Source organism: Crinia signifera, chromosome 2, assembly GCF_055691185.1.
Source record: "Crinia signifera chromosome 2, ASM5569118v1, whole genome shotgun sequence".
Lineage (NCBI taxonomy): Eukaryota > Metazoa > Chordata > Amphibia > Anura > Myobatrachidae > Crinia > Crinia signifera.
Genome location: NC_139218.1, coordinates 359,790,338 through 359,857,597, shown reverse-complemented (window position 1 = coordinate 359,857,597; position 67,260 = coordinate 359,790,338). Strand labels below are relative to the sequence as shown.

Sequence of the window (67,260 nt, the reverse complement as noted above, 5' to 3'; positions counted from 1 at the left end):
ATCTCAAAACCACTGGGATAAGTAAAAGCAAAAAAAAGTTATCCCCACTTAAGTGAGACATGTCAGATTTGAAAAAAATGGCTCTGTCAGGAACGCAAAAACTAGCTCTGTCAGGAAGGGGTTAACAAACCATTAATATATGCATTGCTGGCATATGCCAGCAATGTATATATTGATGGCACCACTGGCCACCAATAATGTTTATTATGCAGTAATATATACATTGCTGGCACATGCCAGCAATGTATATATTACTGGCACCACTGGGCACCAATGTTATTAATAAGCCAGTAATATATACATTGCTGGCACAGGCCAGCAATGTATATATTACTGGCACAACTGGGCACCAATGTCATTAACATGCCATTCATATATACATTGCTGGCACATGCCAGCAATGTATATATTGATGGCACCACTGGCCACCAATAATGTTTATAATGCAGTCATATATACATTGCTGGCACATGCCAGCAATGTATATATTACTGGTACGACTGGGCACCAATGTTATTAATAAGCCAGTAATATATACATTGCTGGCACAGACCAGCAATGTATATATTATTGGTACCACTGGCCACCAATGATTATGTATTAGCTAGTAATATATACATTGCTGGCACAGGCCAGCAATGTATACAGATGTAGCGCCGCTCATCCTTGGCCGGTGCCCGCCAGATCACTTTCACTGGCGAGCACTGGCGTTAGGGACTGGGATGCGTGTGCGTCTCACATGCATGTGCGTCCCAGTATCGCGGTGGCTGGGCAGCGTCTCCCTGCCCATCTCCGCTTCAGGGAGACGCTGCCCAGTTCAGGGGGGGGGTCGTGGCGGCGAGTGGGACCGGCGGGGGAGGCAGCAGGGACCCCCGCCAAGCTCCGTTGCCACAGGGCGCACAAGCGTCTCATGCGCGCACGCCCCTGGTGGTAGCCGGCCACTGGTGGGGGCTCGCGATAGAATCGCCATCCCCTGCAAAGATGTGGCCGGCTACATCTGTATATTCAGGGCCGTCTTAATGCAAGGGCTTGATGGGCAGTTGTCCTAGGGCCCCATAATCCTAGGGGCCCAAGTTCCAGTGGCGGACTGTGTCGGGGGGCAAGATGGCATGTGCCCCCCCGAGCCAGTACACTATCCGCCACCATCACCGGGCCACCCTCACGCTGCCGTCACCCACAATCCGTCACTATCACCCACTGCCCATCACCCTCACGCTGCTGTCACCCACTATCCATCACTATCACCCACTGCCAGTCACCCTCACGCTGCTGTCACCCACTGCCCATCACCCTCATCCACCACCCTTATGCTGCTGTCACCCACTATCCATCACTATCACCCACTGCTCATCACCCTAACACTGATGTCGCCACCCACTATCCATCACTATCACCCACTGCCCATCGCCTAATGGTGTGTGGCATATTGTGTAATGGGTATTATAGTATGTGGTATGATGTGTAATTGGCATTATGGTGTGTTTAGTCCCCTGTCCCACAAATCCATCCCTTAAACTTTTTGCAGACCAGCAATGTATATGTTTCTCCCTACGTGCACGGCTACAAATGAATTGTTTACCCTGCACACGGGTGGGATTTTGCCCAGTCAGGGCGGCACGGGGTGGAGTTTTACTGATTGCTGGGCTTCGAATATACGCAGCCCAGCAATCAGTTCTGAATCAGGCACCAAGAACAGGAATGCCCTGATTAAAATGGTCGCTGCTCCCACCCTTGGAATTCAAACCCAGCCCATTATGTAAATAGCCTTTTATTTGAAAGATTTTCAGCAAAGTCTTTCGCCTCCTGAAAATCTCTTGCTCTTTGAGGAAAACAGTCCCGTGTGTACGCACTACTTTGGTGACAGATATATCTTTCAAAGATTTTGTCAAAGTCTTTTGAAATGAAAGTCTACTAGTGTGTATGGGCCTTTACAGTGTGGAGATCACTGCTATATGCACCATTTGTTCTGTGCTACCTATTTTCTTGCATGTCCCCTGGTGCAGCTAATTGTATTATGGCCTTTTCTGTGATCCTACGAGGACAGGAGTCAAATTTTGTTTAATCACAAGTTTATTTACAGTTTCCTATAGCGCAGCAGATTCCGTTGCGCTTTACAATAGTAGACAGTGATAAAACAAACTGGGGAACAGACAGACTTGGAGGTAGGAGGGCCCTGCTGCAAGCTTACAATCTATAGGGACATAGGAGGGAAACACAAGGACAGGCACCAGTAATAGCATAGCAGTCCCACCAAGTTACAAGTCCAGAAGGGAAGCTATATAAGTGCCTCAGAGGGTTATGCATGTGGTATATAAATATGATAGGCTTGCCTGAAGAGGTGCGTTTTCAGGGAACGCTTGAAAGTTTGGAGGCTAGTGGAGAGTCTTATTGTGCGTGGAAGGGTATTCCATGGTGTGGGAGCAGCCCAATAATTTACAAACTATGTAGTGATTGCACCAGGGACCTATGTTAATGGTATATCCAGGGAGATAACTGTTCTTCTGTTCTCACATCTCCAACTGGATTAGATGCTGTTAAATGTTTTATGCCCAGTGTCTTCCTGTTAAGGTTTTTAGTTTGAGCAGACCCTTAACATGGTGCCTTTTTTTTCCCCCCCGCAGAGGTAAGATTCTTGCCAAGAGAATTAATGTCCGTGTGGAGCATATCCGCCACTCCAAGAGCAGAGACAGCTTCCTGCAGCGTGTCAAGGAGAACGAAAAGAAGAAAAAGGAGGCCAAGGAGAAGGGTGTCTGGGTGGAGCTGAAGCGCCAGGTATGGTATTACCCTGTGCATCGTCCGGTGCACCATGTCTGCTCAGTGATGATTCTTCTCCAAACGATTTTACTTTAACAGTAAATGAGTAAAATCATTTCACCGGTTCTGAGAGCATACATAGTTTATAGACTTTGTATCCTATTACTGCATTATGTGTAACGCTGTGTTTTGTGTTTACAGCCAGCCCAACCAAGAGAAGCCCATTTTGTCCGAACATTTGGGAAGGAACCAGAGCTCCTTGAACCTATTCCTTATGAGTTCATGGCATAATATAATGCAATTAAACCTTCTTTTTGGAAGCCATGCTTGTCTGTCTGTCTTGGTGGGGTTTTTTTTTTACTTCCACTTGAAAAATAGCAGCTAGTCACACTTAGGGGCTTATTCAATCTGTACCGATTATTTCCAGATGGGCTTGCAACATCTTCAACTGGAACAAATCCAGATCGCTATTCAGTTGTCCAATGTAATTTTGACAGAAGTAAAGATAAGGTCAGATGCTAGTCTATAGGATTTTAGGACTTGGAAGCCCATCAGGTCTTGTTATAAGATCTGTTTTAAGAAACTGATTGTGATATTCCATTCTCGTATGTTTTAATTAAACAAGTAGTTCAGGCTACAATCAGTAAACAAAACAGTTCATTATGCTTTATCCAGAGATGAGTCTCTCAGCATATGAACAAAGAACAAAAACTGTGTAGCGATTCTTATAGATGCCTTTAGGAATGGGGGTGGTCATCTGGAACCACCATTTCCAGGGGCAATTGTCCACGAAGTAAATAAAGCTTATAAATGTGGTTCTAAAAACCTTAAAGGATTACAGCAATAGTAGTACCAAACTGTTCTGTACGCAGATAGTAAAATGGCCAAGGGGCAAGCTCCCTCTGTCTGGATATGTTGTCACAGGCCCAGATTCTGTGACAGGGCCTGCAGAGACTACATTTAATTGCATGACTCTTGAAGCAAAGATAATTTTTTTGGTACTTATGTAGTTTCACTGGCTTTGCATGCGATGGTACTAGTGTAGTTTCATGGCTCCACTGCCCACGCATCACACGCAAATCACATGCGATTTGATTGCGTGCGATGCAATTTAACACCCCCCCACTATCCATGTAACCCCGAAGCATGGTGAGCGCATGCGGTATGCAACCTCCCGACCTGTTAATACCCCCACTATCCACATCAGCATGGGGTTGATTTTTATAAAGTGTGGTGAGCCACCGAGCCTGAAGCGTGGGGAGTGGACACTAATACACCAAGTAATCAGCGTGTGCTCGTTTTCGCACTTGCCTCACGTGCGTAGTGGGAGTGTGCTAAATCACATTGCAGGCAAATCGCGTTCGATCCCCGTGCCGCCGTTGCACTACACAAGTACCTTTTAAGGGTCTTTATATTTAATTTAGACCAGGAAATCGTTTCTGCTGGTAATTTTCATAGTCTGGAAAAATATACACTAATTGGGATGGAGTCCTTTCTTTCCTACAGGCTGGTTTACATACTTTTATGTTGGCTATTATCCCCGAAGTTAAAACTTCTCTGCAGGGTGTTTTACACATACAACCACCATATTAGCATCCTATAGAGCAGGGATAGGCAACTCCAGTCTTCAAGAGCTACCGACCGTAAAGTTGGGTACACACCAGATTTATCTGCCCAATCTGGTGGGACCAAAAACCTCAATGTTTGGGAGCAAATGACCATTAAATGCTGGAAAACAGACAATGGTCCATTAGACAATTGGTTACATCAATCGGATATAACAAAATTTGTCCAAGGAATTGCTTTTGTCTATTTCAACTATTTGGGAGCAAAAGCTGTTTTTATTAAAGTTGCTCATATATATTTTCAGATTTTTGTTCACCAAATGAATAAGTGTGTACACAACCTATGTTTTTCAACCACAAATGAGCCAAGTATCTCCACCTGTTGATCTTTCAAAATGTGTCTGAGTAATGACTACACCTGTGCACCAGCTAGGTTGTCTGAAAAATGTGAACTGTTTGGTAGTTCTCAAGGACTGGGGGTGGACTACCCCTCCTAAAGAGTCATGGGACGTAAATCTTGTATTGGCTGCACCTTTAAAAAAAGGGGGGAAAAACAACCCTGTTGCGCTGTGAAAGGAGGTAATCTTAAATGGATATCTTGGAAGCTGGCTTTCCTCCTGGCCATTACATTGGTTAGAATGGTGTCCCAGTTAGGTTCTTTGTATGGTAAAATCTCCATTATTTATCCACTAGGTGATTCATCGCGCCCTACGGGCGCTCTTCACACCGTCGTAAGGGGCTGCGCCCCCTTAATTTGTGAACGTTTGTATATGAGAAATATGGTTAGAATTGTATGAAAGATGCCCTGTATTGCAACTTAGGTGTCCACGAATCGCGGGAGGGGGGGTCGCGGAGGGTGCCGCGAATTGCAGGAGGGGGGGTCGCGGGGGGTGCCGCGAATTGCAGGAGGGGGGGTTGTGGGGGGGTGGATGCTGCGAATCGCGGGAGGGATTGCAGAGAATCGCGGGGGCGGTGGTTGCGGCGAATCATGGTAGGGGGGGTCGCGGGGGGTGTGCCGTGAATCACGGGAGGGGGGTCACAGGGTGGGGTGCCGAGAATCGCGGGGGGGTGTGTGTGCCGTGAATCGCGGGGGTTCAGGGGGGGTGTGACGCGAATCGCCACAAGAAAAAATCAACACAGAAAGGTCAACACATGTAAATGTTGACAAAGTGTGGCACTTCATTGGTGTCCATGTCGACACATGAGAATGAATATAAAAACATTCAAAAAATGAAAAAAAAAAACTTCAAAAACTCATGTCAACCTTTTTCATTGTCGACCATAGCCATGTCAGTGTTTTCCATGTGCAATTTAATTCTGGAGCTGCCGCGAATCGCGGGGGGGGGGGGGGTGCCGTGAATTACGGGAGGGGGGGTCACGGGGTGGGGTGCCGAGAATCGCGGGGGAAGTGTGTGTGTGTGTGTGTGCCGTGAATCGCGGGAGTGGGGGGTGGGGTGGGGGGGTGTGACGCAAATCGCCACAAGAAAAAATCAACACAGAAAGGTCAACACATGTAAATGTTGACATAAGTGTGGCACTTCATTGGTATCCATGTCGACACATGAGAATGAATATGAAAATATTCAAAAAATGAAAAAAAAAACTTCAAAAACTCATGTCAACCTTTTTCATTGTCGACCATAGCCATGTCAGTGTTTTCCATGTGCAATTTAATTCTGGAGCTGCAGCGAATCACGGGGGGGTGCCGCGAATTGCGGGAGGGGGGGTCGCGGGGGTGGGTGCCGCGAATCGCGGGAGGGTGGGGTTCACAGGGGTTCCGGTGGGGGGTTTCCGCGAATTTTGGGAGGTGTGGGGTCACGGGGGTTGCCGCGAATCGCGGGAGGGGGGGTTGCGGGGGGGTGTGACGCGAATCGCCACAAGAAAAAATCAACACAGAAAGGTCAACACATGTAAATGTTGACATAAGTGTGCCACTTCATTGGTGTCCATGTCGACACATGACAATGAATATGAAAAAATAAAAAAAAATTAAAAATAAATCTTCAAAAACTCATGTCAACCTTTTTCATTGTCGACCATAGCCATGTCAGTGTTTTGCATGTGCCATTTAATCCTGGGGCTGCTGCGAATTGCGGGGGGGGGGGGGGGTGCCGCGAATCGCGGGAGGGGGGTCGCAGGGGGGTGCCGCCCCGAATTGCGGGAGGGGTCGTGGGGGGGTTCTTTTTGCAGCGAATCGCGGGAGGGGGGGTCGCGGGGGGTGTTTTTGCTGCGAACCGCGGTAGGGGGGGTCGCGGGGAAACGGGTGTTTTTGCCGCGAATCGCGGGGGGGGGGAGGTTTTGCCGCAAATCGCGGGAGGGGGGCGCTCACCTGGTGGCTGTGGAGTAGCAGTGCTGGGCAACATGGGAAGGCAGTGGGTGTCTGGCACTGTCTGTGGGCTCACTGGGCTGGTTCTCTGTCACATACCTCCCAACATGACCCTCTCCAGGAGGGACACAATGCTCTGTTTCTAGACTTCCCCTTAATGTATGATTGCCATCACCTGTTTTAAACAGGTTAATTGCTCAGCACAGATGAAGGCAATCACACATTAAGAGGAAAGTCCAGGAACAGAGCGTTATAGACACAGACACCCACTTTGAGTGACAGATGTAGCCAAATATATAAGAGATAAGGATAGGGTAGTGTTTCAGATGAACGGTGAATTTACTAAAGCTTCTGAAATTTAAAAAAGGTGAGGTGGATTATATTAGTCAGATTTTGCTATCATTTTATAGATATAGAGAAATTATAGGTAGAAATCACTTTTTAAAAGTGAATATATCCCCTAGTACGGGGGTCCTTGAACTATTTTGCTCTGTGACCCCATAAAAATGACAGGGCCCCAGCAAGTTACTGCGGAAGGTCATTACATCACATGTGTAGTCAGCACATACATGGCAGCATTCTGGAGGTGCAAACTGATGGGAGGAGTCCAAAATAACAGACAATTCAACAGATTCACCAGTCCTTGAATCAATGGTTGATATTAGAAAAGTAATCAGCCTGATGGTCAGCAACATGGCGTAGCGACCCCATGCTGAGAAGGTCGGGACCCACGGTTTGAGAACCACTGCCCTAGTGTCAGATTTCCATTTAAATCCGTAAATTATTGTTCCCTCTCTTTCTACAGCACACATTGTTGCTGGATGTGGTTAAAGTTGAGTATTTACTTGAGCAATTACAAGTATTAGCATCATACAGACTGAACAAACTTTTCCTAAGACGAGGTTGGTTGGTGGTTGGTATCTCGGCAGGTTGTAACCAGATGGATTAGTGCCACGATTAAGTAGGCATATACTGGGGCTGCTCAGCTTGTTAGTTATTTCACTTGCTCAGATACTTCCTGGGCAGCCGGGTCCTCTGGTCATACGTTCACCAAATGTTACACTTTTCATGACTTTGTGTCCTGTGAATCTGACTACTGGAAAGTGTGAAGTTCAGATAAGTGTCTCCTCCCCTGAAGGTAGCTTGTGTCCCCAGATGAAGGAAAGAGAAAAACAGGTTTTTTTTTTGAATTTTATTTTTTTAGTACTTAACAGTTAACTCTTTAAATCCCAATGTCTCTTTGAAAGATGTGCAAAATATCTGATAAAAAATGCCAGCATTGCTCACATTCGTTATATAACTTCAATTTTTTTTGTGTAAACAAAGATTGTTTCCTATATGAGGGAAACATTACAGGTCATTATGCTGAATACAAATACTTGTCAATTTTCACACCGGTTTTGACAAAATCACTTGGCACTGAAAGGGTTAAATCTTTCTCTAATTTCATCCCTCCCTTATTGATTCAGTATATGAGAAGTAGGTTAATAGTTTTCTTCAAATTCACACTGAGGAGGGGAGAAGTTTATATATGCAAACCATAGGGTAGAAGTGTCCGTTTTACACAGCAGTGTATGAATTACATACTGTAGCTGAACTAAAGCAGAAAAAAGTAGAAGTGAAACATTTACAAATACTTTAAGATTTAGAGCAGTGGTGGAGAACCTTTGGCCCTCAAGCTGTTAAACTACACATCCCAGCATGCCCTGCTTTGCTATTTGGCCATGCTAAAACTGTTGTAGGGCATGCTGGGATGTGTAGTTCAACAACAGCTGGAGGGCTTAAGGTTCCCCATCCATGGTTTAGAGCCGTGATGGTTAACCTGTGACACGCCAAGGCACTTTGACTGACACGCGTCTGACCAACCGGTGTGCGGAGAGTGAAAACCCGGAAGTGCGCAAGGGAAGCGGCTAAGCCAGCATGCATGCTGTACCGCCAACTGGAAGGGGACACATCACCTGTCTGCACCGATGCCGACGGCTGGGTCATGGGAGACATAGTGCCAGTGGCTTGGGAGCTGGGACTGCCCAGGTGAGTGTACAGCACCAGCAGAGGAATATGCGTTAAGATCTGCTGGCTCAAATAATTGTCCTCCAGTCGCTGCCCGCTCCGCAGATTGCAGCCACCCGCTCTGCAGGCTGCTGCCGCAGTCTGCCCCGCTATGCATGCTGCTGCCACTCACTGTGTCCCCTACCCGTTCGGTAATGCTGCACCCCTATACTGTGTAAGAAGGGGGGGTGACGGCAGCCATAATGGATATGCCGCAAAATACAGTGAGCAGTATAAATATACAATTAAACTTCCTAAAATATATTTTAGGGAAAAATTAGGTATATCGCCTACAGTGTTATGTGAATGCTACAAGCATGTGAAATAATGAATGGCCTGATTTAGCACAGCATTCTTCATCTATTATCACTATTGTTTATTTGTACACCACAAGGCTTCCCCGTGTCTAATACATAAATGAGTGAAAACAAGAACACAAAGACTTAACAGTACAAGGCAAATAAAGACAGCTGCATCAGGGGACAGGGCACTGAAGTGATTATTACGGTGGCAGAGAACTAGGTGCTGTTCTCCACTATACTCATCAAGCGCCACCAATAGGTCATGTTTTCTAGATTTATTTTACCATGTATACGAAGGGAAAAGGGGAATGGGATAGGGATCGCACCAGTTTATCGAGCACTATGTTATAATAATTATTTTGTTATGGTCTATTTTAAATATTTTGGGACTACTGACTATGGGAGTATTCTCTCCAATTGGTCACCACGCCCTTAGATGCATTCTTGGGTTGGATGTGACAGTCAGTGGTGCACCCCGAGTTTTAGAATTTGTCATATATGACTGTTAGTTCAAGAGAGAACAAGAGAAAAGAAAGAAAACTCTGTTTGGGGGCACCCTTGCGTCCCAAAATATTGAAGTACTATGACTAATCTTAATATATAACTTTTATTCAAAGCATTGTTAAAATAATGGACCACCTCTTACTGCTACACACCGCGAAATTATTTATCATTTTAACTATCCATATTTTTGTCTTATGCTCGGATTTAATTCTTCAAGCAGATCTAAAATATTATGAAAAATTGCAGATCAGTATGAAAAAATGCAACAGTTTATGAAAAAGAAGTTTATGAAAAATGTGAAAAGATGAGAAAAATTGTGAAAAAATGACCATCATAAGTCCAGCCACTTCTTACCCATAAATTAGGGTCGGTTGTGTGGTTAAATCATTGGTTTTGTACTATCTCAATACACATGGACCTTATTCCACTATGTGGTGTTTTCCCAACATTAAGAAAAATAGAACGTCAGCCCTCTTGGGGCTATATCACTTCTGCTGTTCACCCTTCATGCCAAAAGGCAGAGGAACGGGAATGAGAGAGTGTATTGTCCCAGGGTTGTGACTGAAGTAGATAAGATAGCCAACCATCAAGCCAGTGCAATTGCCCCTGGCAACCCTGTTACCATACCAGGCATTGCAGGGTATTCCCAGTGGATTGCAGCCGGCTGCTTGGTTCGCTATGATTTACTGACACAAGAGAAAGGATATTTACTAAACATATAGCAGTGGTCACCCCTGTCAGTGAGACTCCTCTTCTGCTTTTCTCCCTCTTGTAACAAACAGCGGAGGGAAAATGAGAGAGAGGGGCCCGTCCGGGTTTTGACCTATAGATAGTCAAATGACCGATTTCAGTGCCGACGATTTCAGGAGCACCTTGCAAAAATCGTCGGCACTGGAATCGGTCATTTGACTATCTATAGGTCAAAACCCGGGCGGGCCCCTCTCTCATTTTCCCTCCGCTGTTTGTTACAAGAGGGAGAAAAGCAGAAGAGGAGTCTCACTGACAGGGGTGACCACTGCTATATGTTTAGTAAATATCCTTTCTCTTGTGTCAGTAAATCATAGCGAACCAAGCAGCCGGCTGCAATCCACTGGGAATACCCTGCAATGCCTGGTATGGTAACAGGGTTGCCAGGGGCAATTGCGCTGGCTTGATGGTTGGCTATCTTATCTACTTCAGTCACAACCCTGGGACAATACACTCTCTCATTCCCGTTCCTCTGCCTTTTGGCATGAAGGGTGAACAGCAGAAGTGATATAGCCCCAAGAGGGCTGACGTTCTATTTTTCTTAATGTTGGGAAAACACCACATAGTGGAATAAGGTCCATGTGTATTGAGATAGTACAAAACCAATGATTTAACCACACAACCGACCCTAATTTATGGGTAAGAAGTGGCTGGACTTATGATGGTCATTTTTTCACAATTTTTCTCATCTTTTCACATTTTTCATAAACTTCTTTTTCATAAACTGTTGCATTTTTTCATACTGATCTGCAATTTTTCATAATATTTTAGATCTGCTTGAAGAATTAAATCCGAGCATAAGACAAAAATATGGATAGTTAAAATGATAAATAATTTCGCGGTGTGTAGCAGTAAGTAAGAGGTGGTCCATTATTTTAACGATGATTTGAATAAAAGTTATATATTAAGATTAGTCATAGTACTTCAATATTTTGGGACGCAAGGGTGCCCCCAAACAGAGTTCGCTATTTCTTTTACCATGCACAAGTAAGTTGATATATTTTTCTTGGTCGCTAATTATGGCACCTGGTTCTACATATAAGAATCCTAAAAACATTACCTGTTGTAGTACTTGAGGACTGGAGCTTAGAACCACTAACTGGCCTAAGCAACATCTAGAACAGGGGTGGCTAAACCGGTCCTCAAGCTCTACCGACGGTTCACATTTTCAATGGTTACCGACCGTTGCCGATGTGGAAGGTACACGTATATAAAAGTGACTTTCAAGTCACTTCCATATGCGTGCACGCTGGGACGGATATGGGCGGGCAGCTGACATCCGGTGATGTCAGCTGTCAGCCCCCCGCACCCGGGTCACCGCTTCATTACCATGAGAGCGCCCAGCGTTCTCATGGGAAAGCCCATGTAGGCGTTCCCATATGGTAATGCACAGAGGACCGAATTAACGTGATTAATTCCCTATATCACAGGTTCTCAGGACCCCACACACGGTGCATGTTTTGCAGGTCTCCTCACAGAATCAAGTGAAATTATTAGCTCCACCTGTCGGGTGACCTGAAAAAACGTGAACTGTGTGGGGTCCTGAGGACCGACTTTGAGAAGCACTGTTCTGCACTTATTATTCTGAAAATTCCTGTGGTCGTGGGAGGTGGACATCAGCTGTTTGGAACAAGTTCATTATTATTCCCTTCATGGCATGACGAGCTTCACCCGCAGGGGCATAAAACTGGAAGCAGCTTCGGGCTGCAGGAGGAGGCTTGCCAGTCCAGCTGTTGGCCATACATGCTGTGCGCAGATGTCATCCTCAGAATACCCACGCCTGTATTATGTTTTAGAAACAAGCAGCTATTACACTTAATGCTCACCTGCCTCTTCTTTAATTAAAAAACAGTGACTGAATCTTAATATACTGTATTGCTGTGTCTTAGATTATTATTTAGCTGCATTAACAAAAAATAGGAAAGCATCTAGGTTGGATATTTAGCTACGCGGTCCTAGAGTGCAATGATGGGTTTGTCTTCTGACTAGTATTCCTGCCTCACAGCACTGAGGGAGATGCAGTCAGCTTCCAAGCTGCCAGTATGCTAAGAGAATAAGGATGCCAATGCAGGGACGACTGCCATCATCCTGAAAGTGGTGTATGCTGCCGGGTTTAGGCAGTAGTTGGAGGACCTAGGGTTAGGGTGTCGGGGGCAGGGTGTTCAGGCACTTAGAAGAGGGGGTTAGGGATTAGAGTAGTGTCAGGCATTGGGGTGAGGAGGGGGAGGCCTTGGAGGGATAAATAACTTGCAGAGCCCACGTGGGGATTCTCCGCATTGGGATTCCAGTATCCTGATAACAGGGATTACGTATGTATCCCAACTGAGGTTGTGGCTGTGTCCTAATTGTGTGATGTTTGTAATATTCCTTTGGTTCCCACAAAAATCTTGCTACAGCACGTCAGAATATGTGTGAGCTGATCTATGATGTTCTAGGTGCCCCATGCGTTTTTAAATCGATATAGGTACATGACATAACATAATAGTGACAGCTAATATCTATTATTTATAAGGTGCCACAAGAGTTCTGTCCCATTGAACTCAGTGTTCTAATTTATATCACAGCCTCTATAATGGATAAATATTACTCTTTAATAGACAATCACTCTGGCAGTCATTAATACAGGTATTATTTGATACGGCGGCTCCTACCCCTTAATCTTATATTGCCACACCTGGGCTTCCCCAGGGGTCTCCCACCTGAGTACTGTCCCGGCCCTCCACTGCTTGGCTTCCAAGTTCGGAGAGGGTTTGGGCAGTCCAGTGGGGTATGGTGGCAATATGATAGGGTTTTGTGTCTCAATCAAAAAATAGCCTGTTAGGCTGCAAGTAGGAGTGGCTCAGCGAGCGCAGCGGGTGGGTCTCTCTGTTACTTGGATGAAATATTAGGACTGCTCTTGATGGAAGTGCTATGGTTTAATGACCCTTTTTAATAGGGTAAGGCTGATTGCACTTGTGGTGTCTATGGTGCCGGGGTCAGGTGGTCAGATCGGCACAGGAGATGTGGGGATAGGTTATTGATGTCTCACTGGTTTTTAACACCAGGATCTGCTGATTAGGAAAACCAGTGAGCCATCAATAACCTATCCCCACATCTCCTGTGCCGATCTGACCACCTGACCCCGGCACCATAGACACCACAAGTGCAATCAGCCTTACCCTATTAAAAAGGGTCATTAAACCATAGCACTTCCATCAAGTGCAGTCCTAATATTTCATCCAAGTAACAGAGAGACCCACCCGCTGCGCTCGCTGAGCCACTCCTACTTGCAGCCTAACAGGCTATTTTTTGATTGAGACACAAAACCCTATCATATTGCCACCATACCCCACTGGACTGCCCAAACCCTCTCCGAACTTGGAAGCCAAGCAGTGGAGGGCCGGGACAGTACTCAGGTGGGAGACCCCTGGGGAAGCCCAGGTGTGGCAATATAAGATTAAGGGGTAGGAGCCGCCGTATCAAATAATACCTGTATTAATGACTGCCAGAGTGATTGTCTATTAAAGAGTAATATTTATCCATTATAGAGGCTGTGATATTTTTTCTTCCCCATGCAACCAATCTAGGTGTATTACTTGATGTGACTAAGCATAATATTGCATGCATCTAGGGGAACTGAATCATTTCACTGCCTATGATCACTGGTAATTGTACCTCTGATAATAACAGTGCTCAAATGACAAATTAATGTGTGACTAACCCATGAATATTCCTTAAACTAAACCAGTTCAAGGATCACACTACATTTTTAATATAAATGACCCAAATTTTTGTGCCACCCAATTTTAAAAAAAAGTCTTTAATAAAAGTTATATATTAAATTACTCAACCAAATCATTAACAAAGGAGTGCGCCCAAAAAGCGTTTTTTTTCTTTCTTTGTCAGTCTCTTTCTCTGACAAAAAACCCCAGTGTATAACCATTGATTTTAAACGCTGTGCGCACCGCCAACCAGTCAACTACCAGAATTCATCAAGTCCTGTAGTTCATAAAGTTGGTTCAAAAACAGTTACACAGATTGTGAGTCTGTGTGGATCTTTAACTCTTCTTCTTTGCAGCCATTTCCCTTAATATCAGTTGCGTAGGAAAACGTATACAAACACCATGGCAACGCATCAACAAAGCCGCACGAAAACAGAGATGACGTAGCGGTAGATATGACTGTATGCCCCCAGCATCTGTAACCTAGGCAACAGTAAGGGGAGACACGACACGTCACGTCCGGACCGGAGTCCGGAAGCAAATAGACTAATAACAGTAACCAAGGTGACGCAAGGTGACGATATCGCATCGCATCGCATGCGACCATATCGCATGCGATGCGATGACCCGATTTTTCCATAGGATTCAATGTTAAAATGGAATGAGTCCATTTTAACATGGAATTCAATGGAAAAAGGGGTCCTTTTCATACCCCTACTATCCAAGTGGGCATGGAGTTGGATATAAACCTGTAGCGAGCCACCGAGCCCGAAGCGTGGCGAGCGAACGGTATTCTGTGTCCCCTCGCCACACTTCGGGCTCGGTGGCTCGCCACAGGTTTATATCCAACTCCATGCCCACTTGGATAGTAGGGGTATGAAAAGAACCCCTTTTTCCATTGAATTCCATGTTAAAATGGACTCATTCCATTTTAACATTGAATCCTATGGAAAAATCGGGTCCATCGCATCGCATCGCATGCGATATGGTCGGATGCGATGGACCCGATTTCAAAATCGGCAGCCCAGTTAGTACATATGTACCGAGGAATGTAACAATATTATGGCATGCACCATACACAGGGCCGGTGCTAGGGTGTTTGGCGCCTACCTGCAAAATCTAAATTTGCGCCCTCCCATATCTTATAACAGAGCGCACGCTAGAGGCATGCACCACAAAAAAAGGAATTTTGTTCTCACAAGGAATGTGTTCTCAAATAACACCACACAGTAGCACAGTCTTATTCACATTACACCGCATGTAGTGCCACTGATTCAAATTATACCACACATCAGTTTCCCATTACGAAACACAATAGAGTCCATTATTTGTTACGTCAGGCATTTGTACCCTTTATACACATTATGCCACACAGTAGTGCCCCTTATATAAAATGCGAATAGTAGTAGTGCCTTTTACACATAATGCCCACAGTAATATGTCTTACACATAATGCCCACAGTAATATGTCTTACACATAATGTCGACAGTACTACATCTTACACATAATGCCGACAGTAATGCCACTTATACATAATTTCCAGAGTAATGCATACACATAATGCCAACAATAGTGTGATTACAAATAATACCCACAGAAGAGCTGCATACACATAATGCCAACTATAGCGATGCTTATGCATAGTGTCCACAGTAGCACAGCTTTCACATAATGCCCAGAGTAACGTCCTTTACGCATAATGACCAGACTAGCATTGTTTATGTAAAATGCTTACAGCAGTGGCACTTACGCGTAATGCCCAGAGTAGCGACATTTATGCATAATGCCCAGAGAAGCCCTGCATATATATAATGGCTAGGGTAGAGCTGCTTATGCATAATGCCCAGAGTAGCACCCCTTAGCCATAATATCAACCATTGTATTGTTTGCTTAATGCCCAGAGTTGTGCCACCACAATGCCACCTTCCATATCTATAATATGCAAGTGTTTCTTTATACACTTAATTTTGAGAGTGCCACTGTCAAGTCTGTGTTAACTCATGTGCCTCTCACCTCATGTAATGGGAAGGCCACAGTGTCTAGTATAGTGGCCCACCATTCTGGCCGTGGGTAATTAGTTACCCCTTTATTTACAGTGGCACAAACCTTTGCTATACACACTGTCACACAACAGTGTCATTACGTCACCTGCGGTCAGAGCCGGCCCTAACCAATTTGATGCCCTAGGCAAGATTTCAGCTGGAGCCCCCCAGCACTGCCACTAGTTCTGCCTCTGTCCCAGCACCTATCAGCGAGCAAACATAGTATCCCTCACCCAGAGCAATCCAAATCCACAGAGACACAAGTACACATTTTGGTGCCCTGTGCCATCAGTGACCGTATGATCCTTATTACCACAGTGAAGCAGGAAGCTACACCTTCAAGATGTATTAAATCATGTCTGATGAAGAAGGCATAGGTGGACAGATTGGTTTCTGGGAGTCTGGACGTGCAGACAGGGTATTGGCAGACAAAGCACCATATGGGGGTTATAGACAGACATTAGTAGCATTGATGGAAAGGTGGAAAGACTGCACAATATGGGGGCATAGATGGACAGGCAGACAGACCAATGGATGGATGGGACAGGGCATAGAAGGGTGGATTGGAGGGCATAGATGGAATACAGTACGTGGGGCATGGGCAGACAGGCAAAGCATCAAATGGGGGCATAGATGCACAGACAGACAAATGGGAGGGTGCACAGATGAACAGAAGGGAGGGGGCATAGACTGACAGATGGGAGGGGTAGGAGATATAGACTGACAGAAAAAAAAGACAGATCATTATATGGGGATGTAGAAGGGGGTATAGAGAGATGGACGAGAGGGGGCACAGATGGACAGACATGGCCCGGACCCTCTAACTAGGAGTGTGCAGCTGCTTTGGGGCCCAACAGATTAGGGGGAGGTCCCAAAAGCAATCTCACTAAACCCTCTAAAAAATATATTTTTATTTTTTATGACTGCTTTGGCAGAGTTTGGGGCCTAGTAGGAGTCAGTAACAGTGATGGTGAATTAAGGGGGTCACAGGGAGGGGGAAGGTGGGCACAGAAAGACCTGATGGTGGCACAAGGAGAGCGAAGGGTGCTCACAACGAGGGGTAGGGTATCTGTCAGGTGGGGGAAAGGTTTCACATCACTGAGAATAATCCACCCCCCAGACACACCCTTGTGTCCCATCAGGGACTGCAGCATCAATCCATGCACTACTGACCACTGTGCATGTCGCAGCTCCGGCGGTAGGGGAGAGCTGAGATCACCTGGAAGCTCCAAGCAGCAGCATCGCTAGCTTCTCTTCAAGCTGCAGTCCAACTCCGGCCACTTGCTATCAGGGGTGGCGCTGCTGCTGCAACTGCTCCTTCCTTGCTGACGTCAGAGAGAAGTTCCGTGAACCTGGAGTGCTGCAACCGGCTCAGGTTTTTTAATGCGCTTGTCAGGCAGCTGCAGTGGTCAGCTGGCCTGATGTGGGTTGGTAGGGGTTTGGAAAAATATGTAATATTACCACCTCCGCATGCCGGATTTACTGCAATTCCACCCAGACCAGGCGGGGCAGCGTCACTCACCAGGACTGGGTCGGGAGCTTCCATCCCGCTGCTGTGTGGGGAGCTTTCAGCCAGGCTGCTTGTGTGGTGGCCTAAGCCTACTGCCGGCGCCGCTGCCTGTCATATACTTTGACAGACGCAGGCTCCGGCAGCCCGGACCTACACTGCAGTAATGAACGAGGGGAAGAAGCGCCTCTAAGGGCCGGCGCCTACCTGCTTTGCAGGCTGTGCTGAGCGGGTAGCGCCGGCCCTGACCATACAGACATCACACCAGTAAGAGCACAGTATACCCGTATAGAGGAATGTAACAATATTATGGCATGCACCATACAGACATCACACCAGTAAGAGCACAGTATACCCGTATAGAGGAAGGTAACAATATTATGGCATGCACCATACAGACATCACACCAGTAAGAGCACAGTATACCCGTATAGAGGAATGTAACAATATTATGGCATGCACCATACAGACATCACACCAGTAAGAGCACAGTATACCCGTATAGAGGAATGTAACAATATTATGACATGCACCATACTGTACAGACATCACACCAGTAAGAGCACAGTATACCCAGAGGAATGTAACAATATTATGATGACATGCACCATACAGACAGAGCAGGAAGAGCATATGAAGCTATTTACCCATATAGAGGAATGCAAGCAGTGTGCACTCCACCTGGCACACATGCCCACACTACCACCCCAGCACTATTGTCTCTGTGTGCTGCCCTCATCTCACAGGTGTCAGGAAACCCCATTGTCCATCAGCGGATCCTCCGGCAGCGCCGCTTTGTGCATCGCTATCTCATGATGATGACGATCAGCGGGGAGCGCGTCACTCTGCGTAACCGGAGCCTGTCCCCCGCCCCGTCCGCCCTCTCCAGACTGTGCAGCGCTTATAAGGAGCAGCAGAGCCTGGGAGAGACAACCACACACAGTCACACTGTTCTGCACAGAGACGGCCGCTGCGCGCTCAGCCCCAGAGCCTGACAGCTATTATACTGCACTGTGACAGCTCTGCAGCCGCACACTGCGCCCTTACCCTGCGTCTACACTGCGCCTTGGATGCATCGATCTGAGTAACCCCGGATTTATCACCCCTATTCTCCCATGCGTCTACCAGCCATGTCCAGTAACTTTCTCCTGACACCCATCCCGGAGTCTGCGGACTACCTCACTGTGCGGGATATAAAACTGGCTGTAATGGGGACAAGCAGCGTTGGGAAAACTGGTGAGTGTCCTAAATATCACATTTACAGAGTAATTAATGAATAAAAATATAATTATCACCAATTGTTTTGGAAGCTGTCATCAGCCTATGGCAAGTTACGCATCGAAACCTTTCAGTGCCAGATTATATTCACATACACAAAGTATTGTAATTCGTATATATATATATATATATATATATATATATATATATATATATATATATATATATATATATATAATTACTGCTATGGTAAATGACATCTATATAGGATCCTGAATTAATGATAGATGCTGCATATGAGACTTTAACAGTCTGCTGTGTGTTCACTTCCAAAATAGTATCCCATTTAATTTCCTCATTTTGACTACTCTAATTGGCCAGAAGTTTTCTATTCTGCACATTTATAATAGTCTAGTTCTATATTATATGTGTGTGTGTGTGTGTCTCTGAATGTTCCGTTTATTACACTCTTAAAAAATATATAACTTGTTTCTGCATTTCTAATGTGTGTTCATAACTATGTAGCTTTTAGCCTGTTATTTGGTGGCTGCCAGCATACAAAGTCAAATCAATCTGAATTGAAGTACATACAATACTAATATAATACAATGATTGAAGCACTGGTTTGACTTGGGTCATTGTGTTGCATGACACTGTAAAGCAGCACAGACCTTACGATTCAGATAATTAAAATAATCAGATTGACAATACAGTTGGGGTGTGTGTGTGTGTGTGTGTGTGTGTGTGTGTGTATGTATGTGTATATAGGTAAACAAATTGCTCTTCATGCAGAATCTTCATCCAGTAGTAAGGTCCATTTTAATTTAAACCTACGATTATAGTGTAATCCGCTTACTAAATTCTTGAATTGCACAGGCGCTGATAATGCGCTCTCCAGGAGTAACAATCCCCTGATCTACAAAGCAACCCTATTGTTGTCAGTTTAACAAAGTAGATAAAAATAATCTGGCTAGATGCATGTGTCAGTATTGAACATTAATATGATTGCCATAAATGCAGTCATTTATTTGGGTATTATGTGAGACCATCTAATTTGCAGTAACACACATATATATATATATATATATATATATATATATATATATATATATATATATATATATATATATATATATATATATATATATATATATATATATATATAATGATAATAGGTATAATAGGGTTGTATGACGTTCCGAGTCTGGTGGCCATGCGGGATACCGGGTGATCTCAGAGGTTTTTTTTTTTTTTTAAATACAAGTCATGGTTTTGGCTTGTAAATGATTGGTCCTTTAAAAAAAAAAAAACCTCAGCGTTCAGCCGGCATCCTGCATGGCCGTCAGACTGACAATGCATCGGGCTGTATTCAATGCGGCCGGCGATGGGGTTAAACGGCGACGATCACCGAAAACAATTGCCGTTTAACCCCCGTGCCAGCCGTATACAACGTTCCGGGGGAATCCTCACTGTCAGAGGACAGCGAGAATTCGCACCCAAACTGCGAGGGTTGTGGCTAATGCAGGGAGCCCGCTGCATTTAGGCACAAGCCTCGCTGTTTTAGCGGCCGCAGGCGTCGTTTCCACGTAGCTGTAAAAACTCAGCGGTGTGTGCAAGGGGGTCAATCGGCACTGCTCGCAAAAAGCATTCAATACTGCCCATTATATCCTGCTCTGTATATTTCTATGAGCTCATTATTGTGTTTTCTATATTTACAACTAATAGAACATGTTTTCTCCTTTTCCAGCAATGATCGTCCGATTCCTCACAAAAAGATTTATTGGGGACTATGAAACCAACACAGGTAAGCCTTCACGCTGCTTGACTACAGCTTGAACATGCCATCGCATCATCTGTGACCTTTTTACTTAATACGGCATATTTGTATTTTATTAAACAGGAAATCTGTACTCCAGGCTGGTGGTTGTGGATGGAGAGCATATGGCTTTGCAGATCCAAGACACGCCAGGCTTTGTCAAGGTAGGCATCTCATTTGGCATAACACACTGCATAGGTTGTTTGTCTGCCATCTGTCAGGGAAGATGTATCCATCCAACAACTTGTTTTCATTCAATGTTAAATCATCTGCAATTCGTATGCCTCCAGCCCCCCTAAAGTCTGTCTTGTGCTGAGCAGTAGCCCACGAATGAGTCACAAGTTCTCCTGACTCAGACACTCTTTAAATTGGGTATTGTAGGCACTTGTCATAAATATACCTAAAGCATAGAATTTTACGAGCCTCGTAAGGTCTCAGGATATTTCAGCTTGCTTAGAACCAGCTCCAGATCACACTAGGATGTAGAGGGAGAATAGAATAGTGTGCCGAGCATACACTCTACTAAGGGGATACTGTCACTAGGCCAACATACAGGAAGGTCGACATGGGTTAGATTGACAGGGTCATTAGGCCAACATGGGGAAGGTCGACATGGAACCGACATGTGCAACAGGCGGTATTTCATGCCCTACCATCCACTAGGCAATGGTCAGAGAATAAAATAGTGTGCCGAGCGTAGCAAGGAACCGAGCCTGAAGCATGGCGAGCGCAGCGAGGGGACGCGGTGCTACATTTCAGTGTCTGTGTCGGCATTCAAGACAAAAAAACCTTGAAACCCACTGTCAACCTAATGACACTGTCTACCTTCTGTCAAGTCAACCTTCATGCATGTTGACATAGTGGCGTCGACCTAGTTGTTGTCTATACAATGATCCATACCCCTGATAAGGTCCATACACACTGGGCGATTTCGAGCTGAAAGCCGCTCAAACTTAGTATTTTGAGCGGCTTCTAGCTCAAAGCCGCCCAGTGTGTACGGCCCGGCGATGTGCGCTGCTGCACGCTCCCGCATCATCGCCGGCAAAAGCCATTCATCTGCTTGTATTACCAGCAGAAGAGCGGCTTTGAGGACGGCTTCGCATAGTGCTGCGCTATGGAAACCCGCCCTCCCCAGCTGACAGCGCTGGGCAGGGCGTATGCACTAAGCGGCTTTCCCCCCCCAGTGATGACAGCGGCCATCGCTGTCCATACACGCTAGGCAAAATCGCCCAGTGTGTATGGACCTTTACTTACACCAGGGGTCACTTTAGGAGATGCACAAATTCTCTGATGCAGCGATGACTGGCGAATGGCTTCATGTTTACCCTGTATCCCACACTTGTATAAATCACTGACATATTATATATTAAATTATGTCCGTATGTACCGGGAACTTTTATCTATCCGCCCCCAGGAGAAATGTGATTCATAAACATTCTGCTCATAAATGACTGCATAACTGGCTTTGTCTGAGACTGCCAAGCATTGTAATTGCTCAGATGTAGACAGTAGCGAGATAGGGAAATTATACCGACTTCTAAATAAGGGGCCTGACTTTAATTCTTACGCAAGGGGGTATTGCACAAGAGCCATTAAAATAAGAAATCAGGGACTGCATGTGCCTCACTGGGCATGTAAACAAGAATGCAGTTGCAAGTTTGGATAGAATAACCATTCCATAAAATTAACATGTCTGGGCAGCCTTGATTGCACGCCTTGTTAAGGTGGAACTACTACACTCAGCGTGGAGTGCCTGCATGTGCAGATACAGTACTTATGATGACTGCCCCTGCAGTTGTAAAAACAGTGGGTCAGGATGGGCTTCACTATGCAGACTTATATTAGGGCCAAATGTATCAAGCTTCAAAAAGTGATAAAGTGGAGAGTGATCTACAAGCAGCCAATCAGCTCCTACATGTTATTTTTTTCAAACCCAGCCTGTGACATGGCAGGTAGGAGCTTATTGGCTGGCTGTTTATCACTCTCTATTTTATCACGTTTGAAGCTTGATACATCTGGCCCACAGGGACCTATAGATCATAATCCATGTCCTCTATAGTTGTATACACACAGTGTGATTTTGGACTTGATAGTCTAGAAGGTTAGCCAAAATCGCCAAAAGTGTACACTGCTGGCGATAGTGATGGACGGCTCTGCTATCTCCAAGCTATATAGACAGTGCAGACAAGCCAATTTTGACTAGCTATGCCTATGGCCAAATACACACATGGACCCTTATTCTGGTTCAAAGTGAGTTCTATATTGCAGTGTAAAAATAAAGATCTTTCTACATCAGGATACTAATCCTGAGTAGTACATCCACAGGGCTATATTGGCTAGTACGTTGAATTGGCATTAGCCTTCTTTAGAACATCCATACAAGACAAAGAGCCTGATTCGGGGTTAGCAAGGCTGCATTTTGTACAGATTGGCACAACCAAGCTGCACTGCAGGTGGGGCAGATGTAACATGTGTAGAGTTAGATTTGGGTGAGATGTGTTCGAGCTGAAATCTAATTTACCTTGTAAGAATAAGGCCGTCTGCAAAAATCGCAGTCTTGCTAACCAGTTTCAGGCCCAAGTAAGGTCGAAAAGGGAACATGGCTCTCATTTTGCAGTTTGGTTCTGGGGCAGTGGTATCTTACAGCACCAAAAGACTTCTTAAACTGAATTGCCATGTAAACGTAATGGCTATTTTTTTTTATTAGGGGTCTATTCTGATTCTTGCCCTGTAGGAATCTTTATTCCACACTCGCTGTACCTTGCACTGTCCCAATAACATTGAAACCGTTTCATGCAACTCAGAACATATGAGGAACACTTTGCATGTCCCCAGCTACAGTTCCTTAAAATAATAATCATTATTATTATTATTATGTGAAGCCGAGATGTCTAAATACCCTTTATGCTTTATTTTTCTGTTTGTAGCATAACCCAAACCTTATTGGAGGCCTCTTCTGTGCTTGTATAGTGTATTACAGTGGTTCTCAAACTTGGTCCTCAGGACCCCACACAGCTCCCCTGGCACGTGCACAGGTGCATTCATTACTCATTGACACAGGTGGCGCTAATTATTTCACTTGTGATTCTGTGAGGAGACCTGCAAAACGTGCACCGTGTGGGGAACTCGAGGACCGAGTTTGAGAACCTGTGATGTATTCGTACCATGTGAATAAAGTGCTAACCGGCTGTATTGCGCTTTGTGTGCAGGTGGGAGATGACGTGTCCCAGGTGACAGACCTGTTGCGCTGTGTGCATTCCGCGGAAGGATTCCTCCTGGTCTACTCCATCACGGACTACAGAAGCTACGAGTACATCCGCCACCTCCATCAGCACATCCGGAAAGTACACTCAGACTCTAAGATTCCCATCCTCATAGTGGCTAATAAAGGGGACCTCCTCCATATGAGACAAGTCTCTTCAGAAGCCGGGGTCCAGCTCGCTAATGAACTGGGATGTTCCTTCGTGGAAATCTCCACCAGTGAAAACTGTCAGGACGTTTGTCAGGTGTTCCAGCACCTCTGCAAGGAGATCAGCAAGCACCAGTCCACCAGCTGTGGCGAAAAAAGGAGAGGATCCGTCATTCCCCGACCCAAGTCGCCCAACATGCAAGACCTAAAGAGACGTTTCAAACAGGTGTTGTCGCCAAAACCAAAAGCGCCCTCTGCCATGGCATAGTTAGAACTGTTGAAAGAGATTCCTTTCTATTTTTTAATACTTATTGGAGAATAATTTATTTTTGTATGGACATTTAAATGTGTATGTTGGCATACATCATAAATAATTATATATTTATTTATACATGATGTGTTACTTCTGAGTCTAACATTTCCTATGGGTCAGTTTAAGTGGCTGTGCAAAGTTGTCAATGGATTCAAGAGCTCAGGCTGCAGGAATATGGCCTTTCTACATCACCGCCGGGGGTGGAAATTCTCCTGTAGACCGGTGGGCATGAGGAGTCTGGGGGGGTGGCTGGCCGGGTGGGCTGAGTCTTGTGGCTGTCGTGAAATATCAGCTTCCACCAGTCCCCAGCAGCTTCTCTGACATGCTTGCGTCAGGGAAAACCCAGCCTGATCTGGGCGCATGAGATGAGACCTAATCGGACAAGTTGTTTATTAAATTAGAGAAATGGGCATATATAGAAGTCTATGTACTAAGCCTTGGGGAGGGCTGCCACTAGGATTTTGGGGCCCGGGACTGATTCCCCCCCCCCCCCCTCCTTTATATCTTCTCCCTTCACTTACCGCCTGACTTCTGCTCTGAGTCCCTCATCCCCTCCTACTGACGATCCTGAAGCTTCTTCAATGCAGGATGCCGGCGGCCAATTAAAATGCAGCACCAGCTGGTGAGCCAATCAGAGCTTGTGTACCGGCAGCCATTCTGATTGGCTAAAGGTACACAAGCTCTGATTGGTTCAAAAGCCAGGGCAGCATTTTAATTGGCCTCCTGCATTCAAGAAGCCTGTGCTTCGGGACCTGCACCGAGCAACGCAGGAGCACAGCGGAGGCAGTCACGGGGTAGTGGTGGGCAAAATGAGCTGCCAGGGCCCGGGACAGCTTTACCCACAGCACCCCCCTTTTGGCAGGCCTGGGGAGAGAGATAAAGTGGATTTAGATAAAGTACCAGCCAATCAGCTCCTAATTGCCATGTTACAGGCTGTGTTCAAAAATGACAGGAGCTGGTTGGTTGGTAGTTTATCATTTTATATCTCTTAAAGCTTAATACATAGACCCCATTGCACATAGACTCCTTAGTCTTTAATGATCTGTGTACATAGACCCCTTAAGGCCCTCTTACATTAGAACAATTGTGGCTAATTTTGATGTTTCATGCCGATATATCATCTGAAAAGTGCCACATTGTTTGTGTTTTCCATCTGATTCGATCCGACGTGCAGGCCCGTGACAGTCGAATGGGAGCCTCTAGGTTGGTCGGACCGCACCTGTGATTTGTTGGAATTGGATGGAAAATGGAGTGCTTTTGGCGCATGTGATATATCGTATGCGATATATTGCAGAAAGTGTAGTACTCATGCAATTTGGCCAGATAAATCTCATACACTTTATTGGACCAAATTGCATGCACAAAATGACACCAAGGGTCAAATGTAATAGGGTGAGAGTTGCAGAAAGTGAGAGATTTTGGGAGTTTTCCCATGTTTTTTAAAGCACTACATGGCAAAATCAACCTGGTTTTGCAGTGTAATTGATTGCTGTTTTAAAAAACATGGGAAAACTCTCCCAAAATCTCTCACTTTCTGAAACTCACCCTATTACATTTGGCCCCAAAGTACCAAATTGGATGCAATCACTCCCGTGAAGGTCCAGGGGGAGTTCAAGGGAAATTGCATCCAATTTCAGCATCAGATATATCGTTCTAATGCAAGGGGCCCTTTAAGGCCCCCATACACTAGCCGATTTTGGTCAGATTTCAGCCAGATCAGTCGGATCTGGCCGAAATCGGACCAAACTCGGCTAGTTTTGATGTCCCCTCAGATCCGATGCGCGGTCCCGTGCGCATCGGATCTGCGTCGGGTGGTCGGACCTGCTGCACGTCCGACCACCCGACTTGGGACCTAGTGGGGCGGCGAGGCGGTAGAGGGAGCAGGGGGGGCTGGGGACGCTGCGGGGGACACAGGCGGCATAGAGCCGGGCAGGGGGAGCCGGCGGGAGCTGTCAGTATTGAATAAAAAAAAAAGCCCATACAATGCATGGGCGGCCTGTGATTGGCTGAGCGCTCTCTCAGCCAGTCAGCAATTGGCTGAGAGAGCGCTCAGCCAATCACAGGCTTCCCATTCATTGTATAGGCTTTTTTTTCTAGCACTGACAGCTCCCGCCGGCTCCCCCTGCCCGGCTCTATGCCGCCTGTGTCCCCCGCAGCGTCCCCAGCCCCCCCTGCTCCCTCTACCGCCTCGCCGCACAGGCGCTGTCCCCCGCAGCGTCCCCAGCAGCGGGGGACACAGACGTGTCCCCCGTAGCGTCCCCAGCCCCCCCTGCTCCCTCTACCGCCTCGCCGCACAGACGCTGTCCCCCGCAGCGTCCCCAGCAGCGGGGGACACAGACGTGTCCCCCGCAGCGTCCCCAGCCCCCCTGCTCCCACCAGCTCCCACCTCTGTAGCCCCCCCCCCCCCTGCTCCCCGGGTTTTTTACATGTGATAGATCGAGACGATTTATCACATGTAAAAAATGGCACATCAAGTGCCAATCTAATCAAGCACCCCCGGGGAGCAGCCGGGGAAGCTCAGGAGGAAGTCGGGGGCGACTTGTCCTAAGGACAAGTCGCCCTAGTGTATGGGGGCCTTAAGTCTTCAACAATCTGTGTATATACACAGGATTTCTAGAGGGGATTTCTTGAATCTTAAGCTGTGTACACACGCTTAGATTTTTCCCTGTTTTCAATTCGATTTTGCTTATAGAAGCAAAATCGAATCCACATCGAATGGTTTTAAGGACACTTTCGAATGCTTTCAATTTGGCATTAGATCTGTACTTTTGCATTCGATGCGCTCTCCTGTTTTCTCAAAATCGAATAGAAAATCTACTGCGCAGCCAAGGAAATCTCGAATTCGATACAGTAAATCGAATGAGTACATTGTGCCTACATTGTGAAATCGAATCGAATGCAAAAGTACAGATCTAATGCCAAATTGAATGGGATGATCTAATGCCAGATCTAATAGAAAATCGAATCTAACATTAAAATCTAATGCACTAGATAGACAGGGCAGCCAAGACTTTCTGGCTGAGATATGGGAGCGCGCATCTGGATCGCTTGGGATAAAACCCATACAATCTGCATGAGATCCAGATGAGATTTTGACTATATAGTCAAAATCTCATCTGAATCTCATGCAGATTGAACAAGTGTGTACACAGCATTAGCGTGTGTACAGGGCTTTACAACACTTTTGGCCAGCTCATGAAAGGGGCATAATTAGCAACCAATAAGCTATAGGCTGCCTCATAGAAAGTGCTGTGTATGTAATACCTCAGACAACTACAGGGCCAGCGACCACAGTAAGCCATGGGATGCGGCAGTAGGGTCAGTGCCCCTCATCAAGGTAAGCACACGGCACCTCTATTTCATACCTTATAGCAGGCATGTAAAACTGCACATCCCAGCATGCCTTGCAATAGTTTTAGCATTCCCTAATAGCAAACCTGTGGCAAGGCATGATGGGACTTGTAGTTTCACAACAGCTGGAGGGCCATGGTTTGGACATGCCTGCTTTATAGGCTACAGCATAAGGAAAATCGCATTCTATACTAATGGTACTGTGGCCATGATTTGAGCCACTGAGCATGTCAATGTAGGGGATGGTGTCTCTAGTACGCTAGTAAGGGTTCTAGATAAAACTGGTAAGAAAAAAAAAACAATATATATAGTTCAAAATATAAAATTACAGGTGTGTGCATAGATAGATAGGAGTTCTATTTTAGATGTGATGTTGCTATGGGGAACAATTAGATGCTATCTATCTTCTAGAAGGTGCTAAATAAATAAGTAGATTCTGATTCAGTCCCGTGCAGTCAAGTCTGAATCGGGCCCTCAGTACTGTTCCTCGGGTACTGAGACCTTCTGGCATTTGGTGAAAACGGGTCTGTTACCCTCCTGTGTAGCGCAGCAACATCTTAACATTTTTGGTTGATTCCACTTTATCACCAATTCACATGGAGTCCACTTTTTTCTGCCAAATGGAAATCAACATTTAAGAGCATTCACAGATATTTACTGACATAAATGCAAATTATAAGCAACATAAAGGACAGATATTGGAAAGAAAATGTTGCTGAGATTACCCATAGATCTGCTATACATTAATTAAATTCCTTTGCATGTCATTTACTGAATGCTGATGCACACGTTAAGCCTGCAGACAAGGCATTAGAAGGTATACAGTTGGGTGTGGATTGTAAGATTGACACCATATGGTCGACAGGGTCAAAAGGTCAACATGAAAAAGGTAGATACATGAAAAGGTTGGCATGGACCCAATTAGTTTAATACATACCTTCACATGGCTCGCTTTGCTCACCATACTTCAGGCTCTATGCCGACATGGATAGTGAAGTAAGAACAAGCCAGTAAAAAAATTGTGAAAAACTCATGTCAACCTTGTTATGTGTTTACCTTTTTTCATGTTGACCTTTTGACCCTGTCGACCTATTGCATGTTGCTCTTTTGGAGTAGACCTCTTGACTGTCTATCTAGGCACTGTAGAGCTATCAACTGGTACTAAAGCCAAACTAGTGGAGGCATGTACCCTGGACGACCATGCTCACCAAGCTTCAGGCAAGGTTACTGTTCCCAATCGTAGTCCATGTGGATGGTAAATGAAGAAAACGTTAAACAAGATATGACCCCCCCCCCCCCCCCCACACACACACACACAAAAAAAACCTTATGTACCATTTGTACCTGTCAACCTAATGCATGTGGACCATATGGTGTCGACATATTGATTGGAACCCCATACAGTCCACATTACTTTATAGTCATCTCCCCCAGGTCCCACATTCTACCCATCTACTCCATATAACCCAGGTCCCACATTCTACCCATCTACTCCATATCCCCCAGGTCCCATATTCTACCCATGTACTCCATATCCCTCAGGTCCCATATTCCACCCATGTACTCCATATAACCCAGGTCCCACATTCTAGCCATCTACTCCATATCCCCCAGGTCCCATAGTCTACCCATCTACTCCATATACCCCAGGTCCCACATTCTACCCATCTACTCCATATCCCCCAGGTCCCATATTCTACCCATCTACTCCATATCCCCCAGGTCCCACATTCTACCCATGTACTCCATATCCCTCAGGTCCCATATTCCACCCATCTACTCCATATCCCCCAGGAACCACATTCTACCCATCTACTCCATATCCCCCAGGTCCCATATTCTACCCATCTACTCCATATCCCCCAGGTCCCACATTCTACCCATGTACTCCATATCCCTCAGGTCCCATATTCCACCCATCTACTCCATATCCCCCAGGTCCCACATTCTACACATCTACTCCATATCCCCCAGGTCCCACATTCTACCCATCTACTCCATATACCCCAGGTCCAATATTCTACCCATCTACTCCATATCCCCCAGGTCCCATATTCTACCCATATACTCCATATCCCCCAGGTGCCAAATTCTACCTATCTACTCCATATAACCCAGGTCCCACATTCTACCCATCTACTCCATATCCCCCAGGTCCCACATTCCACCCATCTACTCCATATCCCCCAGGTCCCATATTCTACCCATCTACTCCATTTCCCCCAGGTCCCACATTCTACCCATCTACTCCATATCCCCCAGGTGCCAAATTCTACCCATCTACTCCATATCCCTCAGGTCCCACGTTCCACCCATCTACTCCATATCCCCCAGGTCCCACATTCTACCCATCTACTCCATATGCCCCAGCTCCCATATTCTACCCATCTACTCCATTTCCCCCAGGTCCCCCTTTCTACCCATCTTCTCCATATCCCCCAGGTCCCATATTCTACCCATCTACACCAGGTCCCATATTCTACCCATCTACTCCATATTCCCCAAGTCCCACATTCTACCCATCTAATCCATATAACCCAGGTCCCACATTTTACCCATCTACTCCATATAACCCAGGCCCCACATTCTACCCATCTACTCCATATCCCCCAGGCCCCACATTCTACCCATCTACTCCATTTTCCCCAGGCCCCACATTCTACCCATCTACTCCATATCCCCCAGGTCCCACATTCCACCCATCTACTCCATATCTCCCAGGTCCCATATTCTACCCATCTATTCCATATCCCCCAGGTTCCACATTCGACCCATCTACTCCATATCCCCCAGGTCCCACATTCTACCCATCTACTCCATATCTCCCAGGTCCCATATTCTACCCATCTACTCCATATAACCCAGGTCCCACATTCTACCCATCTACTCCATTTCCCCCAGGTCCCACATTCTACCCATCTACTCCATTTCCCCCAGGTTACACATACCAGTTTTTAAAAATTGGAGGTTACTTTTAAAACTTTAAAATATTGGAAGATATTTAAGAGTCTCTAGGGGACAATTTTATATATCCAAAGTCAAATAATTTGACATGTTATTTTATCTCATCTGAGTTGGCTGGAAGAGCGGGACAAACATTTTTTAAACAGCAATCATATACAAAGCAAAACCATGCATTGCAAATTATTGCCGCTTTAAAAAAACGTCTGGGTACGGCCAGCATGCCTTGTAATTGATTGGCACTTAAAATAAATATCTGCTTTCATCCGGCATCCCGCACCGCCGGCGAACAGGGGTGCTATCGCATATGCCCCATGTGTAGCCATGAAGAAGATACAAACTCCAAATAGTGCCCTGGCAGAAATTTTACCTAGTCAAATCTGTGATCTCGGTGCTGCAAGAGTATAACTAATTACCGTACCACCATGCCATTACTATTGTTGTAGCAGATTATCCTTGCTAATTCACACACACACAACGATCAATTCACATTGATGTAGCCTATCTGCCAGACATCTCTGTTGTACCTATTCTAGACTGTGTCAGTGTGTCTAGTTGGCAAACATCTGGTGGAATGTTAATTTGCAGATTTGTTTCCCCACCTACTCATTTTTATTGAACATACCAAGAATTTTGTGTCAATTATTCCTGGAATTTGTTTTCACGCATCAACGTAATCCAGATGCCAGAAATGGCGCACATCCAACACTGTAGTAGCACAATTTTCTGCAGCCAGACAAAATGCAGACACACAATCTCCCTGATCCTTTCCTTCCCTGTTGCTTCCAGAGACATATCTGCAATCGTCTGTGCTATATTTGAATCTGAATTGACAGTTTCAGGGTTTTAATAAAGGTTACAATTCAGTCGTTCCCAATGAAATACTGATTCTATCTTTTGGCGTTGAGCTTGATAAGAACCAAATGTTTGTGCAAAGTTTCACAACACACATTTGTAGCAATAGGGGAACCTTAAAATCTGCAAAGCTGGTCTAGAGCAAAACTCTCTGCCTGAACTTTTTGTTAACACATATCTGTAGGTAAAATTTCATTGTGAAAAACCAAACATTTGCACTTTGCAAGATCCATTGTATGTTTGTGGATCTTGCAGATTTCAACATACTGCACATAGCTACGCCAAAGAAAGAAATCAATCGATCCTTCTGTTGATCCATGAAATGGACATTTCTGTATGGCAACCAGTGCTATTTTTCAGCAGGAACCAGCAGGAACTCAGTTCCTGAACCTGTAATTAAATATGACATCATCAGGAACTGAAAATCTACTTTCCATAAGATAAATTGTATTTTAAAGTCACCTGTGAGTGCCTTTGTTTCTAAATACAATATATAGATCTATCTCTCTCTCCCTCTCTCTATTATATATATTTTTATTTAATTGATCCGTCCCCAGACCTGGAGTTCCTGGAGCTATTTTTCAAGAAAAATAGTACTGATGGCAACTAATCAGTGCATAGTGAGACAGACAGACAACATCCATGATCCTCCACAGCATGAGAATGTGGGTTGTGTTAAGTCCAGGGGATACAGCCATTGGATCTACAGCAAGTTGGTCGACACCGTTAGGTCAACATGGGGATAGGTCGACATGGTTCTAGGTAGACATGGGCCAAGGTCAACATGGGTATAGGTCAACATGAATTTGGGTCGAGAGGTCATTAGGTCGACAGGGGGTTTTTCACTGTTTTTGAGCCATGTGCTAACAGGCGGTATTTCATGCCCTACCTTCCACCAGGGTGTGGTGGGAGAATAAAATATTGTGCCGACCATAGCGAGGCACCGTGCCCGAAGCATCGCAAGCGAAGCAATGCAGTGGACTTGTTGTATTTGAATTCACCTACCCAGGCTGAAGCCTGGGGCTGTCCCCGGTGGCCCTGGAGCGGTGGCCACCAGGCTGATAAATGTGTAAAAGATAGATGAAAACATTGGGTTCTGCTGTGGAACTATGAGTCCCAGAAAGCCTGGACCGCATATTGGGACTTGGAGAACCAAAAGTCCCAGCATGCAGCCCATTAATGGGCTTGCTGGGACTCTTAGTTCCACAGCAGAATCAATAGTTAAATAAAAACACAAACACAACTGAAAAATAAAACATTATTACATACACAGCCCTTTCATGCTGATACTTATCTATCTTGACCCCATAGGTAGCTTTTCATCCTTCAGCTGGTCCAGAAGAAATCCATAGGGTACCTGTGGAAGGAAATTATTCATCATGTGGCTCCTCCTCCCGAATACCACTATTGGCCGCCTAGCGGCCAATCAGGAGTCGCTAGGCCGCTGGGGCAGAATTCGGATTGCTATGATTGATACTGAATCGGCCCCACTGGCTGATATATGGAATCATTGCTACATACATACTGGCTGATATATGGAATCAGTGATACATGCATACTGGCTGATATATGGAATCATTGCTACATACATACTGGCTGATATATGGAATCATTGCTACATGCATACTGGCTGATATATGGAATCATTGCTACATGCATACTGGCTGATATATGGAATCATTGCTACATGCATACTGGCTGATATATGGAATCATTGCTACATGCACACTGGCTGATATATGGAATCATTGCTACATGCATACTGGCTGATATATGGAATCATTGCTACATGCATACTGGCTGATATATGGAATCATTGCTACATGCACACTGGCTGATGTATGGAATCATTGCTACATGCATACTGGCTGATATATGGAATCATTGCTACATGCACACTGGCTAATATATGGAATCATTGCTACATGCATACTGGCTGATATATGGAATCATTGCTACATGCACACTGGCTAATATATGGAATCATTGCTACATGCATACTGGCTGATGTATGGAATCATTGCTACATGCACACTGGCTGATGTATGGAATCATTGCTACATGCATACTGGCTGATGTATGGAATCATTGCTACATACATACTGGCTGATGTATGGAATCAGTGCTACATACATACTGGCTGATGTATGGAATCATTGCTACATGCATACTGGCTGATATATGGAATCATTGCTACATACATACTGGCTGATATATGGAATCATTGCTACATGCATACTGGCTGGTGTATGGAATCATTGCTACATGCACACTGGCTGATGTATGGAATCATTGCTACATGCATACTGGCTGATGTATGGAATCATTGCTACATACATACTGGCTGATATATGGAATCATTGCTACATGCATACTGGCTGATATATGGAATCACTGCTACATGCACACTGGCTGATGTATGGAATCATTGCTACATGCACACTGGCTGATATATGGAATAATTGCTACATGCACACTGGCTGATGTATGGAATCATTGCTACATACATACTGGCTGATATATGGAATCATTGCTACATGCACACTGGCTGATGTATGGAATCATTGCTACATGCATACTGGCTGATGTATGGAATCATTGCTACATGCATACTGGCTGATGTATGGAATCATTGCTACATGCACACTGGCTGATGTATGGAATCATTGCTACATGCACACTGGCTGATGTATGGAATAATTGCTACATGCATACTGGCTGATGTATGGAATCATTGCTACATGCATACTGGCTGATGTATGGAATCATTGCTACATGCACACTTGCTGATGTATGGAATCATTGCTACATGCATACTGGCTGATGTATGGAATCATTGCTACATGCACACTGGCTGATGTATGGAATCATTGCTACATGCATACTGGCTGATGTATGGAATCATTGCTACATGCATACTGGCTGATGTATGGAATCATTGCTACATGCATACTGGCTGATATATACGGAATCATTGATACATACATACTGGCTGATATATGGAATCATTGCTACATACATACTGGCTGATATATGGAATCAGTGATACATGCATACTGGCTGATATATGGAATCATTGCTACATGCATACTGGCTGATGTATGGAATCATTGCTACATGCATACTGGCTGATATATACGGAATCATTGATACATACATACTGGCTGATATATGGAATCATTGATACCCAATGTTTTTACAGTATTTATACCGGCTGTCTCTGATTTCAAATTCTAAGCTGACATTTTTGAATGCTTTCCGGTCTGTTTCATCAAATCATTTTAGACACGTCTTTGTTTTAATAAAAAGTGCATATCTCATGAACAGATGGATGTAAAGTGCCAGGACTTTGTGTGTGGCCATGCCATGCCGTGTGGCCATGCCGAGATACATGACTTCAGTTTCTCTTTTTTTTGGTATGTATCTCTTACTAATTATCATGCAACTTCACCCAAATGAATAGAAGTAACTTAGAAGTAGAATTTGCATGTGTGTGTGTAGTTTTTCCTAATAGCATACAGCACTGCCGGATTTAAGTGTCAGGCTGCCTCTAGGCACCACATTTTTGGTGCAGAGAGAGAGGGAGCACAGGGTGAGGGAGAGCAGAGAGAGAGGGAATATAGAGAGAGAGGGAGTGCAGAGATTGAGGGAGAAGAGAGAGAGAGTGAGAGAGAGGGAGCGCAGAGAGAGGGAGTGCATAGAGAGAGAGAGAGGGATTTTAGAGAGAGGGTGCGCAGAGAGAGGGAGTGCAGAGAGAGAGGGATTGCAGAGAGAGCGCAGAGGGAGCACAGAGAGAGAAGGAGCAGAGAGAGAGGGAGCGCAGAGAGAGGGAGTGCAGAGAGAGAGAGAGCGAGTGCAGAGAGAGAGGGAGCACAGAGAGTGAGAAGGAGAAGAGAGAGAGAGAGAGGGAGCAGAGAGAGAGAGAGCGCCGAGAGAGAGGAGTGCAGAGAGAGGGAGTGCAGAGAGAGAGGAGTGCAGAGAGAGAGGGAGCGCAGAGAGAGAGGAGTGCAGAGAGAGAGGGAGCGCAGAGAGAGAGGAGTGCAGAGAGAGGGAGTGCAGAGAGAGAGGAGTGCAGAGAGAGAGAGAGAGCGCCGAGAGAGAGGAGTGCAGAGAGAGGGAGTGCAGAGAGAGAGGAGTGCAGAGAGAGAGAGGGAGCGCAGAGAGAGAGGAGTGCAGAGAGAGGGAGCGCAGAGAGAGAGGAGTGCAGAGAGAGAGAGCGCCGAGAGAGAGGAGTGCAGAGAGAGGGAGTGCAGAGAGAGAGGAGTGCAGAGAGAGAGAGGGAGCACAGAGAGAGAGGAGTGCAGAGAGAGGGAGCGCAGAGAGAGAGGAGTGCAGAGAGAGAGAGGGAGCGCAGAGAGAGAGGGAGCACAGAGAGAGGGAGCACAGAGAGAGAGGGGGAGCGCAGAGAGCGAGAGACAGGAGTGCAGAGAGAGAGGGAATATATATATATAGAGAGAGAGCAGAGAGAGAGAGGGAGCTCAGAGAGAGGGAGTGCAGAAAAAGAGAGAGAGAGAGAAGCATTGCTGAGAGAGCGCAGTGAGAGAAGGAGCACACAGAGAGAGAGAGAGAGAGGGAGCACAGAGAAAGAGGGAGTGCAGAGAGAGAGGAGAGCAGAGGTGACGGCATGTACTAAACTGAAAATGCTGTAAAACTCCCATTTTCAGGGGTTTTACCGCATTTCCTAATGTATGAATGGCCGGCCGCCGCATCACCGCATAGCAGGGTATCGCCCCTATAGAAGCCTATGGGCTTCTTTTCACCAACAGCTGCCTCTGCCACAAACCCATCGCCTCCGCCGACCCCCCTCCCTCTGGCTTACCTTGCTGCAGGTCCTCCTGGACCCGGAAGGTAAACCCCTCCTCCCCCTAGCAAGGCAGCCAGACATCCTTCAGGCTGCAGGGGGGAGGAGGAGGCGCTGGGGACAACCACGCTGAGCTGTCCCAGCATGAGGGGAGGAGGAGGCACCAGGGAGGTGACGGAAACCCCCCACACACCACATTACAGGTATTGCGGGGGGCCTCCGTCACCACAGTGCGATGCTATCCGCATATGTTATTACATATGCACTAGCATCGCGGTGGCCGAGCGGCGATGTATATTAATACATCCCACCCAGAGTGAGAGGGAGCAGAGAGAGTGCTGGAGCGCAGCGAGAGAGGGAGTGCAAAGTGAGAGAGGGAGCATAGACAGTGAGGTAGTGCAGAGAGATGGAGTGCAGAGTGAGAGTGGGAGTGCAAAGAGAGGGAGCCCAGAGAGAGGGAGTGCAGAGAGGAACCACAGAGAGAGGGAGAGAGAGGGAGCGCAGAGAGAGGGAGCGCAGAGAGATGGATGGAGCACAGAGCGAGCAAGAGAGCCCAGAGTGTGAGAGGGAGCAGCGAGAGAGGGAGTGCAGAGTGAGTAGAGATAGAGAGAGAGAGGGAGCACAGAGAGAGGGAGTGCAAAGTGAGAGAGAGCGCATAGAGAGTGAGGGAGTGCAGAGAGATGGAGTGCAGAGTGAGAGTGCAAAGAGAGGGAGCCCAGAGAGAGGGAGTGCAGAGAGAGGGAGAGCAGAGAGAGGGAGTGTAGAGAGAGGAACCGCAGAGAGAGGGAGTGCAGAGAGAGAGGGAGTGCAAAGAGAGGGAGCCCAGAGAGAGGGAGTGCAGAGAGGAACTGCAGAGAGAGGGAGTGCAGAGAGAGGCAGAGGGAGTGCAGAGAGAGAAGGAGTGCAGGGAGAGAGGGAGAGAGAGAGAGGGGGAGTGCATAGAGATCGAGAGAGCACAGAGAGTGAGAGGGAGCACAGAGTGGGAGAGGGAGTGCAGAGAGAGAGAGAGTAAGCGCAGAGAGAGAGGGAACGAAGAGAGAAAGGAAGCGCAGAGAGAGAGAGAGAGAGAGAGCGCAGAGAGAGAGGAAGCGCAGAGAGAAAGGAAGCGCAGAGAGAGGGAGTGCAGAGTGAGAGAGGGAGCACAGAGAGAAAGTGCCAGATGTACTAAGCTTCAAAAGTGATAAAACAGAGAGTGATGAACAACGAGCCAATCAGCTTCTACCTGCTATGTCACAGACTGTGTTTGAACAATGTCAGGCAGGAGCTGATTGGTTGGTTGTTTATCACTCTCCATTTTATCACTTTTGAAGTTCAGTGCATTTGGCCCAGAGAGAGAGAGAGAGAGAGAGAGAGAGAGAGAGAGTGCACTGCCGATAGAGGCATGCCTGCTGGCCCCGAATGTAATAAGAATGTATAAAGCATAACTGTTGAACAAACTCTATAAAATACTCCATAAACTTTAGCAACTAAAATATATAGAGCACTTTAATAGTTACATGAAATAAGTCTTAACCAACTTAAAGGGTTCTTCTGGACGTCTGATGGGGATTTGAGACTTGCGTCCACATACACTAAGCAGAGAACACAGATTGTGCCCTCATTACAGCAAGCACATACACTTGTCTGTCCCACGCAGACATTTCTCTTTCTGCAAATTTGCTGGATGGCCTTCGGAGCACAGTGCTGGGGAAACAGAAGATTAGAATGGCATCCTTCCAAACCAGTTATACAATAAATAAAAAGCTGTATCTGCTTAAGTGTATCCCTGAGCATTTACTGTGGGTCACTAATGGAAAATATATTTCTGCCTGAGCATAATGTGAAGGAGCAAACATCTGGACTCAAGAGCAATAGAAATTTGGCAAATGAATGCACTAGAAGTAACTCTTGCATCTTCTGGATATAAGGACAATTGGGAATTTATTTGGTTCATGCCTTTGCTCAAATGTAAGGTCAACACCACCACTCATGTCACATAGAACACCTATCTGGAATTTATGGGCCTACTTAAAAAAGGTAAACACTTTCAACATCAAAAATGTGGACAGCTGCAACGCTTCGCTGTAGTGTAGTGTGGACGGTGCCGTACCTAGCTGACGTAGGGCATGTGCGGGTGGACGCCGGGAGCCAAGCATGGGGGCGGACATTTTATTATGGTCCGTTTTCATAGCAGCAGCAGAAGCCAGGAGGGGAGCCGGGACCGCAGCGCAGACAAGTAAATGTGCGGGTCACAGCACAGGCGCGGCGTGTTACAATAGCCACACAGATCCCCGGCGCCCGGGTTTATACAGCGCCTCCCCGCTACTGTGGGGTTATTGTTACGCCACTGGGAGACATTTACAGTATTTCCCAATGCCAGCACCTGTCTGTCTGCACTTGATTGCTCCCCTTCTCTTGTGGTAATGAGTAGATTTTATTGCGTACGGTGGCCAATCCTGGAGCTTTTTTAAAAAAAAATCTCAATACTGGGATTCCCAGGATTTACACCACCCCAAACAGGCCGCCCCGCAGATTTACGTACAGGAGGCTGGCCGGTGGTGGCCGGCAGAAACAGGATGCAGAGCTGTGGAGCTGGCAAAAACAGTGTGGTTGTGGGTGGAGAAGTGTAACTCCAATCCCGGGATTCAAATCCTGGTGATTTTGGTTCCAAATCAAAGGTAAGGCGCAACGGAATCTGCTGCGCTATATAAGAAACTGTAAATAAATAATAAATAAATAAAGGGGACACCTGCACCTGGCCCGACATGTTTTTGAGGGGCTCAGGAGCTGTAAGCATGGCTGCTGCAGTGCAGCCCCTAGCAAAGGTTTATAAAAGCACTGGCCACCCGCCCTCCTGGATTCCTGGAAGGGAACTTACTTGGACCCCCTCCAGCAATCCTCCCGGGCCTGGTTATTTGTCCATCTACCTGTACTAATGAGTTTAGTGACATCATGCAACACACTGAACCACAAAATGTGGCACCCTCCCAGCTGTCCTTCCCTAGTCTGTGCCTGCAGTGGTGACGGTCTGTCCGCCTAGGCGGAGCACAACTGCAGGAGAGCCACAGGCAGCGCAGAATGGAACCTTAATAGTGGTACTGGGTAGGTGCGTTGGTAAAAAAGATTATCAGTCACTATGCAATGTAAATGTAGTATATGTACTATTATGTGCTCAGCAGTAATACAGTGGATTTTTATTATATTACATAGTAAATATTAATTATGTTTTTGCAGTAATAAAAATACTAATCCTCTGCTCAAGGGGGGTGAAGAGGGAAGGCCTAAGAGATATCAGTGTACCAGGCCCCCAAAATTTCTGTTGCTAGCCCTAAGTGACCTGATAAAGAAGAGGATATAAAGATGGATCAGTGTTCAATCATGACAGATATACAGTACTGTTGTTGTGGAATAAATTCCTGCACGCAAGTGATAAATATTGGAAATTTCCCTTTATTATTTGGGGATATTGTGCGGTTTCTCAGCGACTCTCTTTGTTTTACCAAACAACTTATATATGTTTTACATAACCAAGGACAGGGAATTCTTGCCGAGACATCAGGAGCCATTTATCTATGGTCCACAGAACACCGAAGACAACCATGAGATACTGAAGCCTGTAAAGTCTGGTCAGGTGGACGTCACTGATTTAAAGTAAGGCTCAATGGCAGAGCAAACACCCTGTCCCAAAGTGTGGCTATCGAAGCGCAACCGCGAGTGTACACATTTGTACTGATGGAGGTCACATACAATATCTGACCCAAAAAAATTTGTCTACCATATGAGTGTCCACCTTTTGTACCTAGCACCTTAAGCAACCTTTCATTTGTTGACCTTTTGAAACTGTCGACCAATTGGTGTCGACCTAATAACTGTCAATCAAAACATTGAAAAGGGCATGGCATAGATGGTTGCACCAATGGTGCATCAGGGGTGGAGCTGGGTTGGATGTAGGTGGACATGTCTTGACCGCTAAAGGAAAAATGTGCCTTTGTAGCTTATTTACTCATGGGCTAACATCATACCTCCAAATAATCCTAATTTGAGTAAACTATCTCCAGGGCCAGATTAACAATGGCGCGGATGGAGCAACATCGCCAGGATCCACATAAAAATAGGCCTATCTCGCTAAGGATCAAAAAAGGTTGAGATTATATCTAAAAGATAAAAATGAGACCGCTTAGATGGGCCAAGTGGTTTTTATCTGATGTCAAATTATATGTTTCCATGCTTAAATCTCCTTTTCAACAGGATTAACAGTCTGGGGGAAGTAGAGACTATGGGGAATATGTATCACCTTGAGCCTATTGGAGCACAGCTGTAAATCTGACCTCTGTGATCCCTGATGCCTTTGCTATGCCACTGGTTATGCCTTGCTTTCAGCTTTATACAATGAGTTCCAGAGGTGACCGATATAGTCAAGTAACAGGTAATGATCAGGATAATGGCCATAGTGTGTTTCGTTATGACTGATCACCAGCCAATCCCTTTACCTTTGTCAGGTTCCAAGGAAAACTTCCTACTGGTCAGGTCACATGGGGCCTACTCGTCAGGTCACATGGGGCACTGTTGACCAGTCAGCACTGCCTACATGGTGGCCTGAAAAAGGTCCTATCAGTTTCTATGTGAGTGGCCACCACTGCAGACCATATTGCGATTCTGCTAAATATGTCAACAAGACTATAGACACGACATATAGCAGAAGGCTGAGGTCTACATTGTGCGTCAGGCAGTTTTCAGCTAGATATGAAAGGAATGAAGGAAAAAGGCTCCCGGGGATGTTATGTAAGAACCCGGGCATTGTGGTGCTCACAGCTTCCATGAAATGACTTGCACACATATTCTTTACACAGTAAAACTGTTTTCCAAGAATCTCCAAGCTATAGAATACTGTAACACATTCTGAAAATTAATTAACACTTGCTACACATGTGAATTACTGCCATCCAAGCGCAAGACTATAGAGGGTGACATGAGGTAAGAATAGAATAATGTTATATGCTGTCCTCAGTCTGGTGTAAGGGTTCCTGGATGTGGTTTATATGTCTGCTCGCTATGGCCCTTATTCTGGTCGGTGCGGTAATATCCGCATGCATTCGTGCCGCCGATGTTTTGTGTCTGCGCATGTGCAGAGGTGTCTCTGCGCATGTGCGAGCGGGGCGTACGGCCAAATCCCGCATGAAATGTGAACACTCCGAACAGGGGGTGGAGAGGGGCGTGAAGAGCTATTTGGGCTCATTACCATATGCGTACGCCCCGCGTTTCATGGGCGTTCCCATGCAAACGCTGGGCGTACGTATGGTAATGCGGCCGTGACGCACGTGAAGGGGGCGGACATATGACATCGCCGGATGTCAGCTGCCCGCCCAGATCCCTGCTTTTGCACGGAAAAATGTCTGTGTGGTCTGAGGTTGCGGGAGCTGGTGGAGCACTCGGTCCTGCATTCGATGGTCTGCGACCATCGAATGATGGGGGAGGTTCCCTGAGATGGAGGAGGCGTATTCCGTGAAAAATACACGTGCGGTCCGTTCGGCCAGCTTATTACCGCGTACGTTTTGGCGATCCGTATGGAAGGCGTGGTTTCGCACGCACGGTCCTGGCCGCATAATCCGATCCGGCCGCACCGATCAGAATAAGGCCCTATATGAGGAAGGATGCAGGATAAATATTCTAATGGAGGCTGCAGTGCCCACTATATATATATATATACAGTACCTTATACAGTAGGTTCATTCTAAGCTGTTCTGTAGACACATTCTCTTTTATATATATATTAATTGCACCATAAGGACCTCCTACAGAGGTGAATGCAAATCGTATACGGTCCAACGTGTTCATTCATATTCCCTATCTGTTTGTTTGCTATATGTCTTCATCATCTATTCATTTATACGGTCAGGATCCCGATAATCAGAATGCTGACAGTTGGATCTCGATGGCCAGAATGCCAATGAATCCAGATGATAAGTGCTAGGGATAAGGTTAGGCACCAGGTGGATGTTTAGGGATAGGATGCATTGGGGGAGGAAGTGGGGGTGGAGTTTGGTGAAGTTAGAGTTAGGCTGCATGAGGGAAGGGTTACGGTTAGGCTGCAGAAGGGGTGTGATAGGGTTCTGAGAGTGCCTTGGTATAGCCTAGTAACTCCTCTTCAGGTATAAGTGTAAATGCAATGGATCCCTTGTGCATGATTGGCCCTGGAGCATACACAGTGTAAGAACAAGGAAGGCAAGTCAAACAGATACACTTTCAACCAGGGATGTATTAAACAGAGGAGGGTGCCCGTGTGCAGTCTCCACAATTCAGTATGACTGCTCCACGGTTTAATAGGCTCCAGAATTGTGGCAGTCTACTCCACAAGTGCAGGTCTCAGGAAACATGGCGCCTCCCATGTTTCGGAGAACAATTTCACTGTGCAAACGCAGTGGCCATTTTGGACGTGATATTTGCCATGGATGCAGCACCCGATGCAGGACTGTATGTATGTAGAGAAGAGCGGTTTGGATTCCGCTCCGAACATCCCTGGCCCGGCGGCCCGCGAGTCGCGATTGCGAGTTTCCGGCTTTGTTCGGAAATGTGGGAATCTGGCGTCGGATTCTTTTTTGCTTTATACTGCACCCCAATAGTATACGCCACAAGTTCTGTGTGTGTGATTGTTCTGCATCCACGCAGCATTATACAAGCTGCACATTAAAAATAATAAAAGTTAAAAAATCGAAATCAATTTTTCACTTCTTTATTCATTGTTTGTGTGTTCCGCACCCATAGTATACTGTCAGAAGGTGCGTTTGTTTGGCCCTCACACAGCTGTTAGCTGCGCATTAAAAACTAATTAAATTAATTAAAGTTAAAAAATCCAAATCTATTTTTGTCATCTTTATTCATTGTTTGTGTGTACTGTACCCAGAGTATACTGTCAGAAGGTGCGTTTGTTCGGCCTTCACTTAGCTGTTAGCTGCGCATTAAAAACAAATTAAATAAAAAAAATCCTAATTCATTTTTATCGTCTTTCTTCATTCTTTGTGTGTACTGCATCCATAGTATATACTTTCAGAAGGTGGTTGTGTGATTGTTTGGCCTCCAAGCAGCATTATACAAGCTGCACATTAAAAACAAAATAAATTTAAAAAATCCTATTCAATTTTTCTCGTCTTTCTTCATTCTTTGTGGGTACTGCACCCATAGTATACTGTAAGAAGGTGGGTGTGTGATTGTTTGCCCTCCAAGCAGCGTTATACAAGATGCGCATTAAAACAGATTAAATGTAAAAAATCCTAATACATTTCTCTCGTCTTTCTTCATTCTTTGTGTGTACTGCACCCATAGTATATACTGACAGAAGATGGGTGTGTGATTGTTCTGTCTCCAAGCAGCGTTATTCAAGTTGCGCATTAAAAACAAATTAAATTTAAAAAATCCGGTACTTGTTTCCTAGCACGGCCACAACGATCATGATCGTGGGCATCGTGAGTAAAAATCGGGGGCATCGCGGCCATCGCATGCACTAAAAAATCGGGTGCGATGGTACCGACGCGATGCCCGCGATTTCCCCATAGGGAACAATGTTAAATGCCTCAATTTACCCGCAATGCCCCCGATTTCCCATAGGAAACAATGTTAAATGGCTCAATTTACCCAAGGAACAATGGTAAATGGGCCAGAAACCCCCCAAAACACCCCTGAACAGTGAAATGTCCCCCCAAAAGTAGTTTGCGGCGGTACGCGTCCTCCGACCTTTTCATACCCCCACTATCCACGTCGGTGTGGAGTTGAGAATAGAATAGTGTGGCGAGCGCAGCGAGCCACCGAGCCCGAAGCGTGGCGAGCGCAGCGAGCCCCGCGAGGGGACGCGGATACCTGTGAAGCCCGCGAAGGGACGCATTTACCTGTGAAGGTATCCGCGTCCCCTCGCGGGGCTCGCCACGCTTCGGGCTCGGTGGCTCACTACGCTCGCCACACTGTTCTATTCTCAACACCACGCCGACGTGGATAGTGGGGGTATGAAAAGGTCGTAGGACGCGTACCGCCGCCCCTCGCGGGTTCGCTGCGCTCGCCACGCTTCGGGTTCGCGTTGATCGTGGGGTAGCGTAAACTACTTTTGAGGGGACATTTCACTGTTCAGGGGTGTTTTTGGGGGTTTCTGGCCCATTTACCATTGTTCCCTATTATGATTTGGGTAAATTGAGCCATTTAACATTGTTTCCTATGGGAAATCGGGGGCATCGCGGGTAAATTGAGGCATTTAACATTGTTCCCTATGGGGAAATCGGTGGCATCGCGTCTGGACCATTTAAGCCTTTTTTAGCCGCATACGACGCGATTTTGACTTTTTTCAATGCATTTCAATGGGAAAATCGGGGGCATCGGGTCGGTCGCGTCGCGTCGCAGACCACTAAAAATGACACCCGCGATTGTGGCCGTGCTAGGAAACAAGTACCAAAAATCCTAATCAATTTTTCTCGTCTTTATTCATTCTCTGTGTGTACTGCGAACCATAGACCATAGTATACTGTCAGAAGGTGGGTGTGTGATTGTTCTGCCTCCAAGCAGCGTTATTCAAGTTGTGCATTAAAAACAAATTAAATTTAAAAAATCCTAATCAATTTTTCTCATCTTTATTCATTCTTTGTGTGTACTGCGAACCATAGACCATAGTATACTGTCAGAAGGTGCGTGTGTGATTGTTCGGCCTTCATGCAGCATTGTACAAGCTGCACATTAAAAATAAATTAAATGAAAACAACATTGTGAGCTGTAAAGTGGTCAAAATTGTCTGGAAAGGGCTGGAAATTAATATTATTGAGGTTAATATTACTCTAGGTACAAAAAAACCCCAACAAATACGCAATTTGGGAGTTTTTTGACCATTTTTGAAAAAAAATCCAAATCCAAAGCCTCTCACCGCCGCTTGACAAAGCCAAATCCAAATCACGGCGACAAATCCAAATCTTTGGCCCCGCCGCTCATATCTAATGTATGTATGTGTATGTATGTATGTATGTATGTATGTATGTATGTATGTATGTATGCACATTAATTCCTTGATTGGTTCCTTTAATTCAGCTTCTTATCAAATGTAATCTGCCATGTGGTGGGACAATATATCATTGGCCTCATTTCTTAATAGGTGTCTTAAGAGTTTCTTTGGAAAAGCCACAATTAGGCAAATGGTTTGCAAATGCTCAGCTGACGGCAGTGAAGTAATGGGAATTATGCATTGTTTATGTAATCAGTAAATATTTGAGTGTTTCCTGGGAAAGACATGTTTCAGTATTGTGGCAGTAGTGGGTGTAAGGCTGGAGCATGGATATATTTCTATCCTCCCATTGTGGTCAATATTTTCGATGGTTGCTATGACTACAGCCTGACATATGTACTGGTTTCTTGTTTTGTTATTTTTTTCTTTTTATAAAACACCCACTTGACAACTTTAGTTTATATCTATATAATGGAAACTCATGATACACAACGGAAGTATTTTTATAACAGCAGTAAATACATTGCTTAGAAATTGTCCTAAAGTAAATTGCATAGGTGCCCCTGTATGGTCTTTATCCCTCTCTATTCCCACCCTTTTTTATACATGTTTCATTATCCAACCCAATTATACCCCTTTCACACCAGAAGCAAATTATCGTGTTAAAGATTTTCAACCCGGGAATTTGCTGAAATGCACGGGTTTTCTTTGGTGTGAAAGGGTCAACACGGGTCTTAAATTCCAGCACTGCGACCCTGCTCTTGAACAGGGCCGGAGTGCCGGGTTTTAAGACCCGTGTTGACCCTTTCACACCACAGAAAAACCTGGGGTCAGGCTATACCTGGCAAAATGATCCGTCACTCAAAAATGGCAGGTAATTGCCGGGTGGCCAGTGTGAAAGGGGTATTAGTCTCTGATAGAAGTTTTTCACAAATGTGAAGACTTTATTGGTCAGTTATAACAAATTGACCGATTAACACCAATTGAATAGGGTCCTGGGTATGGTAATTTACTGACAGGAAACATTATGAAGTGGTGGAATAATGACAATTTGTCTGCCATTAATTCAGTGTTTCTTCCGAGCAACCAGATCCAGTGTCATATCCAAAACAGGACCATGAGTAAAAGGGCCTATCCTATACCAGGGTTGCCTACCTGACCCTCTCCTTCAGGGAGAAAATGTTCTGTTCCTGGACTTACCTGGTAATGTATGATTGCCATCACCTGTGGTGAAAAACCTTTCTTATCAATTACCTGGCTGCCCACAGGTGATGGCAATCATACATTACCAGGGACATCCAGGAACAGAGTATTTTCTCCCTCATGGAGAGGGTCAGGTAGGCAACCATGTCCTATACCCTCCAACATGACCCATTCCATTAGGTACAAAATGCTCTGTTCCTGGACTTCCCTACCAGTGGCAGTTACAGAAGTTTGACTCCAGTACAGTCCAAAATTCAAAGAGAGGGGTTACATCAACTGTCAGAGAGTGCAGGACAGTGATGTTTGTGGTGGCATTAGGTGTGGCTCCCCTTTTTGAATATTGGACTGTGCTGCAGTCCCACCTCTGCAACTGCCATTGGTAAGGAAGTCCAGAAACCAAACATTTTGTACCTAATGGAATGGGTCATGTTGGAGGGTATGCTATGCCGTACCTCTCAACATTACCCTGTCCAGGAGGGACATAATGCTCTCTCTTCCCTATTAATTAATGAATGCCTTCACCTGTGTTGAAACCCCTTACTTATCACTTAACCTGTACAAAACAGGTGATGGAAATCATACATCAAGAGGGAAGTCCAGCAACAGAGCACCACTACAATCCATTTTGAATGTAGCCACGAGGCTGATCTTCCTGGCTAGACATTCAACATCTGCTGATCCGATCTGCCAGTCCCTCCATTGGTTGCCTGTATTTTACCGTATTCAATCTAAAATACTTCTACTCACATTCAAGGCCATTACTCTGACTACACCGACTTATATCTCTCCGCTTATCTCAAAATATATCCCCACCTGACCTCTCCGTTCTGCACAAGATCTGCATCTCTCATTCACACTCATTCCTTGCTCACACTTACACTTGCAGGATTTTTTTTGGGCAGCACCCACCCTATGGAATGCCCTTCCATGCACAATAATACTCTCCTCTGGCCTCCAAACTGTCAAGCGTTCCCTGAAAACTCGCCTCTTCAGGAAAGCCTATCATATTCAGGAACTCCCACATAACCTCCAGTAGTATTCATATCTAATTGCATCCCATCAGGACTGTCTTGTAATCTGGTGGGACTGCCATACTATGGAATTCTCTCCTTATGTATCCCTCTTATTATCCCAATAGATTGTAAGCTTGCGAGCAGGGCCCTCCTACCTCCTTGTTGTTTTATCACTGTTCACTTTTGTAAAAAGCAACGGAATTTGGTGCGTATATAATAAACTGTAAATAAATAAATAAATTGTGTCCTTACTGAAATAGGTCATGTAGGGAGGTATGCTATCCATCCGATTCAGGTCCATTCGGCCCCATTCCGATGGTGTGGTGTCTGCGCATGCTCACATGCCTATTTGCACATGTGCAGACCCCAGGAGTGAACGGCTTTGGCGAGTTACTCACTCACCGAGCCATTTGCCCCAGAGGGGGCAGGCGGGGTTGAACAACCAGGGAATCTCCCAGCATTTTACGGGAGTCCGATGCCTGCACACGAATGTCTGCTGCACAGCCAGCGGTGTTGAATCACCCCCTTAAGGTGGCCGTACCCTAGTACAATTTGGCCCTATTCTACACTATATCAATGCATCGTGCCAATACATCTTGAATCCCGAGAGTTGCCGACGTATTGCATGCGAGGTTGCATGCGATACCACAGCTTAATGCACAGGTTCTCAAAGTCGGTCCTCGGGACCCCACACAGTGCATGTTTTGCAGGTCTCCTCACAGAATCAAGTGAAATAATTAGCTCCACCTGTGGATCTTTTAAAATGTGTCAATGAGTAAGGAATGCAAATGTTGAGTGACCTGGAAAATGTGAACTGTGTGGGGTCCTGAGGACCGAGTTTGAGAACCACTGGCTTAATGTATAGGGACCTTTAAGGGGAGATGTACAAACCAGACAGAGAGAGATAAAGAGAGAGATAAAGTACAGACCAACTACCTACTGTCATTTTTTAAACGCAGCCTATAAATGACCAGTTAGAAGTTGATCATTGATAGTTTATAGCTCTCCATGTTATCCCTCTCCAAGGTAAGATATTTCTCCCCCCAGCTTCTAAGGGGCCCATTCATTTGGTACCACATAAATAATGCGATCTGGGTGGAATATTCCCACTCAGGATCGCATTGTAATATGCGATCCTATCGCATGGAAGTATTATCCTGCACACACAGGGACAGGGCTCTGAAAGGAGCCTTCCCCTGCCATGCGCTCAGCCGGGTGCTGGGGGGTAGGCACATGCAAGGTCAGCGCCGACCCCCCGCCGACCCCAATGACCATGCGGCAGTGCAGTGTGTAGCCCATAGGCTACAATGGGCTATCGCCATCTCAGAACAGCAGCAGCCCAGGGATGCAAACCGATGCTGCCCGATGTTGGTGCATCAGGCAGCTTCGCATCCTCCATGGTGACCTATGGGGGATGCGGACGGCAGTGGTGCATTAGGAATCACAGCAGGGATCGGAGATTCCTGCTGCGGTCTCCCTTAATGCATTCAAGTGATACTTAATATTTGCAGCTAACCCCCCAAAACGGGTGTTTAAATGATAAATATTCAATTATAAATAGGCCCCTAAAGGGCCAGATGCACTAAGCTTGAAAAGTGATAAAATAGAGAGTGATAAACAGCCAGCCAATCAGCTCCTACCTGTCATGTCACAGGCTGTGTTTGAAAAATTACAGGAAGGAGCTGATTGGTTGGTGGTTTAACACTCTCCATTTTATCACTTTTCAAGGCTTAGTACATCTCGGCCTTAAAGTCTGCTTCAGACATAAATAGAGTTGTGAGGTAAATGCAAGGCCCGAACATGTTTTTGGTGAGATTCCCAAGGGCGCGAGATAGGCGCATGTTCACCACTGCATCCTGCCCGAAATATGTTACTGACACATTCCTGACATAGAAAATGAATTCATTTCCGATGTTTGCATGATATAAATGATTCTAAAATTATAACACCGTGTTTAGAATTCTATTATAATTTAACATTTTGCCCCCAGCGGATCACAGATTGCTTTAGAACAAGTCATGGCAAACTCAAGCTGTGACTGTTGTTGTCTTTTTATTGAAAACATCGCCGTATAGTTTGAGAAAAGAAACCTGTTTGGGTAGCAGGACTCCTAATATGGACAGAACTACATTACAACAAACAGGATCCATCTAAGTTTGGCTGCGTTTCCTGAGAAGAAACACTCGGTGGTCGTTAGTTTTTTTGGGAAATGACTGTTTTGAGGATAGGCACGAAGCTTCAGGAAACCAGCTGACAATGTATTATTAAATTATTATTGTGCAATAGTAGCAGACTATTTGATTCCTTTGATGTGACTTTGTCCATTTGTACCACACTTTACTTCTATCATACTTGCCTACATTTGATGTTGCCAGGGCCGGTGCAAGGCACCGGAGCGCCCCAGGCGAGTCGGTGTGGGGGTGCCCCGGTGCCGGGGGGGTGGGGGGGGTGGTGGTGGTGGTGGTACCTGTCGATCGGCGCTGTCTATTTAAATCTGGCGGCGGAGGCAGCGGGGGTCCCTGCAGTCCATTAAAAATCACGAGCGCTATCCGCCGGGCTATGCGGAAGCGCTTCTAGTGTGAAAACACTGGCAGCACGCTGATTGGCTGAGATCAGCGTGCGCCGTGCTGCCAGAGTTTTCACACTAGAAGCGCTTCCGCATAGCCCGGCGGATAGCGCTCGTGATTTTTAATGGACTGCAGGGACCCCCGCTGCCTCCGCCGCCAGATTTAAATAGACAGCGCCGTAGGACAGGTACCCGGGCGGCACAAAATGCCGCCCTCCAGTGGCCGGCGCCCTAGGCAAATGCCTAGATTTGCCTAGTGGTGGCGCCGGCCCTGGATGTTGCCTGTCTGGAAGAAGCCCGGAGAGGAGAGGCAAATGTTGCATGTTGGGGGAACGGAGACAAGGCTGTCGTCGCCCTTCCCCCATTCTACACAAACGCCACAGTCTGCGGAGAGGTCTGCAGAAGGTCGGGTCAAAAATTGCACAAAATTCCTTCCCTAAAAAGCCACGAATTCCGGAATTTATGCTTCTACAGTATGCACCACTGGTTGGTCCTGGTTAATAGGGACAAATGCCAACTGCACAATAATGTGTGTAAGGCCGGATTCCGAGATGGACACGGAACACACCGCTGCTGATTCTTTGGTTACAGCTGGTCAGCCTTTTATGCATCTGTCTGCCACTGACCCCTGGAAGTGTCAAAGACACAGCATTGAATACCCATTGGTCTTTATACCGGAAGAATCGTTCATCTCAGTAAGCCGAAGCTTACTCAGAATGACCATCAGAAATACGCAGCTTTGCGGGTCATGTAAACTCCGCCTACGCGAAGGTCTGCCTGCCGGCCACACGCAGATTGTACCCGCACACATGCAATGGATGTTTTGCATACACATCCATTTGCAGGGGGCAAAATCATTCGATGGTCACTGACCATCGAATGATTTTGCAAGCTTATGCGCAGTCTCTAAAAATCGTTCCCCTAAGCAAATGCTCAGGGGAACGATTTAACTAGAATCACCCCATAGCTTCTGCAGCCCTTCCCTGCAGCGTAGGTTGCGGCTTCACATAGACCCTTATTCTGGTTCACTTGCAGAGGCAAATTCCTTCTCTGTGGACAAAACCATGTGCACTGCAGGTGGGGCAGATGTAACTTATGCAGAGAGAGTTAGATTTGGGCGGGGTTTTACTTCAAAGGGAGATCTATATTACAGTGTAAAAATAAAGCAGCCAGTATTTTCCCTGCACAGAAACAAATTAACTCACCCAAATCTAAATCTCTCTGCACATTACATCTGCCCCCCTCCCCCCTGCAGTGCACATGGTTTTATCCATTTGAGAAGGAATTTGCTTTTGCGAGTGAACACGAATAAGGGCCATAGTGGACAAGCCATCACAGCCACTGCCTGACACAAGCATAGAAGTCTTGCTAGACACCCATGATGCTCCCACAAGATGGAGCTGTTCTGTACATCCTCGCAGTAACCACCCAGTTGCCTTCCAGAAAAGCCCATTTAACAAATATTGATCCGGCCATACACAGACCAAACTGTCCTCTAGTAGTAGTAGTAAGTTTATTTATAAGGCGCCGCAAAGTGTCCGCAGCGCCGTACATAGCAAACAAAAAAAACAAATGACAAGATAACGTACAGGGTGTGTTGAAAAATACAGTATAAATAGGGGTATAGCTGGTAGAACTAAAATCAGCATCAGTTCAGAAGTAGGTGTCAAAATTGTTGAGGAGACTGAAGATGAAGTAGAGGAAGGGAAGAACAGGACAGGAGCACAGGTGAGGTAATGAGGTAGGGTGAGTACGTGAGGAAGGAGGACCCTACTCAAAGGGGTTAACATACTAAAAATAGGTAGGTGGACGAACGAAAAACAACAGGATAAGTAGGAACGGAGGGGAACGGAGGCAGGGATAGGAGGATCAAAAGAGGTTAGGAGGAGGGATAGGCTAGTCGAAAAAAGTGGGTTTTGAGGGAGCGCTTGAAGGAGGTAAGGGAATCAGAAAGCCTGATGGGTGGTGGGAGGTTGTTCCAGTGCAGGGGGGCAGCGCGAGAGAAGTCTTGGACACGGGAGTGGGAGGAGGTGATTAGGTGAGAGGTCAGTCGGCGGTCAGCGATGGAGCGAAGAGGACGGGAGGGAGTGTGGATAGAGATCAGTGAAGAGAGGTAGGGAGCTGTGGAGGAGGAGAGAGCCTTGTAGGTGGTGGTGAGGAGTTTAAAGAGAACTCGGAAAGGAATGGGGAGCCAGTGAAGAGATAGACAGAGGGGGGAGGCGGAGGTAGAGCGGCGGGAGAGGAAGATGAGCCTAGCAGCAGCGTTAAGAATGGATTGGAGAGGTGCGAGGCGGGTGAGAGGTAGCCCAGAGAGAAGGATGTTGCAGTAGTCAAGGCGGGAGATGACAAGAGAGTGAATGAGAATTTTGGTCGCGTCAGTGGAGAGGAATGGTCTGATGCGTGAGATGTTGCGTAGGTGAAAGCGGCAAGACTGTGAGAGAGCACGAATGTGGGGGGTGACACAAGGGGCAGCCCATGCACTGTCTGGATCTTTTTACATCAGTGCATGCAGAGACAGCTGATAACTGGGGGGGTGTACTTCAAACTGATATCTATTTTGCAGTGTAAAAATAAAGCAGCCAGTATTTACCCTGCACAGAAACAAAATAACACCCAAATCTAACTTTCTGCACATGTTACATCATCCCCACCTGCAGTGCAGCATGGTTTTGTCCATGAGAGAGTGATTTTGCCTTTCCGAGTAAATCAGAATAACCCCCTGAGATCTGCGCATGTGCAGTAGGGTGTCAGCACTCTAGTGCTCAGATTCTACTGTGCTGCGTGCAGGGAAGCCGAGAAGTGTGTGTGTGGGGGGGGGGGGAGCGGGTACTAATTACCCGGGCCCAGGCTTGCTGGGGGACCCCTCCCTTCCCCCTCCGTCCCTCCCGGGTAGCAACAGCAGCACACACTTTTACAGCATGTGCTGTGCTGACAGCAGGCTCAGCATGAGTGTCCCACTGACATGCTGAGCCTGCTGTCAGCACAGCACATGCTGTAGGTGTGTGCTGCTGCTCAGATTACAATTTTTAGAGTTTTCTTTCACCCTCCTCTAAACATTTTAGGGGCGTGGCCTAAGTGTGGGAGGTGCCCAAATCCCCACATTTAGGCCACGCCCCAACATTTTACCGGGGCCCAGCATTCCTCTCGGCTGCCCTGGCTGCGCTGATGATGACATGGATGGAGGAGGTCTCTTTAAACAACCCTGGAGAGAGCTGTGTGGGTTGGGGCGTTGTCCTGATGGAGGATGGAACCATTTTTCTACAATTTGGCCTCTTTCTTCTGATTTTTTCCCCCAAAGCTTCTATAAAATTTTTGTGGTCATGTTGATGCACTATGTGCGCCCTATGATACCCAGTATGCCAAAATAACACCCTATATATTTAAGAAAACATTTAACATGGCTTTGAATTTGGATTCTTTGTAATGATGTGTTGGCTGGCTTTTAGTCTCAGGATTGTACTGGAAAATTCATTTTTCATCACAGGTGATAATTTTATTGAAAAATGTGAATCTGCTTGACTTTGTTCCAAAATGTCTGCACATATTTGCTTTCTACTTTCTTTCTGCTCGACAGTGAGACGCCTTGGAAACTGCAAACATTTCTGTCAAGTTAAGATCTTTATGCAAACTCGTCTCACAGTTTCTCTGTCGATGTTTACCATTTATGCGATCATTCGGATTGTTTTTGATGTGCAACATCTTCGGTATCCTTACAAATGTCATTAAATCTTTTAGGGCCAGATGCTCTAAGCTTCAAAAGTGATAAAATGGAGAGTGATAAGGCGCCTATTGAATTATTGTAATTAACCTTTTCTTTTAACTTAAACCTTGATTACCCTTAGAAATAAATCACACAGACACATGACCTGAAATAAATCACACGGACACATGACCTGAAATAACCACACGGACAACCACTGCGTAAGTTTAAAAAGGTCAACGGTATTTATTGTTGGTATGACCCTATTGAAAAGGGATGGCCTGGAGAGCGCTTGAAGACCAGCTAAGTTATAAAACGTTAACAATGGCGGCGACTACAATGCCCCAACTTGTAACCAGGGCGATGAACCGCCCCCATTGGGTTCAAAGCACAGCCTGCACTGTGACGGTCTTACCGCACCTCCTATTGCATGGTGAGGACAGTTCTAGTAAGTGGCCAACGTCCCCCCTCTGGGGCAGGACTCACCAGCCTTCCTGGCAGAGGGTGGCAATACCGCACAGTGACCTCCTGTACTTCAAACTTGACCGCTGATCGAGAGCGCCCTCCCGCCACAGCTAGGTTCAAAAATTGCCACTTAAAGACAATTACTGCAGAACCCTAGCCCGCCAACCCTATCAATATACTAAAGCAACCAAGAGTAAAAACTAACATAATCCCCTATCTGAAATAACTGTACAGCTCCTGAAGTAGGACAGCCATGCCTGATTCTGACAAGTGGACTCCATCATTACTGTAGAAAGATGGGAACTCCAGTACTAAAGAGGGGTGCCTGACAGCTATGCCTCCCATGGACGTGACCACCTTAGAGACCGCAAAGTTTACTTTGCGCCTGATCTTTTCCAAAGACTTGGGGTTCCAGCAGCCTCTCCAATTAAAACGAGGCACTATGTCGGACCAAACGATCCGCAATCCGGGCCAATGGCCAACCATAGTCTTGAGATCAGCCTCGATCCTCAAAATAAGGCCTATGCTGGTACCCTGACCCAATTCGTTCCCTCCTAAGTGGACAACCAACACATCCTGTCGACCCCACGACGCTCTCTGTCGGACAACAATGATAAAAGACCATTCCACCGGAGACCACTGACACCAAACCAATGGACTGCCCTTGCCCCTAGCTCTACCCGGGCCCTGACAGCTAACTGATGCTTGGATGCCCAGAAAATAAATTAATGCCCAACGAACCAGACAATGGCATGAGTCGTTGAAGGGGGGGGGGGGGGGGGGGAAGGGCTGAAAAAGAAAAACCCTAACCTGTTAGCATTCAAACTTAAACTGTATGATGCACAACTTAGGGTTAAACAGATAATGCACAACATGAATTAGTACAACTAGGACCCAAGTGAAGGGGAAAACCTTAAAAAACCTCCGGTGGACTTGAGGGGGGAAGCCAATTGTAATCAGCCCACTATCGGAGTAAAAAGTAAAGAATTCCCTTCACACCCTCGATTCCGGAACGCTGCCGTTCCAAAACCGAGTGTAAACAAAGTTTTTGGATCCGCGCCACAGGCGCGTGCTAAACCTTATCTAAACGTATGTAAGATTTATCCGTGGGGGACCTCCAGCGGCCGAGCTCTTGTATGGCGTTCACTGGAAGTCCCGCCGCAGCTGCGCTGGTGGTCGCACCAATACAGAACGAATGCGTTCCGCAATCGGCGACCTCCAAACACAACGCAGCCACCCAACGCTTCAACCCAGCAGTGAACTGAAAACGTGTTAACGGCGATGCATCAGCATGGGCAAGGAACTATGCTGGCGCGGCAGGCCTCTGAGGCAGACACGCCATGGCACGGGGCATGTATCCCCTTCCGGCTGGGACTTAAGGGATACCCAGCGGCTTCTTGCCTAACTGATCGGTCTCAGACCGGCGGAGCTTACAAAGGACGACCCGTCCTGGAAGACCATGTCTTCGAACCGCACCTGAATCAGTGGCACTCTTGCTGGCTGCTACCAGCTCGCTGACCCTAAAATCCCCCAAAGAACGCAAAAGAGAACGCCACCCGAAGGAGTGACGTCTCTTCCATGCTCCCCGCTATACCCTGAACACAGGCTATAAATTTCTGCAGCATCTGCAGATTGATGTGCCTGCGAGACTTGGCTACCCCTGGCTGCTCTCTCGCCCAACCAAGCAAAGTCCTCGCTAGCACAAAGAATTTGGTGGGGTCCCGCTCTCCCCGTATCCTAGCATGGAATTATATCCCGGCTAATGCTGCAGCCATGGCAGATTCAGACTGGCCAGTGCTATAGTGCCCCCACACGAAAGCCAGCAAACGGTCGTTGACCGACTTACTGCTGCTCTCCGGGGACTTCCGAAAAGCCACCCAATCCCGCTGAGCGGCCGCATATGGGTGGAAGGAGCCAGTGCTCACCAAAGGCTAACTCCCTCCTGTCTGCTCTACGGTCTGCCACACAGAAACCTGGACAAGTGAGCCCCCAGGGGCGAGGCACCCGGTGTCAACTCGTGAAATTTTTCAAAGTTGAACCGTGACAAGGTATCTGCAATGCCATTGTATACCCCGGGAACGTGAAGTATATGTTGCTGCGCAAACAATGCAAACAAGGTGCCTAAGCAAACACAAAGCCTGAGGGGATGAGGTGCGCTGATTGCTAATGGCATGCACCACGTCCAGATTATGTCACCAAAACACTGTAATCTTGTTTGCTAGCCACGTGGACCACAATTCCTATGCCACGATTATGGGGAAAAAATTAACAGTAGCGGGTTGGCCATGAACCCCGGCAAACCCATGACTGGGGCCATGGGGCCGAGTACCATTCGCCCGGAATATAGCCCAAAACCCGTGGATACAGCGGCATCTGCAAACAGCTGCAGCCTAGCATTAGAGGATGGCATCGAGGGCCACAGTAGCTCACGGTCAAAGTGCACTAGACGACCAGGTCGTCACGGATCTCACGGGACAGGCTAACAGTGCGATGAGGTACTTGACGCCAGTAGTAGCCTGCCCTGGCTCGCGGCAAAAAACCCACCCTATGGGGATACTCAGCAAGCAAACTTGGGGAAACCTGGCAGGGCCTGGACATGACGCAGCCCCGGTCCTCTTCCCTTGTAAGCATTCTCAAATGAGGCTCAAGAGCTTATAACCTTGTCCGCCGGCAGGCGACAGCAGCCGACGGCCGTGTCGATTTCTATGCCTGGGTATGAGCGGACGCACGTGGGGCCCTAAGTCTTGTCCGCGGCAAACGGTACCCCAGGACCCCGAAGTATTACCCTGAGTCTTCTCAGGCACCACCCCCAAAAGGGGAAGCACATATTGGTCAAGGGCTCGGATGGAAAGGGCCAGCCATCCCGCTCAACTCAACCTCGGCCTGCACCTTCTATCGCACCCTCTCGGGGAAATACTCAGCTGACTTCAAATCCCTGAGGGAAACCCCCTAACAGACTCTGGTATGGGTAAACTGAGACCGCAACTATAAACCCTGCAACAAGAAAATTGGGTCTTCCCTGTTTGGGCAACTGCGGCAACGGAGCACCGACTCAAAATCTACAATGGGTTAGGGGGCCTTACTTAATGCCAGTGCTGGCTTCACTGGGGCGAAAGACTTTTGGTGGGGTGACCCGCTCCACAAACCCAACATTAGTGGCCCAAGCGACACCTTGCGCCCCTGTCGCACTTTTGAAAGAATAACACTTGCCTTTTGAGGCAGGCTGTGCCCCCTTCTTACCCACCGTAAATGACTTTTGGGGTGGACTTCAGCCAGGGGATGGCACTTGCCGATGACCTTCGGCCATATCTCCACGTGCTTAAGGCCCGTTGGCACTCTATTCTAATGTCACCAGTCAACGTAAACCCGTCAACGTACTTCCCCTTCATCCCCTTACGAAGACCCCTGACGACATGTCTGATGATGGCGGGGCCCAGCGCTGGCCCTATCCTTCCCAACGTGCTCACCCTCTCCCATTTGCTACGCTACAGAGCGTGCCACTAGCCTAGCAAACTTGCGCAGGCGCCTAGTGGTACCCAATTTGTTGCTGCTAGCAGAGGAATAGCAAGAGGGAGAAACAGGAGATTGCCATCATGCTCCCCAGTGCCATATAGGTCCGCCCAGACAGGGTCCGCTTCTGGGGCGACTTCGACCGAAGCATGGACAGGTGCAGAAGATTGTGTCTTCGCCGATGCCGCCTCCGTCTCCTGGGTTCCATCTGCAGCGATCACCCTTGATGGCTGTGTCACAGCAGCAGCCGCAGGACGTACGTCCAAGGACACCACTCGCTCGGCCGTTGTTGGAGCCGGAGTCGCTGTGTCTGCGACGACTGCCTGCAGCCCCTGTTCAGAACTCTGCGAGGTGTGGCCGTGAAGTTCGCCCACCGCCGTGGCAGGAGTGATCCTGCCGCTGACCATGCTTGCTGCAGGAGGCGTTTGTGATAAGCTGACACCGATGTCTCACGGGAGGCCCCTTGGTCGACATCACGGGAGTATTGTCTGGCGGCTGTGCCCCCTTCTCCATGGGAGGACCTTTTGGACGCTATGCTTGGACCACCAGCTGCAGAAAATTTGGGAGACAAATGCATGCTGTTAAACACAGGGTATAGGCTAGATGAAAAACCCGAGCCGCCCCCCTGAGTCCGCCCGCCCGCAGTGCCCCTAGTAGCCTGAACCTGCGGGCATGTAGGGAGGAGTTGAGGCTGCTGCCCACGGGGGTGCGGATACCCGCCTCCCGGATGGTAAAGTGGTGGGGTGATGTGAACCCGGGCCAGCCAAACCCGTAATGACCACGACCCCACGGGGTCCCTTGGCCAGGCCCGCCGGCTGTGGGAAACCCACGGCATGGCCCCCCAAGGACGGGTGGCCAACCGCGGCTGTGGGGCCTGATACCCCCGGTGGCCCAAGGAGCGAGGCGTGGTAACTGATCATGCCGACTGCGCCTGGTGGCCACAGGGGGCTGCAAGGAAGCCTGCTGTCCTGTACGCTTGCCGGTGCCGCAACCTCTGGGCTACCCGTTGCGCAGCTGGGGCTGCCCTGAAACTGGGGTGGGGCGCCGGGCATGCAGCCACCGATTCTGCACCGGTACCCCATCCATCAGGTGCCCCCACCCTGCCCCCCAAAAAACCAGGGAGGCAGGGCGCAACTATCGGGCAAGGGCCTGCCAGCAGGGGGCAAGGGCCTCTCGGCAGCCTGGGCCCCCAGCACAGGGCCACCCAGCATGTGGTGCAGCCCCCACGCGGGGCCCCCTGGTATACTTTGTGAAGGTGGGCACCCTGGGAGCACATTGGGGGTCCGTGGGGTGAGCCGTTCCTATGGAGCACCATCAGCAGCATGCGCCTATTGAACATGTTTAGTTAACTTAAAGGGGGCTGCCAGTACCTCAGCCGAGGTGCTTGGCCTCCCCCCATCAGGTGGTGTGGCGCTGCTGCTCCCGGCCGCACTACTCGCGGCCGGGACATCAAAAGGGGGGGGGTGCGGCCGCGGCCGGTACTTACCTCTGCCTAAGCTACCACCCATTCTACACCTGATTGGCTACACCTAACAACCCTGCACTTCTATGGGTAAGAGAACTCTTATTCCAGCTTTTGTCATACCATCACAAAATTCACAGGCTCTTATATGCCCTCATGCCTATGCAGCCCTCGCTTTCTCTAAACAACCATCCAATCAGCTCCTGCATGACATCTTTCAAATTCCATGTGGTCTGGCGATTGTATAGGGTGTACAATGCCATTAGGTACAGGGCCGGATTATAATGGAGGCACAAGGGGTCAGTGCCCCTGGGCCCCCCACTAGCTATGGGCCCCCTGTGGTTGGCATGTATTTTTTTTTTAGCTAAAGGTTTTGTGCATGGGAGTGGGGTAGTGCTGCAGCTTCACCTATCTGCCAGTGTAACAATGATTAATGGTGCTGAGCATCAGGAGCCAAGGCACACTGATTGCACAAGTGTGCAGTGCAGTGCATTCCTGGGAGTTGTCTAAGTCCCATGACACTTTAAACCAGAGGGCAGAGGCTGAGAGGATTGTGCTGAGCTCTAATTGGTGGAGCTCATTACATGCCCATGGAGAACAGCAGCAGCAGCTTAGTCATGGAAGGGTTTTTAATCAAAGGCAGCACTAGGACTGTGAGGTCTCCTACAGAGTAAGGTGCAGAGGGACAAACACAGGCTTTTCATATGGTATGTATTTATGTGTATGTGTGTGTGTATATATGTGTGTATATATATATATATATATATATATATATGCAGTTACCCATTGACCAAGTTTATACTGCCTTTACTCTGTGTTTTGACAGTGTAATATTCTCCCATGCAGTGTGCGGCCAGTAATGACAAGTGCAAGGGGGCCCCCCTGGCTAAAGTACCCCGGGCCCCCCGAAGGCTTAATCTGGCACTAATTAGGTATACAATAATGACATACAATGAGGTTTTAGGCACCCCCCCCACCCCACTATCCACGCCACCCCGAAGCTTGGCAAGCGGTGGCGGAACGCGTCCTCTGACCTTTTCATACCCCTTCTATCCACGTCAGCGTGGAGTCGATTTTGTATAGTGTGGCGGGCGCAGCGAGCCACCGAGCCCGAAGCGTGGCGAGCCCCGCGAGGGGACACGGAATACATGTAAAGTAATCCGCGTCCCCTCGCCACGCTTCGGGCTCGCCACACTATAGAAAATCAACTCCACCCCAACGTGGATAGTAGGGGTATGAAAAGGTCAGAGGACACGTCCCGCTGCACTCGCCATGCTTCAAGGCGGCGTGGATAGTGGGGGGGAGGGTGCATAAAACCTCATTGTATGTCAATGATAGTGATATATACCTATACAATGTATAGGTAATGTAATGGCATCATACACCCTATATTTGTGGAAGGTGCGATGCATGAATGCGATGTGATGCGACCCCCCGGGGCTAAGAGAGCAATGAATAAATTACGTAGGAAAATCGGATCGCATCGCACGGCCGTTACAATGGCCTATGCGATGCGATTTCCCTACGGTGCCTTACGTAAGAAACTTGGGCGCCGTGATAATACACAAGTACCCTCTAGTGTGCAGTGCACCCTTGCAACGAACATGCAACCCCCTGGCAATGAGACACTGTTTTTGTCAGAGGGGGGAAAAATTTCTAGTTACAACACTGTATGCAGTTTGGTTTATTTTACAGTACAGTCTCAAATGTGTCTTATTTAACGAGTAATTAAAAAAGTATCATGGCTTTTACATTAGGTGTTTGAACACACACTCTTCTGTCTCCCATACATGCCTACTCTTCTGAAAATGTCTTGGCGATACCTGGATTTTGGACCTTCTCCCACCAGTTTGCCAAGGGAAGTCTAGCAGCTTGATTTTGCAATTTGCAACAAATTGCGCCATCATAACCTGGTGTTCTGACTCGATTCAAGGAATTCCAGAAAATGGCATTTAAAATGAGTATGCTGTGACCCCCAATAGGAGCATACAAGCATATAACACACATACAGATCAGAGCAGCAGCTGACATCTCTACAATGTTCTCACATTGGGCCTTATTCTAGTTCACTCTTTCTGACAAATTCCTTCTTAGCTGGACAAAACCATGTGCACTGCAGGGGGGCAGATGTAACATGTGCAGAGAGAATTAGATTTGGGTGGGGTTTTTCTTCAAAGTGAGATCTATATTGCAGTGTAAAAATAAAGCAGTCAGTATTTTCCCTGTACAGAAACAAAATAACTCACCCAAATCTAAATCTCTCTGCACATGTTACATCTGCCCCCCTGTAGTGCACATGGTTTTATCCAGCTAAGAAGGAATTTGCCTCTAAGAGTGAACTAGAATAAGGCCCATTGTGTCTGGGCAATTCCACATGTTTGGGTCTTGTCCAATGTGAATATGCACTCAGATTCTATTTATGCACTTCTGAACGTGGCTTTTCTTTGGCATTTTATGAATTTCACATGTCTAGATATTTGTGCCATTAAGGTTTCTTGTCCCCTTAGTCCTGTTCAAACGAACATTAAGGCAATCCAGCTGGGTACTCACTGGGTGATATATTGTTATCACTATCGTGTGTACATTATGCTCACCTACCCCTTCCGGAATGGTCGAGAGGCTCCCGAAAATCAGGTCCCTTTGCATCCCCATGCTCTCCCAAGTCTCCCACATGCTCCATCTAGCCTCCACATTCCCTGGAGCCACTGAACCAAAATCCAGAGTTTGCGGCTCTTTTTTTTTGGGGGGGGGGGGGGGCAGGATTAAAATGCAGCGAATCACATCATATTACATCATTTTAGCCCCACCCCCTCTCCACGCACGGACACTCGAATCACGGGGTGTCAAATGCGAATGGGGGAAAGCTTGGTGACAGCTTTGTTCCGTCAGCAGTGCCCCCCCCCCCCACACACACACACCCACACCCACACCCACACACACAGATGCAGCATTTTGGTCTCACGGAGAGAGACATCAAAGGTTGGCAAGTATGCTGTACAAGCAGCTCAATCTAATAGTATTGTCATATTGTCAGCGACTCCATATATGGAGAGTGGGGCAGATGATGTCATTGACTGATATGGTGAATGGTATAATGTATGCACTATATCATTCTCCCGCGGAATTGGAAACTGGCTAGTGTCTACCCAGCATAAGTACAGTACCACTTTCCTAAAGGGTTAATAACTACCTCCAAAACCTTCCCTTGTCTGTTATAAGACATTGTTGAGCTCAGATTCCTGTACAAAAGCCCGGGAGAAACAACTTGGAAGTTGGCAGCTACATCCTAAAGTTAAATGCATTGTTCACTAAAGCAATACAAGAAAAGTATTTATTTTTAGGTTTCATCTGGAAGAATTTTGTTTTATTGTTTTCGTATTATTATTCAGTGGTTGTAAAAAGTATTCAACAAAGAATAAATACACTGAGAGTTAGTCCTGGTGCGGGTACTGTCTCTCCATAACTCCGAAAACAAGCCGGCATCCGTACACCGGAAATAAAAAGCCAGTATTTCCGGAAGTGCTACGGTGCAGTGGCGTCACTAGGGTTGGTGTCACCCGGTGTAGGAACTCACCCCGTACCGCCTAGCCTGCGGCACTGGGTGTCACACCACGTACCGCCTAACTTGCGGCACTGGGTGTCACCCCACTAACTGGTGACACCCGGTGCGGGCCGCACCCCCCACACCTGCCTAGTGACGCCACTGCTACGGTGTCACTTCCGCTTAGTGGAATAGATGCGATTTTACTCCTTAGATCTAACCTACTTGCGCACCGGAATGTGGCCCTTATTCTAGTTGAATCGGACGGATGCATATTTTGGACAGGAACCGAGTGTTCTTAGCTCCGCACACCATCCGAATGCGGTAAGACGCTGACCGAACGGACCTTGAGTGGATGTTTCATTTGAACACCTCCTCCTTCTGTGGGAACCTTCCCCATCCTCCGATGGTTGCCGACCATCGAATGATGGACCGAGAGGTCAAGCAGCACTGAGTGCTCTAGACCACTCTGACATTTTTCTGTATGAAAGCAGGGATATGGGCGGGCAGCTGACATCCAGCTAAGTTAGCCGTCCGCCGTCCGCCCCCCCCCCCCCCCCACACACACGTGCGTCACGGCTGCATTATCATACATACGCCCAGCGTTTTCATGGGAACGCCCATGAAACGCGGGGCGTATGCATATGGTGATGAGCCCAAACAGCCCTTCACGCCCTTCTCCACCCCCTGCTCGGATGGGTATGTATGATCCTTTTTGCATGGAATTCATGCCATGTTCAGAAATGCATCTGCACACGCGCAAACACAATACATCGGCCGTCCGACCGAACACGCAGCCATCCGACTCAATCAGAATAAGGGCCTGTGTCCGAACTGACATGATTTAATTGATCAGTGTTGACAGCGGCCATTTTTCTTATGGGCTAGCCATATGTCCATTGTATAGGACATCCAGATGTAACGGGGGCCATTTTGGTTATGGCTTATAATTGGGCATATGTTTAATATCCAAAAAATTCCCCAATCACATCTAATTTGGAATTTATATATATTAAACAATGATATAGAATAAAAATTCTGGACAATACAAATTATAAAAAACATCTTAACTCAAAGTCACAAGTTAAACCAGCAGGCGAGAGAGTCTTCAGATCATAGATGTACCTCATTTCGGTTTGCGCTAAACGAATATCCCTATTTTTAGTTTGCCAATTATCCCTTATCCATGCTATTGCACAGCACGTTTTAATCCCATCTTTTCTGCAATTATGTTTTTCTTTAAAATGCATGGAGAAGGGATGATTGGGATTTACATTTGTGAAGTTGCATGTGTTCCACCCATCTGATCTTTACTTGACGTTTTGTTTTTTCCTATATATGCAAGATCACAAGAGCACACTTGGGGGGTAGACACATGTCCTCATAGAAGTTTATGTAGGATGTGACGGGTCAGTGAGGTCATTCAGGTCAGTTGCTGAGGCTTCAACGACCCTTCAGTCAGTGCAGTCGAGGCAGGACTGGAGTTTCAGCTTATCCTCGTTAGTCCATTTCTTAACTGTCTTGACGAGAGGCTTAGCCGATCTCAACTTTTGCGTATAGGTAGGGAGTAGGTGGACGAGGCAGTGGTCAGATAGTCTGAGTGCAGCACGGGGGATTGACTGGAAGGCAGACTTAAGGGTGGTGTAGCAGTGGTCAAGGGTACGCCCTTCCCTGGTGGGGCACGTGACTTGTTGTTTGAACTTGGGTAGCTCCTAGCTTAGGTTAGTTCCGTTGAAGTCACCCAGCAATATGAACGGAGAGTCCTAAGGGGCCTAAGTCCAACAGCATTGGCTCATTTAATCCTATTAAAGGGCTAGATGAGGATGGCTCTATCTGTAAGCCATGTTGACCTTCAGTGCTCGACCCAATGCATGTGGACCTAATATGGTCCAACCTAATGATACCAGAGCAAATGCGCCATTTAGACATTTAAGCAGCATTTTGAGGATTATTTGAATCTGGCTTAAAATATAATATTTACCATTGTGGTTTAACACCAGATCCAACTAGTTCTGCTATGAATCTGGAATTGTTTTCTAGTTATATAACATAAGCCCTATGTCAGGCAGTTGAATGGTGTCCAAATATTTGACAGTACCAGCGGTGCGCCTAAGGCAGCCTTTACAATCGTTACCTTTTATAAGTAGGTTTAGTCTTCTTGGCTAGGAGAAGATAATGACGTACAGGTACTTGGTACTTACTCCCTGAATAGATGATTCCAAGCACTCCAGTCTTTGCCTGTCTTGTTGCCAGTTTGCCAATGACTTGTGGGAAAAAACTCCTCATTCTAAGTTCTAACATAAGCCAGTTTAAACAAGTTCAAACCGTGTATACTGGCTTAGGACCGCCACAGAGGTAGAGATGAGCAAAACAAATTATGACTAAGGAACCTATTTATTACAGATCGCATATACAATGCAATCTGGGTGGAGTATTACCAGGCTCTCATAGTAATATTCTATCCTATCGCGAGGATGTATCATCCTGCACATGCAAGGAAGAGGACCCCGAATGGGGTTTGTCCCTGGGATGTGCTCAGCCAGGTGCCGGAGTCAGTGCTGACCCGCCCACAGACCCCACTGACCCAGCAGCAGTGCGGTCTGTAGCCCATAGGCTACAATGGGCTACAGCCATCTCAGAATGGCAGTAGCCCAGGGAACCGTTGCCATGCTGCCCGATGTTGATACATAGGGCAGCATCCCAGCCCCATAGAAACTTATAGGGGATGATTCCTGCTGCGGTCCCTCCTGATACATTTAGGTGATACTTAATATTTGCGTCTAATATTAAATGATAAATGGGCCCCTCAGGGAGGTATTGAATGTGTACTCATCGATAGATTTCCTAATAGGCCAGTTCCATCACCTGCTGAGGAGGGCAAGGCACCCAGCGAATTATTGTAGGAGGAGTTCGTGAATCGTGGTAGGGGAGTCGTGAATCATGTGGGGGGGGGGGGCCACGAATCACGGGAACTCTTTCGCTTTCTCTCTGCACTCCGTCTCTGCACTCTCTCTCTATGCACTCCTCTCTCTTTCTGTCTCTTCTGCACTCCCTCCCCTGCCCTCCCCATCTTTCTCTGTGCTCCCTCTTTTTGCACCCCTCTCTTTCTCTCTGTGCTTCCTCTCTGCACTCCCTTTCTCTCTGCGCTCTCTCTGCTCTCCTTTTCCCTCCCTCCCTTTCTCTCTCTACCTCCCTTTTTCTCTCTCTGTCCCTTTCTCCCCTTCTCTCTCCCTCCCTTCCTCTCCCTCCCTCTCTCTCTCCCTGTCTTTCTCTCTATCTCTCCCTCCTTTCTCTCATACCCTCCCTTTCTTTCTATCTCTCTCGCTTTCTCTCTCTCCCTCTCTTTCACTCCCTCCCTCCCTTTCTCTCTCTCTACCTCTCTCTCTGTCTCTTTCTGCACTCCCTCCCCTGCCCTCCCCTCTCTCTCTGGGCTCCCTCTTTTTGCAATCCTCTCACTCTCTGTGCTTCCTCTCTGCACTCCCTTTCTCTCTGTGCTCTTTCTCTCTCTGAGTTCCCTCTATCTCTGTTCTCCCTCTCTCTCTCTGCTCTCATTTTCCCTCCCTCCCTTTCTCTCTACCTTTTTTTCTCTCTCTCTGTCCCTTTCTCCCTTTTCTCCCTCCCACCCTTTCTCTCCCTCCCTCCCTCCCTCTCTTTCTCTCCCTGTCTTGTTCTCTCTCTCCCACTCTCCATTTCTTTCATACCCCCCTTTCTATCGTTACCTCCTTTTTTCCTCTCCCTCCCTTTCCCTCTCTCCCTCCTGTCCTCTCCCTTTCTCTTTCTCCCTCCCTCCCGTCCTCTCTGTCTCTCTCACGTCGAATTCGTAGCTGTTTTTTGTCCAAATACATGTGGATTTTGACAATCCACATTTATTCCAACTGTCAGAGCATATTGAATACCAACCGTCGAATCAATGGGGTATATATTCAATGCCGCGGGCTAGCTCTGACACTGAGCAGGGCTGCCTGCTCGCTGTCACAGCTCGTCCTGTCAGTATTTAACTGCCCCCCCCCCCCCATACACCGATTCCCCCTCGCTCAGTTTTTTCAACGAGGGGGAATCGGCGTATGTGGCCGCAGAACCAGCAAGACTCGTGGCTAAATGCAGCGGGCTCCCTGCATTAGCCACAAGCCTCGCTGTTTGGGGGAATCCTTGCTGTCCTGTGACAGCGAGGACTTCCCCGGAACATTGAATAGAGCGAGCGGCCGGCGCGGGGGTTAAACAGCGAGGATTGCTGGTTTTCTGCAATCCCCACCGTTTAACCCCCTCGCCGGCCGCATTGAATATGGGCCAAGGTTAGATTGGCCATGACAATTGAATACTCTACTATAAATTAATAGGGATTGCTCCTGATTCACCAAATGGAAAGCGGTTGAAAGGTCTACAGCAGGCATGTCCAACGGTTGCCCTCCAGATGTTGTGAAACTACACATCCCAGCATGCTTTGCCACAGTTTTGCTATTAGAGAATGCTAAAACTATTGCAAAGGATGCTGGGATGTGTAGTTTCATAACATCTGGAGGGCCAACGTTGGACATGCCTGGTCTACAGGAACTATGTAGACAGTCAATAGTTCAGCACTAAAAGGTTGACATGCAATAGATCAACACAAACAAAAGGTCGACATGAGA

The 67,260-nt window shown here is 46.9% G+C and overlaps 2 protein-coding genes and 2 pseudogenes across 2 annotated transcripts in view; 3 read left to right on the top strand and 1 right to left on the bottom strand.

Moving 5' to 3' along the window:
* The window catches only part of RPL21 (ribosomal protein L21), a 13,955-nt gene extending 10,877 nt beyond the window's left edge, over nt 1–3,078 (top strand). The window contains exons 5-6 of the mRNA XM_083169875.1: nt 2,622–2,772; nt 2,956–3,078. Coding sequence (XP_083026001.1) covers nt 2,622–2,772; nt 2,956–3,045 — 241 coding nt within the window. The 3' untranslated portion in view covers nt 3,046–3,078. The remainder of the gene's footprint in view (nt 1–2,621; nt 2,773–2,955) is intronic.
* A 9,831-nt stretch (nt 3,079–12,909) lies between these two features.
* On the bottom strand, nt 12,910–13,028 carry LOC146060807 (5S ribosomal RNA; annotated as a pseudogene).
* A 532-nt stretch (nt 13,029–13,560) lies between these two features.
* LOC146060806 (5S ribosomal RNA) lies at nt 13,561–13,679 on the top strand (annotated as a pseudogene).
* Nucleotides 13,680–18,328: 4,649 nt separating this feature from the next.
* On the top strand, nt 18,329–24,332 carry RASL11A (RAS like family 11 member A). The gene is made up of 4 exons (XM_083169867.1): nt 18,329–18,734; nt 20,464–20,520; nt 20,617–20,696; nt 23,742–24,332. Exons 1-4 carry the CDS (start codon nt 18,614–18,616, stop codon nt 24,207–24,209), a joined length of 726 nt encoding a protein of 241 aa, XP_083025993.1. The 5' UTR covers nt 18,329–18,613; the 3' UTR covers nt 24,210–24,332.
* Nucleotides 24,333–67,260: the final 42,928 nt, after the last annotated feature.

What these genes read in the sequence shown, in the direction of transcription:
- RASL11A (XM_083169867.1), top strand. Translation starts at nt 18,614, where the DNA reads ATGCGTCTACCAGCCATGTCCAGTAACTTTCTCCTGACACCCATCCCG. An exon ending in AAGCAGCGTTGGGAAAACTG is followed by an intron (nt 18,735 to 20,463) that starts GTGAGTGTCCTA and finishes CTCCTTTTCCAG; the next exon opens with CAATGATCGTCCGATTCCTC. An exon ending in GGACTATGAAACCAACACAG is followed by an intron (nt 20,521 to 20,616) that starts GTAAGCCTTCAC and finishes TTTATTAAACAG; the next exon opens with GAAATCTGTACTCCAGGCTG.